The 72,089-nt window shown below is 34.9% G+C and overlaps 4 protein-coding genes across 4 annotated transcripts; 1 reads left to right on the plus strand and 3 right to left on the minus strand.

Moving 5' to 3' along the window:
- Positions 1-9,122: 9,122 nt before the first annotated feature.
- LOC143580734 (putative WRKY transcription factor 2) lies at positions 9,123-30,305 on the plus strand. Its single transcript, XM_077063679.1, has 6 exons — positions 9,123-9,244; positions 26,632-27,055; positions 27,823-27,948; positions 28,048-28,616; positions 28,704-28,862; positions 29,640-30,305. Exons 2-6 carry the CDS (start codon positions 26,663-26,665, stop codon positions 30,115-30,117), a joined length of 1,725 nt encoding a protein of 574 aa, XP_076919794.1. The 5' UTR covers positions 9,123-9,244; positions 26,632-26,662; the 3' UTR covers positions 30,118-30,305.
- A 451-nt stretch (positions 30,306-30,756) lies between these two features.
- Positions 30,757-35,976, minus strand: LOC143580735 (chloride channel protein CLC-f-like). Its single transcript, XM_077063681.1, has 9 exons — positions 35,421-35,976; positions 34,099-34,495; positions 33,823-34,017; positions 33,020-33,474; positions 32,834-32,938; positions 31,808-32,026; positions 31,524-31,733; positions 31,204-31,436; positions 30,757-31,103 (listed from the first exon to the last, which is right to left on the minus strand). Exons 1-9 carry the CDS (start codon positions 35,814-35,816, stop codon positions 31,022-31,024), a joined length of 2,292 nt encoding a protein of 763 aa, XP_076919796.1. The 5' UTR covers positions 35,817-35,976; the 3' UTR covers positions 30,757-31,021.
- Positions 35,977-40,334: 4,358 nt separating this feature from the next.
- Positions 40,335-40,772, minus strand: LOC143580744 (photosystem I reaction center subunit V, chloroplastic-like). Its single transcript, XM_077063688.1, has one exon. The coding sequence runs from the start codon at positions 40,770-40,772 to the stop codon at positions 40,335-40,337; it is 438 nt and encodes a 145-aa protein (XP_076919803.1).
- Positions 40,773-47,657: 6,885 nt separating this feature from the next.
- LOC143580736 (putative WD repeat-containing protein C2A9.03) lies at positions 47,658-50,882 on the minus strand. Its single transcript, XM_077063682.1, has 9 exons — positions 50,700-50,882; positions 50,384-50,551; positions 50,205-50,291; positions 49,986-50,120; positions 49,790-49,900; positions 49,605-49,696; positions 49,409-49,514; positions 49,232-49,318; positions 47,658-48,228 (listed from the first exon to the last, which is right to left on the minus strand). The coding sequence occupies exons 1-9, from the start codon at positions 50,862-50,864 to the stop codon at positions 47,815-47,817; spliced, it is 1,365 nt and encodes a 454-aa protein (XP_076919797.1). The 5' UTR covers positions 50,865-50,882; the 3' UTR covers positions 47,658-47,814.
- Between the last annotated feature and the right edge of the window lie 21,207 nt (positions 50,883-72,089).

Below are 72,089 nucleotides of genomic sequence, written 5' to 3' on the forward strand. Positions count from 1 at the left end.
CTAGAACCAAACTCGTCCGGTTTAGCTCATTTATTTACTTAGTTCGTCTTTCGCTCGCTTAACTTTACCATGTGAGTTTCATAACCCCTTTTATGATGCTTTACAATTTTTTGGGGTGTAGCGCGTTACCATGTTTTCTCCTTATTTCATGTTATTTCTTTACAAACTGATTCACAATCATGTCATGCATGTTAATAATATTTTTTTCATATTTTTTATGACTATACGTGAATAATGTGCAATGTGTTTATCGCTTTATGGTTGGTACATCTAACATCGAAGCTGGAGGGTCAGACGTGATGTACCTGCGCCACCTATTCTTTAACTTTGGTTGGAATGGATAATGGTATCATTTCCCCTAATTAGGGTTTTGCAACGGTTCTGAACCGAACCGGACTGAAATGGAACCAAACCGGAACCATTAAATTCTAAATATAAGAACCGGAACCGGACCGTATTTTAACGGTTCCAGGCCGTTTCAGAACCGAGTTAATTGGTTCTTGTGTAAACGGTTCTTGTCGAAACCGGTTTTCAATTAAACATCTAAATATAAACTATTAGAAGGTGCAAGAAACAAGCTACAATCCGGAAATAAAACATTATCATATCAACATATTATATTTTAATGGATGGGATTAAGAATAGATTAGAATGACACAAAATATTACATATAACAATTATATCTTAAAACAGATTTAGGGCAGTGAAAAATGATTATTGTTAAGGGATTGTATATAACCGGGAAAGTGAGAACGTGGATGGTTGCTAGTACATGAAAGTTGGAAAGCCTACTAATTATATAGGTATTAAATATAATCTTCAATTTAAACCTAACCCGGTTCTAGCGATTCTATAATTGGAACCGCCGGTTCTAATCGTAACCGAACCGGGAATAGTTTTCACCTAAATTTAAGAACCGGAACCGGACCCGAAATACGATAATACAGTTCGGATCTATCGGTTCGGTTCGATTCCGGTTCTCCGTTCTGGTGGTTTGGAACCGCAAATTGCTCACCCCTACCCCTAGTACTTTAACTTTGGTCGGGGAACGGGACGATTTTAGTTGTTTTTCATTTACTTTATGATTGGATATATTACATTGTGACATGTGAATCGACAGACATTTTTGTATTATCTATATATCAAACATATGAAACCTCACCAGCATACATGTTGACAAAATATATTATTATTAGCGTGCTACAGGTTGATTGATGAAGTGCTAAGAAACGAAGATAACTAGATTGAACATTTATGATTATTTAAATAAATTTTATCTTTATATTCTGATGTATTATTATTTGATTCAAACCAATGTGTACCTGCTTTATTATGGAATAAAATAAATATACTTATTATCACTTTAATAGTGTTACGAGCTTATGAGCAATTTGTAAGTACAACCCCAACATATTCAGCCCAAAGTCGGGGTGTTACAGTTAAGGCGGCTACAAAAAAAACGTGTTTACCACAAGGGTACAAACTGCAATTAACTCATAATAATATAATTTGATTAAAATTATGGAAAGCCACGATTATTTATAAATAAAAGTATAACCAAGTAAGTGAGAGATTATGAAATATTCTTTTTAAATACAGAAAATAGGCTTTAAAGATTAATAAATATTGTCGACTGACACAAATATGGTTTAAAAATGTGTCAGGTAGCACAACCATTTTTTATCTGTTATATTACGGATTAATTTATAAATAAGTATTTTGGTCTTACATGTCCTGATAAAACGGACACTTGGTTTTATACCTCTTTTCTTCCCTTTCAACCCGAGTTTATCATTATAGTTAACTACACAAATGATCATACGAAAGTTTTCAAAAGTTGCATTTAGTCTTAACTATTCATTTGATGGTAACATGTTATGTTTTGTCAATGACACTTACTAACGATAAAAGTTATGTTATTTTTTAAAATAACGTTACTCATATACCCTTATTTATATACAAATAAAAAGTTGAAAGAAAATTAAGAATTCCTTACTCGATTTTTTATTGGGCATATTAATGTACGAGCCTTCCTTCGAGGAAATCCTAGGCCTAGCCTAACATTTCATGGTTCTTCACTCAGAAAATGAAGATGATCAGATAAATTAATGACTCGTCAGTAATTTAAATTTAAATGATCGTTCAAAATAAAATCTAAAGCTACACTACCTCGAGAAAGAAAAGAAAAAAAGAGTGTGAGAAACTATAAAATAAGATGGCTGAAAATAGTATAATTTATGTTTTTTTCGCAAATGGTGATATAGCAATTAAATATGATCCAATCTTCAGCTGTATGCTTCCAACCAAATAAATAGTCTTCAACTTTAATAAGTTTTATTTTCATTATTGCCGTCTTCCACTTATGGTCTAGCACAACCCCTTTTGGCTTGATTGTGTGGCAATACCAAAAATGACTTGACAATAAAGCAAACACCCGGCTAGTAGGGGTGTTCTTCGGGTTCGTTTTTCGGGTTTCGGGTTTTTTGGGTCGGGTTCTTCGGGTTTCAAAGTTTTAAATATTGGCCCGAAACCCAACTCAAATCTCTCATGGGTTTTTCGGGTTCGGGTACTTCGGGTTCGGGTTTTTTCGGGTTGGGTTAATCGGGTTTCGATTATCCTATAAAACAAAACAAAAAACAAAAAAATTTAAAAAACTACAATGCTAAAATTAAAACAACATATTATTCTTTACTCGTAAGCAAATAATCAAATAATAAACCAACATGACTTGATAAAAAAATCCAAAAGAAGAGTAAAACTAACTCTAACCATAACCGTCTTCAGTCGGACGTGATTTGGTTGTTCGATTACGGCTGCTGTTATTAATAAACGGAAAACATAAATTAGCAATAAACAATCGATCTTTAATAGTTGAGATTAGGATCAGATTCTGATAACGTTAGTGGCTAAGATTAAGCCTATTATACCTAAAAATATATTTAATTTCAAAACAAAAAGTTTATTTGGGTTATTCGGGTTGACCCGAAACTTATAAATCAAACCCGAGAACCAACCCGAATTACTTCGGTACGGGTTCGGGTTAGTCTTTTCTCGGGTTCGGGTTTTTCGAGTCGGGTTAGTTCGGGTTCGGGTACGTGTTTTCTCATATTGGGTTTCGGGTTTCGGGTAAAAATGACATCCCTACCGGCAAGTAGTAAGTGTTTCTTTTCTTATTTCTGAAAAGGCAAATATTAATTAAAACCACAAACAACTAGTAGGACGTTAGAACAGGACAAACAAAGCCAAGACCAATTAAGTCAACATTACACAAAATCAATTACACCAATAAGTCTTAACTAAAGTATTTACCTTGGATCGACTTCTGAGCAAAAAAAAAAAACTCAAGCGCCTTGATCTCTTGGACGACACAATCCGCCACTCCTTGCCATTGAAAATGTAATTTGTTTGGAGCTTTTCAAAGCCAAGATACAACCGGACAAATAAATTGTAGGTATGTAGGTAGGGATGAGCAAAATCGGTACCGGTACCGTACCGAAATCGGTACCGATTTGGTAGGGATGAGCAAAATCGGTACCGGTACCACCGATTGGTACCGGTACCGTACCGAAATCGGTACCGATTTGGTACCGAATCGGTACAAAAGTTTTAAGTTTCGGAATCGATAAGATAACGGTACCGGTACGTTACCGGTATTTCCCGATTTTTTACCTTCGGTACCGGCATAATCCCGGGACCGTCCCGGTACCGGTACTGAACCGAATATTTCGGTACCAGTACCAAAAATTAGCAAATTTCGAGATCGAGATTTTCGATACCGGTACCGTGCTCATCCCTATTCCCTATATAGGTATGTATGCAATTATATGTATCACAGTTTGTTGCTTTCTTTCAGTATTAAATAAACAAAATAGCTCCTAAATATCATGAAAATACATTGATACACATAAGTTCAAATACAATGAAACAAATATTAGGTCTAAGCTATAATGAAAACTTCTCGATAATAAGTAAGTTTTTTTAAAGTGTTTTATTGTAGTCATTCAATTAAAGTTTATTTTATTTATTTTTTATTTTCTTTTGTTAAAGCTACTCAATTTCACTTGGTACTTTAATTTTGTGAATTCTTTTTATATATGTTTATTTTTATAAAATTGCCCCCGGATAGAACAATCCTAGTAATTGTTTAGTATTTAGTAGCCAAAAGTATATATTTGTTTGCGATTGAGTTTCAAAACAGCTTATTGACTTATTGGTTTTTTCAAAAAAAAACTCGTTTTAAAAAGTCATAATTTGTGACTTTTAGAAAAATAACTTTTTAATCCTTTTTAAAAAGCTAAACAAAAAATATTTTTGTGATTCTCAAACATTTCTTTAACTTATGGGAAATTGGTTTTTAATACTCCCAACTTTTCCTCGTTGGTAGATAACACCCCCAACTTTTGATTTGTCACCCACCACTCCCAATTTTCACCATATTTTCCTGTACCACTCCCCGTCTAATTGAACACTAACCTCGTTAATATTTTGGACTAAAAATGTCATTCAAATTAGTTTAGGGGGTAAAACAGAAATTTTATTTTTAACACACAACCTCCAAGTCCGATGACCTCGTTTTTCCGGCGACCTCATTTTTTCCGGAGAATTTGAGTTTCCGGCTATCTCGTCTTTCAGAACACCATATCCATCATCTCACCGAGCTTCACATGTGAATTTGAGTTTTCCGGCGAGTTGCAGGTTACCGGGGAACACCATATCCATCATTTCACCGCCCACCGCCCCAAAACCGCAAACCCCCCCCCCCCACCAGTGTCTCACCCAGCCACCTACCGGGATCGCCTGCGTGCCGGAAAATTGAGTTGCAGGTTTCCGGCGAGCACCATCTTCATCATATCTCCACCGGTGCACAATCTTCATGATCTCCATCACCTTTTTACACCTCTAAACCATCTCCATTTTCTGAAAGACGAGGTAGTTGGAAAACTCAAATTCGTCGGAAATAAAGAGGTCGCCGGAAAAACGAGGTCACCGGAAATGGAGGTTGTGTGTTAAAAATAAAATTTCTGTTTTACCCCCCTCAACTATATTGAATGACATTTTTAGTCCAAAACATTAACGAGGTTAGTGTTCATTTAGACGAGGAGTGGTACAGGAAAATAGGTTAAAAGTTGGGAGTGGTGGGTGACAAATCGAAAGTTGGGAGTATTATCTACCAAGGAGGGAAAATTGAGAGTATTAAAAACCAATATTCCTTAACTTATTGATTTTTGAAAAAGCTAATAAGTAGTTTTCAAACTCAATCCCAAACATGTTAATTTTAAAACCTTTTAATATTTATAAGCACTTTTACAATATTATAAATGCTAATTAAAGTTAACTTTAATATAATACTTGAAAAAACTTAATTAATAATACGTAAAATTAATGACTAAATTATACTCAAAAGAAAACTAAAATAAACATGCAATATACCCTATAAGCTAGCAACTAAAACGTTTTACATAAAGTTATATGGTATTTAATTTTAGCAATCTATTCAAAGATTTAATACTAGTAATGTAAATAGAAGGCATATTTTTAGTATAATATACCCGATTATTAATTTTCTAAATGCATTTAAACATTTTTTTAACATCCAACATAACATTTAGATAAATATATATGACGTGTTAAACGTGATAATAAAGTAGAGTAATCATATATGCAGGTAGAGTAATTATGTAAATACATTCACCTAGAATAAACAGTCTACAACAAATTCACCTAGAAGGCTAGAACCAACTATACAGTGATGGGCACCCGGAGTTATACTCCTTAGACAGTTTAGATTAAAAGACCTCCATTCATCCTATAGAGGGGAAAATACCTCAGTCTGAATCCACAAATGCCCAAAAATCTTTAAATCTTCAACAATGTGTATGTGTAGGACGGTAGTGTTTTGGTTGAATATAAGGGTGTTATTCGCCTTTCACAAACAATGGTGTTCTTGCACCGTTGAGCTATACTTTGCTACACGTCTTAAGCAAGACCACATGAGTCATGACATGAAGAGGTGATCCGATGATTACATAACTACAACCTTGTTTTAAGGACTTTTACCGAAAATATCCTTTTTTCCGTCCACTCTTAATTTATTTAAACGATCATTTAAATCACTGACAGACCACTTCGATTATGAAACCGCGGGGTCCGCTCTTAAATATGGTGTTAGACATTAGTTAAATAATAATTACACTTTAAATGATGCAATAAATTTAGCTCTCCCTCTCAGAAGATGCCAATCATTAATGGTCCACCACAACCTTTTTTCTTTGTTTTTAGCAGCATCACATTTCTCTGCAGACAGGGGCGGATCTACGGTAGTAACGGGTGGTTTCGCGGAACCATCCGAGTTTCGAAATTATAGTGTATTTATATATAGAAAATAATAAAGGAATCACCCTATAAATTATACAGGAACCACCTTAAAAACATATAAAGTGCTTGCCCGGCTGGTAGTTTGTGGGTTTTGTAACCCGGAGGTCGCAGGTTCTATTCCCGTTTTTATAGTTTTTTTTTTGTTTCTTACTAATTACCCTAACTGATGTTAGGGTTTTTTTATAACAAACATAAGCAGCGCCTCTCTTCGCAAATAGGCAACAGCAGACCAGTTTACACTTCAGCCACTGACCACCGTCCACTGCTGGCGCCAGCAGCCTCCCTCAGCCACTCCCGCTGCCCCGCACAACCTCTGACCAACCGCAACGCCATCCCTATCACTCTATCAACCACTTAGCCCGTCTTTGATCTCCGTCCTCCTGCCACTACCTACTCTTACTCGGAGTCTCGAATCCTCCCACTTTGAAGGTACTAATTCATTGTTAAATGTTAATTGTTCATAATTGTTAAGTGTTAACTACTTAATTGTTAAGCTATTTGTTAAATTTAGTTTTAGTTTGTTAGATTATTGGTTTTAATTTGTTAGTTTGTTAGTTTTTGTTAGTTTCTTAGTTTTAAATTTGTTAGTTTGAAATTGTTGATTTGTAGGTATTTTGAATATGAAGAAATATTATCAAAGTGAACCATCGAACCTTGGATCATCATCTTCAAGTAGTAAACCATTAAAAATAAATTTGGATGATCTACCATGGGATCCTTTCGAAAGGCAACCAATTTCATCTTATCACCCAAGTCAAAAAGATGAAATTAGACGGGCATATCTACTTAGAGGTCCATGTCAACCAACCAGGCATGATTGTCCTCTAACAAATTTTAGTGGTAAATTAAGACGCTTTAATGAGGAATGGTACACTAGTGAATTTGGAAATTGGTTGGAATATAGTGTCAAAGCGGATAAAGTGTATTGTTTGCATTGTTACTTGTTTAAGAAAAGTGGACAAAATGATGCATTTCTAAGTGAAGGATTGCGATGTTGGAATAGGTGTCGGGAGAAATTTAGCAATCATGTTGGAAAAATCAATAGTTTTCACAACAAAGCACGTAAAAAGGGGAAAGACTTACTTAACCAAGCTCAGTCTATACCTGTGGCCATTGATAAGGGAACAGATCTACATAAAAAACAATATAGAATCCGATTACATGCTTCGGCTAGACTTACCAAAGCATTGTTGAATGGTTCATTAGCTTTTCGTGATCATGATGAGTCTGAAGAATCTCTTTACAGGGGAAATTTTATTGAGTTCTTAAAAGTGTTTGGAGAACTAAGTGAAGAAATTGGTAAGGTTATATTGGGTAATGCTCCCGGGAATAATCAAATGACGTCTCCATCAATCCAGAAAGAACTTTGTAATTGTTTTGCAGAAGAAGTATTAAAGAGGATATTTGAAGAACTTGATGATGATGTCTTTTCCATATTAGTTGATGAATCGAGAGATATTTCTAAAAAAGAACAAATGGCCGTGGTTTTAAGATATGTTGATAAATTAGGATTTATGAAGGAGCGATTTATTGGCCTTGTTCATGTTATGGAAACAACCGCGTTATCTCTTAAAGCTGCAATTGATGACCTATTTGCTCGCCACAACTTGAGTATTGGTAGGGTAAGAGGCCAAGGATATGACGGTGCAAGCAACATGTCCGGTGAGTTTAATGGTTTGAAAGCTTTAATTTTGAAAGAAAATTCTTCGGCATATTAAGCTAGTTAAGTTAACTGATGAAGGCCTAAAAAGGTATCGACTTGAAGGTTTTGACTCACTTTTGGAAGATGTCACATCCTTTTGTGAAAAATATGAAATTGAAGTGGTTGATATGGAAGCCGAGTATGTTGACCCGAGATTTAAAAGAAAGAAGACCGGTATCACCAATCGTCATCATTATGTGGTTAATAATTTCAACACGGTTCTCGATATGCAAATTCAAGAGCTTGGAAGCCGCTTTAATGAGGTAACCACTAAATTGCTTACTAATATGAGTTCTTTGAGCCCGTCTTGTAATTTTAGTGCCTTTAGTAAAGTAAACTTGATAAACTTGGCCGAGATGTATCCATGTGATTTTGATTTTGATGAAAAGGATAAGCTTGTATATGAACTTGGCCACTACATGACTAACGTGAAAGAAGATAAGCGGTTTGCCAACTTGAGTGGCTTAGGTGATCTTGCTAAAATGATGGTGAAAACAAGATTACACATTGATTATCCGTTAGTGTATCGTTTAATAAAGTTATCATTGGTTTTGCCGGTTGCAACGGCAAGTGTTGAAAGATGTTTTTCTTCAATGAAGAATGTGAAAACGGATTTGCGTAATAGGATGGGTGGTGAATACATGAACGATTCTTGCATTTGTTACATTGAAAGGGAATTCCTCCAACAAGTTTCGGTTGAAGAAGTAATGCAACGATTTCAAAAGATGAAGGCTCGTAGGGAACAACTATAAGCATTTTTTTAATTCATAAAGACTATTGTATTGATATTATGTGTTTTTTAATTTCTAATGACGGTGTCTCTTTTATTATTTTATCGTATTTTTATTATGTAATGAACTTTTCCCGAACCATCGAACCGACCCGAACCTCAAACCGACCCGGAATTTTATATACCCGACTCGGTGAAATTGAAACATATAAAAGTAGTGCACCACCCAAAAAAAATTCATGGATCCGTCACTGTCTGCAGACAAAAAAAAGACCTGATTCCAGACTTCTCTTTACTTTACTTTTCATGGAATGAATTCATGACACAAACTGTTAATCATCAGACCGACAAGAATCGATTCTTCTTTCTCAACACAATTTAAAAAGCAAACTCATTGTCTCCCATCCATCCATCTTTTCTTTTCTCTTCTTAATCAGGTGAGTAATCTCAATCATTCAATCCTCTGTTTTTTCCTTTAATTTTACTTAGGGTTCGTAGATTTTGTGATTTTGTGTAGATCGTTGATTTTAACGAACTAGGTTTGTTTTATTTTATGATTTCATGAATACCCAGATGCTAAAATGTTTTGATCCGTTACCTTATTCTCACCAAACGGGCCATTTTGCGACCTGGATTGTTTATCCGGTCCATGAAAGGTAAACCCGGTGGATGAACCAGTCAAGGATGATAATCTGGCCACTGGGTTTACCTTTCATGGACCGGATAAACAATTCAGGTCGCAAAATGGCCCGTTTGGTGAGAATAAGGTAACGGGCTCACGGTCGGTTCTTGTAGAAAGAATGGCGCTAGAGCTGGTTACAATGCTCCTAGGTTAAATACTGAAAACATCAGACCTTGCGCTGATGTGACGAAGGAATCTTCTTATTTGACGATTCCTGCAGGTCTTAGTCCGACTTCTCTTTTGGATTCGCCGGTTTTCCTGTCGAATTCACGGGTAAAGTTTATTAAAACTGCTATCTATTTATTGTTATGTTTTGTGAATTAAGGGGTGTGCACAAGCTTGAGCCCGAGCTGTCATAAGTTTAAGCTAGGCCCGTTTAACTTCAGATAGCTTGCGCTTGAGCTCGGCTCGTTCTAGCTCTAGTTCTAAAGCTCAAGTTTGACCGGTGAGCCTTGAGTAATATTTAAGGTTGAGCTTGATTGGGCTCAGCTTGTTTAGTTATTTAATTATTTTATTTATATACATGTATTAAATTTATTTAGTTAAATTTTTAGTTATAACATTTTATATTTTTTATATTAATAATATTATAAAAATTATTCAATTGCTTGTTTGCCTTCTATTTTGATGTAAAAAAAATTGTTGAATACGAGGCAGATAAGAAAACATCTAGTTATTTTATCGTAGTTATATGTATAATAATATTTGTTATGTAAATATGTTACATATTAAATACAAGTTATATATATATATATATACTAATTTACAACTTCCTGTTGCATTCCTGTTTGTACCCTATGCAAGGTGTTTTGTACCCGAATGTCATTATTATTCATGCTTCTTCGCTGCATAAATAAGTTGTACAGTATGCATTGTTATGGCTTACCAGTTACAACCTACTAGAGTTTTTGTGATCCACCCACGTGGTACCTATGTGAAGCCTGATTAAGCTCTTTTGTTTCCACGCATGCTTTCCACATAGCCTGACTTCACACGTGTTCTGCTCTCTTTCACCCTTTTGTGCTTCCATAGTTCCATGTTTCATATTTTTTGAACCTTCATAGAAACCAGACGAATATATTTTGGATGAGTCGTAGGCTTTTGCGGCGGATACTATGATGGTATCATGTTTCGTAGAGAAAGAGAGAAAAAAAAAGAGTGTGAGAATAATAGTTGTTGCCCTGCGTTGCCGGTGGCTTTCTGGCCGTCTATGGCAGCGCAGTGGACGGTGACTGTTCGTCTCTTCTACTCTTCATCTGCAACAGTTATAGACCATGATGTTGCAACTGTTTCCAGATTCCATTTTGGAACCCGAGGCGACGACGGTGGCGGAGACCGGTGCATGTCGATTCTATAGATAGAAATGGAGGGTGGGTGTTGGTCTGCCGTTGCCGGCGACTCCGACCGCCTTTCGCTTTGACTCGATGACTGTGATGATTATCTGAGTCTAGATTTTGGGTGATAAACTCTCAAGTTCACTATTCCTTTTGAACATGCTTCTATTATTGTTTGTACACAATGTATTATTGTTTGCTAATATTTTCAGGCTGTGATGGTTTATAAGTCACTAACGAGGTATTTTTTTATGCGGATTTCATTTAATAAATCTTTGGTTTGAATTAGTGTACATTGTAAAAAAATTATGAATACTACATGTTTTGAGATAGCAAGTGCTTTGTATTTTTCTAAACTATAAGAACGCTACTAGAAGGATGATCTATTTATATGCATGCACGTATAAAAAAGATAATGAAAGCCAATGAGGATTTTGGAAAGTTAGCAATGGCAGTGCCCGTTTAATAGTCGTTAACAAATGTCTGCACGCTAAGCCCTATTTCGATTATCCACACCAACTGTTTGATAAAATGTTTGAACAAGTATCTGTATATTTTGCCCCAAAATTTCATGTTCTATGCGGTGGTTTTGAACAGTTGATATTGTTGGTTGCTACTATTTCATCAAGTTTTGTATCAATTTTAGGATTTGAATGGGTTATGTTATTTGGGTATCTTTGGTTTTTTTCTTTTTTTTTCTGAAACGTTTTGTACTTAGAGATTTGTTAAGAAGTTCATACTTATTGTAAATTGAAATCTTGAAAATAATAATATTTCTTGCAAAGTCTCTTAAAGAGAGGAAAAGAAATAACATAAATATGGAATACCAGAAACTAAGAAAGGAAATACAATCATGGTTTATGGCTAGAATTATTCTTGATTGATCTTCAACGGTCACTATGCAATATGTAAGGTTGTCAAAGAATTTTCATAAAATAGGAAATGATGAATAGTTGACCATATAATTATTTTTATTTTCTAACACCCCCCTCAAGTTGAGTAGTGGGATTTCCGATACTTAACTTGTCAAGACATTGGTTGAAGATTCTCTCGTTAACAGCTTTTGTTAATATATCTGCTAATTAGTCTTCTGATCGAACGAATGGTAATTCTATAATTCTGGTTTCAAGTTTTTCTTTGATAATGTTACGGTCAACTTCTATGTGTTTTGTGCGATCATGTTGAACAGGATTCTTTGAAATTTGTATAGCGGCTTTGTTATCACACATAATTTTGCTAGCTTCGGTTGGAGGAAACCCTATCTCAGTTAAAAGTTTATGGATCCATAGAACTTCTGCCAGACCTCGTGCAATCCCTCGGAATTCGGCTTCGGCACTGGATAAGGCTACAACTTTTTGTTTCTTGCTTCTCCAGGTTACCAAGTTTCCGCCAACCAGAGTGAAGTATCCTGATGTTGATCTTTGGTCATCTTGATCTCCCGCCCAGTCTGCATCAGTGTATAGTTGGACCTTCAAATGTTTGTTTTGCTGAAACAGAACTCCATGTCCCACTGTTCCTTTGAGATATCTAATAATTCTCAATACTGCCTCCATGTGGGTAACTTGAGGTTGATGCATAAACTTGCTAACTACTCCAACTGCATATGCAATATCAGGACGAGTGTGTGAAAGATATATTAATTTACCTACCAGGCGTTGGTATCTTTCTTTGTTTGTTAATTCGGTTTCCTTTTCCATACGTAGTTTCTAGTTCTCCTTCATTGGGGTATTGGCAGGCTTGCAATCAACCATTCCTATTTCAGCTAGAAGATCGAGAATATATTTCTTTTGACATATAAAGATCCCCCTTTTTGATCTCGGTACCTCAATTCCAAGGAAATACTTAAGTCTTCCTAAGTCCTTCATTTCAAATTCGGTAAATAAATTTGTCTTCAACTTCTTCATTTCTTCTTCATCGTTCCCTGTAATGATCATGTCATCAACATAAATAATTAAATAAGTCACAAGTTTACCTCTTGGTTTAATAAACAACGTATGATCGGAGTTGCCTTGATGATATCCATATTTCTTCATTGCCAAAGTAAATTTGCCGAACCAGGCTCGAGGGGATTGATTAAGCCCATAGAGAGATTTTTTTAACCGACATACTTCTTTTTCCTTAAAATATTTTGCGAATCCGGGAGGAGCTTCCATATAAACTTCTTCTTCTAATTCCCCGTGTAGAAATGTATTCTTAACATCGAATTGATGAAGAGGTCATCCTTCATTTGCAGCGATCGAAAAAAGAACTCGGATTGTGTTAAACTTGGCTACTGGGGAGAACGTTTCTGAATAGTCAATCCCATATGTCTGTGTATAGCCTTTAGCCACTAATCGTGCTTTATATCTTTCAATAGTTCCATCTGCTTTATATTTGATTGTAAACACCCAACGACATCCCACTGGTTTCTTCCCTGGAGGGAGATTACAGTTTTCCCATGTGTTGTTTTTCATTAGCGCCTTCATCTCTGTATCCATTGCATCCTTCCAATTTTTTGATTCTAGGGCTTGTTCCATGGAAGTTGGAATTTTTTCCATATAAAGGGAAGATGTAAAGGCTTTGGCTTCTTTGGATAGGTTCCCTTCGGCTATGTTTGCAATAGGATACCTAGAAGATTTAGACTGTTTCTCTGGGGAATATCGTTTTGCTGGGATTCCTCTGTTGACTCTTGGTGGAAGAACATATTTCTCGGTGGTTTCTTCTTGCCTTGTTTCTTCTGGAACTGTTTCTAAATGTTCCTCCTACACTACTTGTTCTACATCTGTCTCATGATTTTTAGTTATATCAATATTTTTGTGAGATCCTTAATTTATTACATTTTCATACACTTGAGAATTACTAACCTCTAATGTCAGGTCGGGAGCATTTGGGGTCGGAATACTGATTGTTGGTTCATCAGATTGTTGTGAAGTCGGTGACTCATCTTGGGTACTGTGATTGACTTCTTCAGATGATGAGGCCCATTTTGGAACCCATTTTAGCCAACTCAGTGTGTCATAATCTTTCTTCCCCGGACCATTGTGTGAGGCATAAAAGAATTCAGTTTCAAGGAAGTCTAGTTCATGGTGGTGTACATATGACGGGTTTTTGGATTATAGCATCGATACCCTTTTTGGTTGACCCAATATCCTAAAAACACACATTTTTTCGCACATGGGTCGAGTTTGATTCGATTGATTTTTGGTATGTGGACAAAGACGGAACACCCAAATATTCGTGGTTGCAATGTAAGGGCGGGTGGCAGTTTTGTAAATTCAGAAAGAGTTTGAAGGGGGGTTTTTAGGTCAAGCACTTTTGTTGGAAGCCGATTGATAAGATACGTGGCAATAGCGAGAGCTTCTGGCCAGAAGGATGTAGGTACTTGAGATTCAATCAGGAAGGTCCGAGTTATTTCCAATAGAATGAGGTTTTTCCTTTCGACAGTGCGGTTTTGTTCCGAAGTGTGCGGGCTAGACGTTTGATGAATTATTCCTTTTGTTTGACAAAATTGTTTCATTGAATCGTTTTATAAACTCCCCACCATTATCGGATCGAAGAATTTGAATATTGGTTTTAAATTGTGTGTATCATTGCATAAAACATAGTAAATTTATCAAACACTTCAGATTTATGTTTTAAAAAATAAATCCATGACATACGAGTGCAATCATCAACAAAGAGAACGAAAAAACGAAAACGTTCTCCTCCAACAAATTTTGCTGGTCCCCATACGTCCGAATGGATAAGGGAAAAAGGTAAATTAACTCTTGTGTTATTTGGTTTAAAAGTATGTCTATGACTTTTAGCTAAAATGCAAGTTTCACAATTTAATGGTCTATTGGAAGGAAATAATTTAGGAAATAAAAGATGCAAATAACCAGTGGAAGGATGTCCCAATCTTCTATGCCATAGCCAAGTTTCTCTATTTGTAGTTCCATGAGCAAGCATCACAGTACCATGGTGAGTTACTTCTTCCACGTAATACAATCATTGGCATTCAGTGCCACGCCCAATGATCGCTCCCGTCCTGATATCTTGTAGGATACAAAAGGTGGGATGCATCAGGACTGTGCAATTCAGTTACTTTGTCACATGACTAATAGATAACAATTTATGTGATAAAGAAGGAACGTAAAACAATTTGAGAGTTTTAAAGTTGGGGATATTTCAATAATTCCTCCCCCTTTTACGGGAACTATTCCCCCATTGGCAGTTTTGATGTGGTCGATTCTAGGTTTAGATTTTGAAACCATGTCGGATAAGTCAAACGTCATGGTATCGGTAGCCCCACAATCAAATATCCAAGATTTTTCTAAATTTTCACTATATATGGCCATATTAGCATGTCCACAAGGTTTTAATACTATTTCTTTAATTCTAGAAGTACTCATATTTTTAATTTCACAATTTTCGTACATAACAGAATCTTGAGGTGGAGTATTTTCCAAAAAAGAATTATTTTCAAAATGGTTAACTAAAGTTTGACCAGTGTTATAAATATCCGATTTTGTAAAGGGTTTATTTAACAATTTTTTAGCAGGAGGATCAACTAAATTATGATTCAAAAAACAAGGGTCTGAGAATAATTTCCCAAACTCATTACCTCCATCAGAACTCAAACCATCGTTCTCATTGTCGGCGAAGGCGATTCCACCGAAGCCACCGCCTTTTGGTTGTTCGGCGCCGACACTACCGGTATCATCCATATTCCTGACGGTTGAAGTAGCTTTTCCTCTTTCCTTATTTCCTTTCTTGTGACCGTCGTTCCACCACTCGGGGTAGCCGACGAGCTTGAAACACTGGTCCTTGGTGTGTTTCATCATGCCACAATGGTTGCATTTCAATTTTGATTTATCGAGCTGGAATGATGATCTGTTGCTTGAGTTTTTCTGACTTGTTCGCCCTTTCGACAAAAACCCTAGACCACCGGATTCGTTTGACCCGTTGGCCACCAATCCAGCCGCCACACCGTTTTGAGTGAATGAGTTGTCGGTGGTGGTCCCGAATATACCCTGATGTGCCAATTCTTTCCGAACAGCCGCGTAGGCGCCCTCAGCCGAAGGTAGTGGGTCCCATTGAAGTATTTCCCTCTTTATAGTATCATATTGTCGATCAAGGGCGTTCAGAAACTGGAATAGCTTTTGTTCTGACCTGATTTTGTTGTAAGTTGCTATGTCGACAACATGTCATGGGGTTTGGATCTCTCCTTTCAATTTCTCCCCAAATACCTTGCATAACAATCCAAAAATCTTCAAGTGGTGAGCCATTTTGTTTTATACCGTTGGCTTTAACATGGAGATCGAAGGTTTGCAACTTGTCTTTCCCGCTACTATAAGTAACAATCAGTGCGTCCCATAATGATTTGGCAGTGGGAAACTCGGTAAAGTTACTTGCAAGAGCGGGTTCAATATTTTGTATCAACCATGAGAACACTATTAAATCATCTTGTTCCCACCACTCATATATTTCATCGGTTGGGTCCGGTGGCGCCAGATTTCCTGAAAGGTGGCTTAACAGATTTTTTGATTTACCCCCAATTGCTACTCGAATCACTCGAGCCCATAGGGCGTAGTTTTGACTGTCAAGCTTGAGGCTGATTTTCAAGCTATCGGAGAGATTTTGTTTTGGCTTTGATTTTGATTGTTGAGGCTGTTTTTGAGAATATTGGTGATTTGTAATGCAAGATCATTATTTTCGGACATGGTGGCTGCTGTGATATGAAAAGGCTTGAAAGAAAAAGGTAAATGATAAGGAGGCTAAACCTAAGATCGGTCACCATGCTCTGATACCATATTGTAAATTGAAATCTTGAAAATAATAATATTTCTTGCAAAGTTGCTTACAGAGAGGAAAAGAAATAACATAAATATAGAATACCAGAAACTAAGAAAGGAAATACAATCATGGTTTATGGCTAGAATTATTCTTGATTGATCTTCAACGGTCACTATGCAATATGTAAGGTTGTCAAAGAATCTTCATAAAATAGGAAATGATGAATAGTTGACCATATAATTATTTTTATTTTCTAACAATACTGTCATGGCGTTTCAAGATTGGGAACCCAAATGAACTAAATAAGTTGTTTATGAATTCACATTTAACATTTTTATTTAATCACCCCTACTTTTTGCTTAGATAGGACTACTATAAAACATTTGGTATAAGAAACATAGCTCAACCTAAGAGCTCCAATCCTACAATCTCATACAAAACTATGTAAGAACACGATCATGATAACAAATATAATCATCACTATTGTTGTTCATTGACGATTTACTTGAATTTGTAAAAAGAATTGTCTTTTCGTCCCCGTCGCAACGCGGCGGGTCTGAATACTAGTTTTATATATAAATAGTAAGCTTGTTCATGCTTTCGGGCCTAGTAAAGCTCGTGATCGTTTATTAAACGAGCTACAATTTATGCGTGAGCTTGTTTAAGCTTGGGTTGATTTGAGCTTTTAGCAAGCTGTTCTTGAGTAGCACACAAGCAGCCTCGCATGTTTACCCCCTTAATTGTGATGATCAAATAATCCTTTTTAAATGCTTGGTAAATTTGAATGCTTTTAAGGATTTACGTACGAAATGAGTACTAAATTTTCATATAATCACTTTCAACACACGGTGTCAAATATATAAAAATATTGTAGCTGTTTTCTTAAACGTTCATTTTTCAGGCTCAACCGTCTCCAACAACCTGGAAATTCCTATTTTCCCCAAATAAAGATCGTTCATTAGAGGAACTCGACACTTCATCTTTCGCATTTAAACCTGTTCCCGAACCCACCCCTGTTTCCAACAAGGTAATCATATCATTCATATTTAAATTTATCTTCTACCATACTATGTAAATGTTAAAAACATGTGTTATTATATTTCATGCGGGTTTCATGTACATTTAGGCCGATCCACCTTTTGTGACGTGGCAATCCGAGTATCATTTGTCTCAAACTAATGAAACCGCACACAATGTTGGTGTTAATGGAAACAATAAAGAACACAACGAAGAAGTTGTGGATCAGCTAGTGAGTGGCAAAAATGGTAATCAGACCAGTGGTGACATGTGTAATTGGAGAAAATACGGGCAAAAACAAGTGAAGGGTAGCGAGTATCCGAGAAGCTATTACAATTGCACTCACCCAAATTGTCCCGTTAAGAAGAAGGTGGAGCGGTCCCATGAGGGCCACATCACCGAGATTATTTACAAAGGGGCCCACAATCATTCAAAACCCCCCTCCTGGCCGTAGATCAGGGTTCGGGTCATGTGGTGATGCTCAAGGTGGGACCGAGTGGGGCAGGATGGTAATTTTGAAGTGACGTCATCAGCCGGTCATGGCGAACCTGTGGATGGATCTTTGACTTTTTCCAATGATGAAGGAGAAGATGACGATGATGTTGATCAGGTGACACCTGGCAATGTGTCATTGGGTGGTGACGGTGAAAGGGACGAGGCTGAGTCGAAAAAAAGGTATAATGGTCTTTTATGTTATTCCGGTTTATTATATAATATGTTTTTTAAATTTTTGTCGTGATTGTGGATGGTGTTTGATGCTTCAGAAAACTTGAAGCGTATGCAGCCGATGTAAGTGGGGCCACACGGGCTATCCGGGAGCCGAGAGTGGTTGTACAAACGACGAGTGAGGTGGATATTCTTGATGATGGGTATCGCTGGCGTAAATACGGGCAGAAAGTTGTTAAGGAAATCCAAATCCAAGGTATAGGTTATCCCGTTTTAGAAGTGTAAACGAGCTGATCCGAGCTCGAGTTTGGCTTGTTTAACTTAACATAGCTCGTTTAGAGCTCGAACTTGGCTCACATGTAACTTTTCAAGCTCGAGCGGTTGGGCTCTACTCATTTATTTTTTACTAAGTTTTACTAATAGTCTAATATACATATATAATTTTTTTAATTTATAAAATGACATAATATATAATTATATGCTAATACCGTATTTAGTTATTTGTGTTATAATTATACATAATCTTATTTATTATGTAACATATTGATAAAATATGATATATTTATGTAAAGATCGGGAGCCTAACCAAGTTTAGTATTAGCTGAAGCTCAATTAAGCTATATAATAATATAATATTTATATTATTATATAATTTTTTTTGTAAGTTTATATAATAATATAAGATACAGTATTGAATTATTTTTGTTATAGTTATGTATAATAATATTTACTATGTAATATATTTTAATAAAATAACAATTATTAGTATTTATATAAATAATAAGTTTGCCGTTTGTGAGCTTAATTGAACTTGTGTATGAAGCTACGACTTGAGCTTGTTTACTAAATGAGCTTTAGTTTAAGCTCAAGCTCAAGCTTGTTTAAGCTTGGGTCGATTGAGCTTTTAGCGAGTCAGTCGTGAGTAGTTTACACTTCTTTCCATTTTAACATATTTGAATTTCAATTAACGTTTGTGTGCTACAATTTTCAATGTAGGAGTTACTACAAGTGCACGAGCACAGGATGCACAGTGAGGAAACACGTAGAGCGGGCCTCACATGACCTTAAATCCGTGATCACAACATATGAAGGAAAACACAATCATGATGTTCTAGCAGCTCGTAACAGTAGTCATAACTCCAGTGTCACACAAGCTCAATCTGTTCAACTGTCTCAAGTTCACAACACTATGGCTAGGTTTGACAGGAACAAATACGGTTTGCAGCCCAGTCATAGTGTTGTGAACTTGAGACGGTTGTACAACCACTCTCGGCTCCCGGGTGGCCTCACTTACATCGGCTGCATACACTTATTACTTGTTTAATTATGTATGTTGATGATATGATTATTACAGGGAACGACGAAGAAGAAATGAGGAAATTGAAGACAAACTTGTTCACGGAATTTGAAATGAAGGACTTGGGAAGACTTAAATATTTTCTTGGAGTTGTACTAAGATCAAAAATGGGGATATTTATATGTCAGAAGAAATACATTCTCGATCTTCTAGTCGAAACAGAAATGGTTGACTGCAAGCCTGCCGACACACCAATGAGGGTAAACCATAAGCTCCGCATGGAAGGAGCAGAATTAACAGACAAAGGAAGATATCAACGTCTAGTAGGTAAACTAATATATCTTTCACATACTCGTCCTGATATTGCATATGCAGTTGGTGTGGTTGGCAAATTTATGCATCAACCTCAAGTTACCCACATGGAAGCAGTAACGAGGATTATTAGATACCTCAAAGGAAAAGTAGGCCATGGAGTTCTCTTTCAACAAAACAAACATCTGAAGGTCCAACTATACACTGACGCAAACTGGGCTGGGGATGAATATGATCGAAGATCCACAGCTGGATACTTTACTCTGGTTGGTGGAAACTTGGTAACCTAGAGAAGTAAGAAACCAAAGGTTGTAGCTTTATCTAGTGCCGAAGCTGAATTCCGGGGGATTGCACGAGGACTGACAGAAGTTTTATGGATCCATAGACTCCTTACTGAGATAGGGTTCCCTCCAAATGAAGCTAGCAAGATCATGTGCGATAACAAAGCTGCTATACAAATTTCAGAGAATCATGTCCAACACGATCGTACGAAACACATAGAAGTTGACCGAAACATTATCAAAGAAAAACTTGACACTGGAGTTATAGAATTACCTTTTGTCCGATCTGAAGACCAACTGACAGATATATTAACGAAGGTTGTCAATGGAAGAGTATTCAGCAATTTTCTTAGCAAGTTGAGCATCGGAAACTTTACTACTCAAATTGAGGGGGAGTGTTAGAAAATTAATATAGAAACAACGATTTCAAGGATCATGTCCTCATCTTTTTCCAATAATAAAAGATTGCAACAACCAAGTGACAGCAAAGTATGGACCGTTGAAGTAGATTTCAAGAGATTGGCAATTTCTTTTTTTTATATATTGTTTCCATGTAAAGTCAACATGTTAGGTGTCTATTTAAACAGATTGATATTGTACCATTATTGTACCATTAAAATCAATATAAAGAATATAACAATCCTTCTTCTTCTCTGTGCCATCTGTGATCCCTGCTAAATATGCATGTCAAATGCTTGTTAGATTCATATCAAAGTGGAAGTACATATGTAATAAAGTCAAACCATATCCTAGACAATACAAATGACACAATTCATAATCCGTTCAATACAAGCTTATTTCCAATGACAATCATCGTTTGACCATTCTGAGTTAGAGTCGTCATCTCCCTCATACAGATCATGGTACCAGTCTAGCTAGTCTATTTCAGGAGACCGGTTATTCCAAGCCTTCTTCAACACATCAGGATCGTAATCTTCGTATGGATTTTCATACAAAATTTCTAGATCCACATTTGTAGTATCCTGGATTTCTTCAACACTAGGTTGTGTTTCTCCCACAACTTCTTCAGCCTTATATTATACCTTAGCCTTAACTTCTTCGTCAACCTTAACTCCCTTTTCAATCTCATTAGATTAAGCATGCTTACAACATGGCTATCAAATTGACAAAATTAGATGACTCAAAAAACATGAAAGAAAATATATGTATACAACATAATAGTTAAAGTAGCAACATAAGTTAACATTAGGTTCATAGAAGTTACATTATAGAAACTATACTAGTAGTTAAAAGTTGAATACATAAGCAACAAAGAACAAGCAACCGATTCCTAAATAAATCTTTAATTTAATTATTCCATAGCTTTTGCTTTTGCTTTTGTCAATTCCTCTTTCTTGTTGATGGTTCTTATCAAAGCAGGAATTACATTTTCACATCTTGGGCAATTTGGCGTATCAACCCACCTAATCCAACCACAACTTAACTTCTGTAATGACAATGTATAGTAATTACCAAATTCAACAAATTGAAAACCTACATCAATGAACAAATTGAACACTAGCATTCATTAGTGATCAAATTGCATCCGCATCAACACTTACACATAAGTAACCTAACCTAATTGGACTTAATAATCAGAAACTGAAAAATGTGAAAAATTAACCAAATTGAACATTGAAAATTTTGAGGAAATCAAGCAGAAGAAAATGAAAACAATACAAAATTAACCAAGATAATCTAATTATTTGAGGTTCCGCCGGGTTTTCGAACACTTATAACTAATTATCGAGAAATATATATTTTTCTTTCAAGTCTTTAGAACTCCAAATTTGAACCAAATCCGTGTCTTTTGCGCATTCTTTCATTTTGCATGAACATTACTTTTTATCTTAGAATTATTTTCTAGGATCCCGTCTAGAACCAAACTCGTCCGGTTCGGCTCATTTATTTTCTTAGTTTGTCTTTCGCTCGCTTAACTTTACCATGTGAGTTTCATAATCTTTTTTTCTAATGATTTATAATTATTTGGGTGTAGCATGTTACCATGTTTTCTCCTTAGTTCATGTTCTTTGTCTACAAACTGAATCGCCATTATGGCATGCATGTTAATAATATTTTTTTTAATATTATTTTTTATGACTATACGTGAATAATGTGCAATGTGTTTATCGCTTTATGGTTGGTACATCAAACATCAAAGCTGGAGGGTCCAACATGACGTACGTGCGCCGCTTATTCTTCAACTTTAGTGCTAAGGAACGAAGATAACAAAATTGAACCTTTGGGATTATTTAAATAAATTGTTATCTTTATATTCCGATGTATTGTTATTTGATTCAAACCAATGTGCACTTGCTTTATTATGGAATAAAATAAATATATTTATTGTTACTTTAATAGTGTTACGAGCTTTTGAGCAATTTGTAAGTACCGCCCAGGCATATTCCGCCGGAAGTCAAGGTGTTACAATTAGGGCTGCAACAAAAAAAACATGTTTATCACAAGGGTGCAAACTGCAATTAACTCATAAAAATATAACTGGATTAAAAATATGGAAAGCCACAATAATATATATATATATATATATATATATATAAAGACAAGTTTGGTGCCGCTAACCAAGTGGCGACACCAAACTTGTCCATATCAATTTATCTTCCTTTTTAGTATTCGTAGCATGGCGAACGTCTCAAGAACCGACCTAACGTCAATTTTTCTTTACGTAATGGAAACAGACTGAATTCGTGTAAACCCACTACATCAACGTCCGACACTGACAATGCTAGGGTTTTGATTCCATTTACTTTTTTCTTTTAGTTCCGGTACCATAACGGACGTAACGAAACCGACCGGATGCCACTTTTCTTTTTTGTTTTAGTTCTGGTACCATAACAAACGAGAAAGAAACCGACCAAATTCACGTAAAGTCAGTGCCATCTGTTTTAGTTCCAGTACCACTGTAACGAAAACCGATCAACTGTCATTTTTGTTTTAGTTCTGATATCGTAAGAAACTGACTGAATTCACGTCAACTTATCATCTCAAGCTCGAGACCGACCTGACCGGCGCAACACGCTGGGTAAATTCCTAGTTATTTATAAATAAAAGTTTATAATCGAGTAAGTGAGAGATTATGGAATATTTGACTAAACTTTTTAAAATACAGAATATAGACTTAAATGTTTAAAAAAAATGTCAAGTGACATAAATATGGTTCAAATAGGTGCAGATAGCACAATCATTTTTTATCTGTAATATTATGTATTAATTAATAAATAAGTATTTTGGTCTTACGAATCCTGATAAAACGGAGACTTGGTTTTATACCTCTCTTCTTCCCTTTCAACCCGAGTTTATCACTATAGTTAATTACATAGATGATCATACGAAAGTTTCCAAAAGTTGCATTTAGTCTTAACTATCCATTTGATGGTAACATGTTATGTTTTGTCAGTGACACTAATGTTAAAAGTCATGTTATTTTTCTAAACTCAAGTTACTCATATACCCTTATTTATATACAAATAAAAAGTTGAAAGAAAATTAAGAATTCCTAACTCAATTTTTTATTGGGCAGATTAATGTACAGCCTTTCTTCGAAGAAATCCCAGGACCTAGCCTAACATTCCACGGTTCTTTACTCAGAAAATAGAGATGATCAGTTGAACTAATGACCCGTTAATAATTTAAATGATTTTATTTAAAATAAAGTCTAAAGCTACACTAGCTCCAGAAAGAAAAGAAAAAAAAGGTGTGAGGAGCTATAAAAAGGAAAGATGGCTGAAAATAGTATAATTTATGTTTTTTTGCAAATGGTGATATAGCAATTAAATATGGTCCAATCTTCAGCCGTATGCTTCCAACCAAATAAATAGTCTTCACGCTTTAATAAGTTTTATTTTTCATTATTGCCGTCTTCAACTTATGGTCTAGCACAACTCTTTTTGGCTTGATTGTGTGGCAATACCAAAAATGACTTGACAATAAAGCAAACACCCGGCAAGTAGTAAGTTTTTCTTTTCTTATTTTTGGAAAGGCAAATATTCATTAAAACCACAAACAACTAGTAGGACGTCAGAATAGGACAAACAAAGTCAAGACCAATTAAGGCAGCATCACACAAAATCAATTACACCAATAAGTCTTAACTAAATTATGTAGCTTGGATCAAAAAAATGACAAAAAAAAAAAAAGAAAAAAAAAAGCGCCTTAATCTTTTGGACGACACAACCCGCCATTGAAAATGTAATTGTTTTGAGCTTTTCAAAGCCAAGATACAACCGGACAAATAAATTGTATGTATGTAGGTATGTATGCAAATTATATGTATTACAGTTTGTTGCTTTCTTTCACTAATAAATAAACAAAATAGCTCCTAAATATCATGAAAATATATTGATACACATAAGTTCAAATACAATGAACAAATATTAGGTCTAAGCTATAGAGAAAACTTCTCGATAATAAGTAAGTTTTTTTAAAGTGTTTTACTGTAGTCATTCAATTAAAGTTTATTATTTTTTTTATTTTGTTAAAGCTACTCAATTTCACTTGGTACTTTAATTTTGTGAATTCTTTTTATAATATGTTTATTTTTATAAAATTGCCCCCGGATAGAACAATCCTAGTAATTGTTTAGTATTTAGTAGCCAAAAGTTATATATTTGTTTGTGATTGAGTTTCAAAACAGCTTATTGACTTATTGGTTTTTCAAAAAAAAAAAACTCGTTTTAAAAAGTCAGGATTTGTGACTTTTAGAAAACAACTTTTTAATCCTTTTAAAAAAAGCTAAATAAAAAAATATTTTTGTGATTCTCAAACATTTCTTTAACTTATTGCTTTTTGAAGAAGCTAATAAGTAGTTTTCAAACTTAATTCTAAACATGTTAATTTTAAAATCTTTTAATATTTTATAAGCACTTTTACAATATTATAAATGCTAATTAAAGTTAACTTTAATATAATACTTGAAAAAACTTAGTTAATAATACGTAAAATTAATGACTAAATTATGCTCAAAGAAAACTAAAATAAACATACAATATACCCTATAAGCTAGTAACTAAAACGCTTTACATAAAGTTATATGGTATTTAATTTTAGCAATCTATTCAAAGATTTAATACAAGTAATGTAAATAGAAGGCGTATTTTTAGTATAATATACCCGATTATTAATTTTCTAAATGCATTTAAACATTTTTTTAACATCCAACATAACATTTAGATAAATATATATGATGTGTTAAACGTGATAATTAAATAGAGTAATTATATATGCAGATAGAATAATTATATAAATACATTTATCTAGAATAAACAGTCTACAACAAATTCACCTAGAAGGCTAGAACCAACTATACAGTGATGAACACCCTGGAGTTATATTCATTAGACAGTTTAGATTAAAAGACCTCCATTCATCCTATCGAGAGGACAAAACCTCAGTCTGAATCCACAAAAGCCCAAGAAACTTTATTTCTTTAACAATGTGTATGTGTAGGATAGTGGTGTTTTGGTTGAATATAAGGGTGTTATCCGCCTTTCACAAACACCAATATAATGGTGTTCTTGCACCATTGAGCTATACTTTGCCACACGTCTTAAGCAAGACCACATGAGTCATGACAGGAAGAGGTGATCCGATGATTCATCATAAATAATCCCCACAACAAGCACATCTTGTTGATTAAAAATTAACATTTTGTTTTGCCAACTCGATTAACGTCAAAAGCTTTCCAATTCTGCTCTTCATACCAAGGCACTTACATTTTTAGAAATCCAACTATTCCACTTTAATACATAAAAGAGTTCAGCTCGATTACATAACTGCAGTTGTGTTTTTAGGACTTTCACTGAAAACGTATCCTTTTTTTCCGTCCACTCTTAAATTTATTTTTTAACGATCATTTGAATCACAAACTGATCACTTCGATTATGAAACTGTGGGGTCCGCTCTTAAATATGGTGTTTAAGATTAGTTAAATAATAATTACACCTTTGATGATGCAATAAATTTAGCTCTCCCTCTCTGAAGAAGCCAATCATTAATGGTCCACCACAACACTTTTTCTTTGTTTTTTAGCAGCATCACATTCCTCTGCAGACAGAAAAAACACCTGATTCCAGACTTCTCTTTATACTTTTCATGGAATGAATTTATCACAGAAACTGTTAATCATCAGACCGACAAGAATCGATTCTTCTTTCTCAACACAATTTAACGGGCAAAACTTTACCCTTTTTTGACTCATTGTCTTCCATCCATCCATACATCTTTTCTTAATCCTCAATCCTCTGTTTTTCCTTTAATAATTTTACTTAGGGTTCGTCAATTTTGTGCAGGTCGTTGATTTTAACGAACTGGGTTTGAATTATTTTATGATTTCATGAATACCCAGATGCTGAAATGTTTTGATCCACTTAATTTGGGCCAAATCTTGAAAACCCATTTCCAATTGTAGCATAAATTTTCAATCTTTATCAGTTACCAATTGCAGGTTTTTGGTTTTATGTTTCAGTGTGAAAAGTTAGTTAATATTTGGGCATTTGATGGGTGGATTTGATGATCATGTTGGGACAATTGGAGATTGGATGAGCCCGAGCCCGAGCCCACGGTCTTTTTTCTCGGGTTTGTTGGGTGAAGCGGGCTCGGGGCCGGTGGATGAACCAGTCAAGGATGATAATCTGGCCACTGGGTTTACCTTTCATGGACCGGATAAACAATTCCGGTCGCAAAATGGCCCGTTTGGTGAGAATAAGGTAACGGGCTCACGGTCGGGTCTTGTTGAAAGAATGGCTGCTAGAGCTGGTTACAATGCTCCTAGGTTAAATACTGAAAACATCAGACCTGATGTGGCGAAGGAATCTTCTTATTTGACGATTCCTGCGGGTCTTAGTCCGACTTCTCTTTTGGATTCGCCGGTTTTCCTGTCGAATTCACTGGTAAAGTTTATTAAAACTGCTATCTGTTTATTGTTATGTTTTGTGAATTAAGGGGTGTGCACAAACTTGAGCCCGAGCTGTCATAAGTTTAAGCTAGGCCCATTTAACTTCAGATAGCTCGAGCTTGAGCGCGGCTCATTTCTAGCTGTAGTTCTAAAGCTCAAGGTTGACTCGTGAGCCTTGAGTAATATTTAAGGTTGAGCTTGATTGGGCTCAGCTTGTTTAGATATTTAATTATTTTATTTATATACATGTATTAAATTTATTTAGTTAAATTTATAGTTATAACATTATATTTTTTATATTAATAATATAAAAAAAATATGATTATTCAATTGCTCGTATGCCTTCTATTTCGATGTAAAAAAAATTGTTGAATACATGGCAAATAAGAAAACATCTAGTTATTTTTATCATAGTTATATGTATAATAATATTTGTTATGTAAATATGTTACATATTAAATAAAAGTTATTTTGTATATAAATAATAAGCTCGTTCAGGCTTCGGGCCGAGTCAAGCTTGTGATTGTTTATCAAACGAGCTTCAATTTATGCTTGAGCTTGTTTAGCTTGGGTTGATTTGAGCTCTTAGCGAGCTGTTCTTGAGTAGCTCACAAGCAGCCTGGCCTGTTAACCCCCTTAATTGTGATGCTTTTAAGGATTTACATACAAAATGAGTACTAAATTTTCATATTATCACTTTCAACACATGATGCCAAATAAATAAAAATATTGTAGCTGTTTTCTTGAACTTTCTTTTTCCAGGCTCAACCGTCTCCAACAACCGGGAAATTCCTATTTGCTCCAAATAAAGATCGTTCATTAGAGGAACTCGACACTTCATCTTTTGCATTTAAACCTGTTCCCGAACCCACCCCTGTTTCCAACAAGGTAATCATATCATTCAGATTTAAATTTATCTTCTACCGTACTATGTAAATGTTAAAAACATTTGTTATTATAGTTCTTGCGGGTTTCATGTACATTTAGGTCGATCCACCTTTTGTGACGTGGCAGTCCGAGTATCGTTTGTCTCAAGCTAATGAAACCGCACAAAATGTTGGTGTTAATGGAAACAATGTTCAAGAACATAATGAAGAAGTTGTGGATCAGCTAGTGAGTGGCGAAAATGGTAATCATGCGAGTGATGACGGGTATAATTGGAGAAAATACGGGCAAAAACAAGTGAAGGGTAGCGAGTATCCGAGAAGCTATTACAAGTGCACTCACCCAAATTGTCCCGTTAAGAAGAAGGTGGAGCGGTCCCATGAGGGCCACATCACCGAGATTATTTACAAAGGAGCCCACAATCATTCGAAACCCCCTCCTGGCCGTAGATCAGGGTTCGGGTCATGTGGTGATGCTCAAGGTGGGACCGAGTGGGGGCAGGATGGTAATTTTGAAGTGACGTTATCAGCCGGTCATGTTGAGCCTGTGGATGTATCTTTGACTTTTTCCAATGATGAAGGAGAAGATGACGATAATGTTGATCAGGTGACACCTGGCAATGTGTCATTGGGTGGTGACGGTGAAGGGGATGAGTCTGAGTCGAAAAAAAGGTAAATTGGTCTTTTATGTTATTCCGGTTTATTATATAATATGTTTTTAAATTTTTTTGTGATTGTGGATGGTGTTTGATGCTTCAGAAAACTTGAAGCGTATGCAGCCGATGTAAGTGGGGCCACCCGGGCTATCCGGGAGCCGAGAGTGGTTGTGCAAACGACGAGTGAGGTGGATATTCTTGATGATGGGTATCGCTGGCGTAAATACGGGCAGAAAGTTGTTAAAGGAAATCCAAATCCAAGGTATAGGTTATCCCGTTTTAGAGGTGTAAACGAACCGTGTCAAGCTCGAGTTTGGCTTGTTTAACTTAACATAGCTCGTTTAGAGCTCTCAACTCGTTTCAAGCTCTATATCTAAAGCTCGAACTTGGCTCACGGGTAACTTTTCAAGCTCGAGCTTGGGCTGGGCTCTACTCGTTTATTATTTACTAAGTTTTACTAATAGTCTAATATACATATATAATTTTTTAAATTTATAAAATGACATAATATATAATTATATGCATATACTGTATTTTGTTATTTGTGTTATAATTATACATAATCTTATTTATTATGTAATATATTGATAAAATATTTTATATATATATATATATATGTAAAGCTCGGGAGCCTAACCAAGTTTAGTATTAGCTCAAGCTCGATTAAGCCATATAATTATATAATATTTATGTTATTATATAATTATTTTTGTAAGTTTATAAGATAATATAATATAAAGTATTTAATTATTTTTGTTATAGTTATATATAATAATATTTACTATGTAATATATTTTAATAAAATAACAATTATTATATTTATATAAATAATAGGCTTGCGAGCTTAATTGAGCTTGTGTATGAAGCTACGGCTTGAGCTCGTTTACTAAATGAGCTTTAGTTTAAGCTCAGGCTCAAGCTTGTTTAAGCTTGGGTCGATTGAGCTTTTAGCGAGTCAATCGTGAGTAGTTTACACTTATTTCCATTTTAACAGATTTGAATTGCAATTAACGTTTGTGTGTTACAATTTTCAATGTAGGAGTTACTACAAGTGCACGAGCACGGGATGCACAGTGAGGAAACACGTAGAGCGGGCTTCACATGACCTTAAATCCGTGATCACAACATATGAAGGAAAACACAATCATGATGTTCCGGCAGCTCATAATAGCAGTCATAACTCCACCGTCACACAAGCTCAATCGGTTCAACCGTCTCAAGTTCACAACACTATGGCTAGGTTTGATAGGACCCAATACGGTTTGCAGCCTGGTCTCCATGGCTATGGTTATGGGGGAAACCTGACTCAAATGGGTATGGCTGGGTTGGTATCTAATCAAGCGAAAATGCCGGTTCATTCGTTTCTTGGACAAATAAATGAAATGGGAATGATGGTGCCAAAAGGTGAGCCGAAGGTCGATCCAGTGTCGGACTCTGGCTTGAACCTTGCCACCGATGGTTCATCGGTTTATCATCATCAAGTCATAAATAGGTTGCCGCTTGGACCGCGGATTTAAATTTTTGTGGTGTTAAGGGGGTATTGTTATGAGTAGAGATATCACAACCTTATATATTGTATGGCATGTTGTGTTGCAATTTTTACTTGATATGAAGAACTGTGAAAGTATATTGGAAAATTTTTTGTTTAAAAGCAGTTTTAGTTTCAGTTTCGAACCATGTAAATTTATGACACGACAAATTTGACCATCTTTGACCAAACCGAACCCGTTTGGGACAAGAACCTGATTTGTATACATCTAGATTCAACACAAATTCAACTAAACATGTCATATTCAAATAGATCTGACGGATTAATCCATTAGATTCATAACTGTTTATAAATGTGTGTCTTATATCAAAAGACAATTAAATGAACTTGACTTTTATAAGTCAAACATAACTTATAATTATGTCAGATGCATCAATCTATTTTGTAGCAAATTTATAGTGCTAATATATTAATATGAAGGAAAAGGAAACGTAATATAAAATTTCAAATTAAACAGGTCGTGTTTACGACGACACGTAAGGACTCGTGTTTTGTCCATATTCATGTCATAACACAATTTTACAGTTTGTCAGGTTCAACCCACGGACACAACCATTTTAACATGTTTCATATATTACACTAAAAGCCTATGATTTTATCCGTCAAGGACAGGACAAAACGCAAACACGAACATCAAAACATACTAAATTAGGCTTTATTCGCTACATTTTCCCAATTATCCTATGACTATTGTTAAAATAATGCATTGACATATTACACGTATAATACTGTAACATCTTGATCAACAGATAATCCTCATGAAACTGTATACCCTCAAGTCATCTTGATGACTATGATTTCAAAATTCTGCTACAGTAGGATCTGCCAGCTTGGCAACCAAAGCTTGACATGTCCCATGGCAATAATTTGAATTAATGGCCGTTGGAAATCTTCTCTTCGGTACTGTCTTCTGACCTCGGTTGATACGTGTGTCCCCTGTTATTCAACTCCTCTCTGCGCAGTAATGGTTCAAGATTAAAAATGGTAAAGACAAAAACACAATAGAAATATTGAAGATAATAAAAGTAAAATAATATTAAAGAAGCTGTGTCACCTGAGACAGTTCCAGATTGAATGATAATAAAGAATACCAACAATCCTACGTTTTCTTTCTTCTTGAAAATCAACCGCCCGTTGTACAACCGGCAATTGTTTTATTCCTTTTGCTTCCATTAACTTTTTAGCAATAGCCAAATCAGTGTCAGGATAACACGTTAGAAGCCCGCGTTTTCGCCCACGATAGTTTATCCCACGTGTGCACACCGAAGAAACAAGATACCCGCTAAACTGCAAATCAATTCAGTTTAATATTATTAAGAAAATCTACTGGATATAACGTGCATAAAAAACATGATAATATAAACCAATACATACATCTGGAGTTGAAGAGGCACCATCGATTTCATCATAGTTTTTCAACATGCAACGTTTAATGTCACCATATGTCAAAATACCTTCTAAATGTTCTTCAGAGTCAACAACAAGCACGCATGTTTGTTGACCATTATCCATACATTGTACAGCCTCTTTAATAGTTGAAGATAATCCCACATTGAGGTATATGGTTGACATCGCCGGTGAAACCTGAATAACAAATATTTGTTAATTTCTATTTCATGTAATTTTTCACGAGGAATTCCAAATATAAAGATTAAAACCTTCAAGTCTTCTAGAACAATATCTTCATCGATTGTTTCATGGTTATCATCCGGTCCTATGATACAAAGTTCCAGGTCATCAATATCACCTGTTTGTCTCCAATTTTCGAATTTATCAACAGGTGAAAGAACAGAATAACCTTTTCTTGTATCAGATCCCTCACTCTCCTTTGACTGGTTCGCTACAGATGGGACCCATATTGCTAAACCAACAGCCCCCTAAAAACACATGTAACACACATTTATTAAATAAACTGATAATTCAATTTATTGAGCTTGTTCAAAAACTAAATTAGAGTTGGTGTGTACATAAACTACGACTACCTTTATTTTAATTTAAGAAAAATAGAATATATGTAACCAACTGGCTTGTAAACGAACGGAACAAGCACGAACGAGGAATATTCGTGTTCGTTCGTTTAACTTTAGCCGACAGACGATTTAACGTGAAAATTAAACAAATGAGGTTTTCTTGTTCATGTCCGTTCGTTAAGAAAATGAGTGTCTTCATTTATGTTAGTTTGTTAATAGTATAAACGAACAGTTCACGAACGTAAACAAAAACATAAGCAAACGAACATGATTGAACATAGATGGACGAACAAAACCGAGCGAACACTGACCAAAGGTAAACATGAACATCAATATGTTGAGCCTAAAAAATTAATAGAACTAGATTAAAATTGAAATGGACCTAAATGTTTAATTTTAAATGAATATATAAATAAATGTAAACAACTTAAGCAAACATAAACTAATGAACATAAATGAATGTATTCAAACAAGACATGTGGTCATGTTTCGTGTGTTTAACTAAACGAAAGAAACACCGTGTTCATGTCCGTTTGTTTATCAAATTAATAAAAATGACCGGACTTCCCACCAAACGATTCACGACGGTTCGCTGAACAGTCAGGTCATTTACAAGTTTATAACTAAGTGTATCACCTTAATTTCATGCATTCCAAATTCAACCAACAAATTGTTGCAAAATGTAAAACGACAATAATGCTCCTTGAAAATTACCATAAGTGGAAGCAAGATTCTATAATCCTTGGTCAACTCAAACAAAAGTAAAACTGAAGTCAATGGAACCGAACAAACCGAGGCCAAAGTTGCAGCCATTCCAACCTACAATATAATATCACACTCATAAATAATACCCACCAACAAAAAAACCAATCATTAAACAAAAAACGAAAAAAGCATTACTAACGCATACGCCTGAGGCTCAGCAATAGCATTATTCCCAGGAATAGCTGAATTAATCAACTGACCAGCCGAGCCACCAAAAACCGCACCGACTGCAGCACCAATCATCAAACTTGGTGCATACAACCCACCAACGAGCCCAGACCCTTTACATAGAGCTGTGGCTACAACTTTAGCTGTGGCTAACTGAGCCAGAAGCCAAATTCCAGGAGCTGAAGCTATTTTTCCAGTGTGTAAAATTTCATCAACATTTGTGAATCCCCAGTATAAAACCCCGGGGTACTTGAGCGCTATTATTCCAGCTCCTAAACCGCCTAGAGCCGGGGTCACAACTCCAGGAAGATTAAACCGTTCTTTGATGTATTCAAATGCGTTACTGAACCATGTTACCAAACGGGTGAATAATACACTAACCACCCCACATAACATGCCCAATATCAGATATAGAGGTAGTTCTGCAAATGTATAAATAAGATTTCATTATCTAAACAGTAAACACCATTATTTGATATAAAAAATCCATACACAAAAACATGTTTTCAAATTTTATAATATCATGTTTACCCTTTCAAACACTAAAAATATCATACCCAAAGGTAAACAATAAACGTTGAGGCAATATTATCCTTGTTATCTTTTTTTGTTTATTCGGTGAAACAGACTAGTATACATAACTAGCTTTACTTTCTTTACAATAGCATGTGTAAATATGATACTTTTGGTATCCCGAAAACATAAACATGATATTATGAAATTTAGAATGATATAAACTTGTATGATAAGTGTTAAATGGGATAAAATACCCGCAGCAGATTTCAAATCATAACTGGGCACTGTAAATGCCTGTTTTTCCCGAAGAACAGCGTTTGAGACTGTTGAAGAAATAACCGATGCTAATATTATCATTGCAGTTGTAAATGGAGGTGAGTTTTCAGCACGCAGAGGTCTTAAAACATTTTCAATGGCAAAGAATGAACCAGCAACTGCTGCATTAAAACCTGAAATAAAGAATAGTGCTTAAATTAGCTTTCTGCTGTTTGAAGTGGTAATAATCATTAATTTTAGAAAGATCAAAAAACCTGAAGCAATGCCAGCAGCAGCACCGGCAGCAACAAGAGCTATCCTGCGTTCTTTATTATTTTCCATCATTAACGAGCACCCATTTGCACACGATTTTCCAATATCTACACTTGGGCCTTCAGGCCCCAATGAACAGCCCGTACCTAAAGTCACTGCAGCTTGAACAGCCTTCACTATCGGAAAGAATACAGAAAGAAAGCTTGACCCATTTCCAGGAGTTGCCTGCTTTATTTGGTCCAGGATTTCAAGCAAACCATGCAGCATTCCAACAATAACTCCTCCCGTGACTGGAATTAGAAGAATCCGATGCCAGGTGTCGGACAGCTGCTGTAACCGTAGCCAAGCAGCACCCTCGTTTGGAGTCCCGGCCCACGCCCATCCATGTATTACATGCACCTGTTTTCATAATCTCATTATTAGGAGTGTTTGGCATTGTACTTTAAAAATGATTACATGATATCAAATAATAATCAGAATCAGATAATCAATTGTAACAAAATGGGCTGTATGACATATTTTTGGAATCATAGTTGTCAAAGGCACAAGGCACTATCAGTGAGCCTTGAGCCTAGGTGCTTAAAAAGCGAGGGCCCGAGATAAACAAGGCGCATAGCATAAACATATCATTTTTTGGGATTTTAACATGTTTAGGCTTTTTAGAGCTAGTTTAGGCCGAGTCCAACCCTTTTTTTATGTTTCAGACCAGTTTGCCTGAAATGTGCAGGATCTGGCCTGAAGCTCACTGAAATCTGACCAAAAACTAGCTGGAATCTGGCCCAAGGTCGCAAAATCGCCTAAATCACAGCAAGGCGTGCGCCTGGAGAGATTTTGACAACACCAAGATCATCGGATCCTATATTATCAAACACTTAGGTATCATTATTTAATTGTGTTCTATCATTCATTCATTATATAATCTTTGTTTACTTCATTCACATTCCACTACGAATAAAACACTATACTATCCAACTTGATATACCCTTTGTCCAACATTTTCCTGGAATTTGCATAATTTTGCTAAAATTTTCAGTATTTGGCCAGAATCACACTGGAATCTGACCAAAAACTGGCCCGAAGGTCGCCAGATCGAGCGGATGGCCTCGCCTCACCTCACCTGAAAGGCTTTTGACAACATAGGTTGGAACGTGATCATACTGATTGAAGTTAACTGAGGTTTACATGTAAAATGAACCCTAAATAATCACTCATTCAAATTCAGTTCAAGGCCAAACTACAGGTTCAACTAATTCAGATCTATATCTATATGTATTTAACCAGACCTATCACACATGTAATTATTAAAAAAAATGCAGCAACTCACCCCACGATTAAACGCAGCGACACATAAACCAGTGGCAAGCCCTAAAAGACATCCAACAAGCAACAACGCCCATTCGGGAGGCGCACCATCACCGAGAATCTCATCATCAGCACCGCCAGCAACCACTCCACTTCTTCTAGGCGACACAATATGCTCCCTATTATTATCAGTCCAGCGTGCCCGAGGCGACCGGCGTTTAATGCTAAGCCTTCGCCCCGAAAAGGCTCGATCTAATCTACTCCATATATGCTTAATACTAGTTCTATTATTACTACTACTAATTCTTACAGCAGATGATTTGGGAGATGAAATCTGGGCTTCCAAATCCTTATTATCTGAAGAGGATGAGTTTGATCGGAGTAATATGACGGTGTCATTGTGATCGGTTCCAGACATGGTTTCGAACAAACCCTAGCTTACGTGGTGTCATTCTTCTTCTTCTTCCATAACTAACGGATGGATCTAATTGAATTGAGATGTGGATGTTGTTGATTAGGTGAGATTTGAAATTTGAGTTATTGGAGAATTGTGATTTGTTTGGGGGAGTGTATAATAATATTAACGGTGATGAAAAGGTGGGGCGATGTTGCTTGATAGTGGTTTCTGGATGTGAAATCAACCCCAAGGAAGGAAATTGTTTCACAGAATATTAATTCATTTCCAAGTATTGTAATTTCTTTTTATTGTTTTGACTTTATGGCATTTATAAATTATTATTCTTATTAACACACGTTCATCGATTATTTGCCTTTATTGTATACTTAATTAATTCAAGATTCTAAGTTATAAATCAAAGACGTTAAAAACTTTTCTACGCTTTTAAGCATTACCTCAATTGGCATGACCGTCTCTGAAAATTTAAATACCTCGGCCGAGTTAATATTAAAAGGTCCGTTTTAACGAAAATATTTTATTCGTTAATATACATGGATAAAACTTTTATCGACTGATTTATTATAAGCGAAAACCATTTTGGACATGTAATTATCACATTAACCATATAAACCTTATTTTTAACACCAAAAGACATATATATGTAATATATATGTATAAAAACGTTTGTGCCCCCGAACCTTATGTGCCCCGGCCGATGGTGCGGCTCGCACATCCTCCGAGCCTCCCCTGTCAATTGGTATTGGAAAATATGTGAAAATTTAAGATGAAGATTACAAGTTTGAATCTGATTTTAATCTGGTTTTATTGTAGTGGGACTTTGAATGATGGGTATTTTTGAAACAGAAGATAGTCAGCTTAGCTATCCAGTACTGTTTGTGATCACGGACGTATGTAATCATTATTTACCATTAAGTTACCCTGTGTAGTCAAATTTTATTTATTGATCGTTAAAAAAATGATAGCTTGTTAACAAGTTTTTTTTTTTAATTTAAAGACACTTAACTGTTATTATTATGCATTTTTTTTTTACTTTTTGTTATTTTAGGTTAAAAGCTTTGAAGTTGTTAGAGAGAAAAAAATTTTAAGTTATGGGAGAGAATTTTTTTTATTTTATTTTATTTTAGGTTAAAAGTTAAGGGAGATAAATTTATATAATTACAATATTGGAAGTAGATTGCCTTTGAAATTGTAACGTGTGCGGCTTATGTTGCATTTTCATCCTATTTGCATTGGTGTTGTATCTTTTGCTTTGGTTGTTGTACTTCTTGTGTTTTTACCTTTTAGCCGATGAGTGTCAATTTAGATTTATGTCACTTTTTACTCCACCGCCTCACCTGTTATCTTCCCTTTTCTTTTTCACTCAGACAATTTCTCATCACCGATTTACATTTACTGTTATGTTCATTCATCGTTCTGCTTTTAATCATTATATTGTGTTAGTCGTTCACTGGATGCAACGTCAGTGTCATCTTTGCCCTAATTCTCCGATTTTAGATTAAAACATAGTAGACTATTACTTTGCTTGATGTGTACCACATTATCTATGTCTTTATGTTTTATCGATCGTTGTTGAAGCTTTGGGGTCTTACATCACCATTCCCGACTTCGTCTTCTTGGTATGAACCATAATTCTTTTTTATTGTTAATCGATTAGGTTTTAGAATTTCTTTTGTTTATGCATTTTGGTTTGTTCTTTGATTGACTTTTGGCTTGTTTGTTATTGCTGCATTGTTGAATTTAATTTATTTTGATAATGTTTGGCATCAGGTCAAATTTGTTTATGTTGTTGCTGTGTTTTTTTACTTTCATTTGTTTATGACCTTCTTTCCATAGTGATTGGCAGGTGCAGCTATAATCATCATCCTGGTCGTATAAATGCGGTACTCCGTTTGATCAATTTGCTTAATTTTAATTTTTTATTGATAAAGCACACACAAATTCACTTGATCTTTTTGATAAGTTTTCATGTTCTGTTTGTAATTGTAACCCTAATGTTATATTCCACATGAATTAGCCTGAAAAGTGATGTATGGAATTGAACCTTTTTGGATTTTGGTCAATAGATTGTAATGTTTTTCATCAAAAAATTGATTCATTTTCACATAATTTACATGTTTAATAATGTAAAAGAGGTTTTTCATATGCAATATTAAAATTTTGCTTCAGATACATAATTCAACTGGTGACAGTTAGCGACCTTAGTTATTATATTTTTGTTTTCATCTGAATCACTCGTTTGTCAAATTGGTTGGTGCGGCAGCTTGGGCGGCTGTCATTTTTTTATCAACGGGTCAGCCAGCTAGGAAACCCGAACAAGACATGTCTAGCTAAATGTGTTCATGGATCCAATTAGAACTGACTCGGACCCGCTTAGAGTAAACGACCCAAGGTCTATTCAGGCTAATCATACTCCCATTTGAATTTTATTTGAAAAAGAATTTATAATAACTTAACCAACTTCCCTTTTTTTTAGTTCACAAAGTTACAAGTAGGAACTGACAAGTTGTTACTCTAGATACTAGATTACTTATGTAAAATTAAATTACATGTAAGATATGATGGTATTTGGTTGTAAATAAATTATGTTTCATGTTCTTAGGGCACATACTTTTTAGTCTTTTACGTGGTTTTCTCATACGCCCCTGCAACGCGCCCGTAGAGGGGTGGGGGTGGAGGGAGCTAGTATATAACATAAATGAATCTTTGATTAGTATTTATTGATTATGCTATTTAAATGTACTTGAAATATAGGATGTAATAGCTAAGAAGACGTGGTTAACGATAATCAAATTCCACAATTGTGCAATTTAAGTTAAATTAAGAAAAAAATATAATCGCTAAATGGTTAACAAGATTAATACATGTTTTTATTTGATTTAATGTGAAAAAAATTTAACATTCATAAAACTATTATAACAATTTTTGTTTTTGTTTTAATTTCAATTACTTAAAAAATAATTAAATTACAATAGAGAGGCAGGTAAGCAGGCAACAAGCTGTGCCACCACCCCATTTTGAATGTCAAAACCATGTATTAATGTTGGTTAGCTTAAATGAAAGGAAAAACTTTGAGGGAATTTGATAGACACGTGAATACTTAGTTTTAAGTTCTCTCTTTTTTCTTTTTTATGACATCAACTCTACATTTATTAATTACTTCTAACAGCATCAAGCTTGCCCGTTGTACAAATTGAACCCCTAAGGGAAATAATAATTAGTTCACTTCATGAAGAGGGGGTCGGTTATTTCTAGTAAAGAGAACGATATTCTGGTTAAAATTTATTATAAAGGAATATACCTTATGTAAAAGAAAATCAAGCCACTAAGGTAAGAAACTTTGGAGTCAACAGTCTTATGAATCGAACGATTAGCACATGAATTCCAATTTTTGATATTATTTCAACGAACCACATAAATACATAATCATTGGTTCATTTAAGTTTGTGAACATATATTCATTTATATTTGCTCATTATGGTTTGTTCAATTACACTTGTGAACTTTGTTTATGTTTATTTATTATACTTTGCTTATATTCGCTTACAAAACACATGAACTTAGTTACAAGCTCCAAATTTTAGCTTTATTTATTGAAGGATCAAAAGATGAGATTGGATACCGATGGTACAAACCAAGATGTGAAAGGGTTCAAGACCCTAATTTCTCGAGATCGTTAATCTTTCAAGTGAGTATTGTTCTACTTTCTCTCGATTGGTTACAACTGTGGAATTACAACCACGGACAAAGACATAACTTGAATGAGATGATCGTAAAGTCTTTGCTTTAGCTATTGCCGTATTCAATACTCTTAAAGGAGAGAGTGACTACAATAAAGGTGGGGAGATCACCATGACCATGCATGTCTGGAAAATGAGGCACGAAAACTACTAAACCACAAAAAAGATTATCCACAAGCATGTGGTGTTACAAACCTGATAGCTCACATAGTATACACAATTGTTTAAGCATACAAAGTTTTTAAAGGCGCGGGAGGGACTATGAAAAGAAAAGGAAAAGGCACATATAGGGTTGTTGAAATTTCTCAATGTCGTAAAGCAAGCAAGGTGTCGCCTAGGGTAAACATTGCGGTGATTCAAGTATGAGCATGCCCAAGGTGGCGATCAAGGGTGGGGCGAAGCAAAGTCGCTTGATGCAATTAATAAAAGCACAATAATATCCAAATAAACTAAGGATGAAGCGAAAAATAAACATTTTATTTGCGTGGTACGTGTAAAGAATAGTAGGGGAATACCTAAGACCTCTAGTCCACTACCTTTATAGTTCACACCAAGTTATGTATCTATAGCCCAAGTATGTATAATCAGTGGCGGTTCCAGACTAGATCAGACCGCAACTTGATCAATAAGTCCTAGTAAAAACCATACCGATCGAATTCATTAACACATGTAAACACAAAATGGCAAATAAAAAACTTAGGTTTCAATACAACCAATATACAGTAATGGATACATTCATTCATTAATCATAAAACATAAATCATAGCCAGCCAAACCAAACTTAATTAAAAAAGTTAGGGTTATATCCATTGCTAGAAGTGGCCAAGATATAGTAAGCCACAATATGTCCAATGGAACCCCATGCAAGCACATCAACAATATTAAACCCAACCGGATCATTTGACTTCAAGAGACTAACATACTCCTTAGCCCTGGTATCTCCAGCCTCAAAGTGCGTGACTCCATTTTGCTCAGGCACTTGTTTAGCCACGTTCTCTCTTTGGAAGTTGAAGAACACAAAGCGGCCCAAGAAAAGTGATAAGCCGGTGCTTAGGCTGATGACCAAAGATGGGTTGAGCTCAGCCTTGATGGCAGTGTTGAGTTTTCTCTTTGGGAGGGTGATGATGGGTTTGGTGGTGAGGAGGGTGGTGGAGTCGGTGGCTTTTTTGAGTGGACGGAGGCCTTGGAAGGTTGGTGCGGATAAGAAGGTGGAGGCCATGGTGGTTGTTGATGGAGGAAGAGTTATGAGAATGAAGATGAGGTTGATGAGATATATTAATTGGTTGAGGAAGTGGTTATTGTGAAAAGGGAAATGATGTATGAAAGATTTTGGGTGCTTAGGTGGAATGTTTTTATTGGATTGTTTTGGATTGGAGATACATGGCAATCTATTTATCTATCAAAGCTAGTCAGTACCAAAATTATATATATTATTATATTTATCTTTTTCTTTTTTCTGTAAAAGAAAACAAAATTGTAAGTTGTAAGGTTTTAACATGTTTGGTTTGTTAAGTGGGTTGTGTTTGGTTGTTATATTTAACCGGTTTTAATTAAGGGTTAACTTGTTAATATGTTTTTGGTGGGTTTATTCTATTTTACAATCTGTCAACGTGATTAACAAATTTATAACTTGATTACTGCCCGCAACTAGTTTGGCATGTTCAAATACAATAATAAACTGGTTAAACAAGTTATGTTTGAATTTCATGGCTTCAAGTGTGTGTGTGTGTGTGTGTGTGTGTTAGAGTTGATATTGTTTTACACAAATAAAAACATGGATATTGGATATTACAAATCAGCCCACCATTAACGGCTAGGCGTAGCGGGCAACAATTTTGAGCGACAATTGGGGTTTGGGGGCGAGAACACTGCGCCGTTGGGCGGCAATGAGTGGGGCGACGAGAATTTGTCGCCAGCTGGAGAGAAGGTGATGATGATGTGGCGATCGATGATTGGAAGGTGGGGCGGCGATTTTTGGGCGAGAACACCGCCCCCCGGGCTACATGCCGCCTATTTTTGCCACATGTTAAAAACGTCTCATTTTGTAGCTTATCCACTATACATAGCTTAAGAGTTCAGGTTCATGATTTTATCTGAAAATGATATATATATATATATATATATGTATGTATGTATATATATATATATATATATCAAAATGTTTAGGAACTCAGACCTCACGTGTAGCAGAAGTGAAATTTCAACTGATATGTCCTCTTTACTTGTATGTTCGCTTGATTACGTGGATAAGTTTTTATTTGTGTGATATTTTATACTCTTTCCGTCCCATTTTAAATGTCCATTTTTTCATTTTTGGTCATCCCAATAACCTAATTTAAATGTCATTTCTATACATATAAATTCAATTTCCAATTGTACCCTTACGAATAGAGCCAAAATGTAGTGGATTTTTTAGCCAAGGAAGAAAAATGGTTTTTAGCCATAATAACTTAAATGACATTATTGTTATTTTACAGCTCATAAAATAAAACTATCAAACATTTCTTAATTTGTGTGTTTTGGGTCCCATGACATTTAAAATGGGACGGAGGAAGTATCTATAATATATATAAACGAAAGCATAAAAATCATACGTGTCGCGATGTGGTCGCTCCCCTTTTTTTTGGAGTTACCATATTTGCTTGATTTTTAAATGAATGTTTCTCATGCATTTGACCCGAATTCATGGGTATGGGTCTTAGCAAACCCAAATATTTCTTAAGCGGGTTATAACATCTCATTAAATTAAAAGTTATTCTCACCAAATTATTGATGTAAAAATCCTATAAAATAGGATATACTAAAAATTAATATATATTTATTTTATAAAAGATACATAGATTATTTAAATTAAAATCAATTTTATAGTAAAAAAAATAAACGGGTCTTGGGTCTCATCAAACCATAAGTATATTATTAACTTTCATAAATATTATTTATAATAAAAAACAAATTTTATAGTAAAAGAAATAAACGGGTCTTAGGTCTCATCAAAACCATATAGCTTTTAAACCGGGTTATAATATTTCATTTATTTGTGAAACAATTTATCATCAAACCATAAGTATATTATTAACTTTCATACAATAAAAAATATAAATTCAAAAAATAAATAAACATTATAACAAATAATATAAAACAACCCTGTAATACGAGGGATAAAAACTAGTGTTGTATATATATGATACAACTTCTTTTATAAGAACACATAGAAGTAACTAACGTGCTCACATAAATCTTGGGTATTCATTGTAGCTAGCTCATATTCACTACAATTAGACTCCATGCTATGGGTGTGGTGGAAAGCGGCGTGGAGAGCGTGAAATACCACCGAGAGAGGGTGGCATTGTGGAGGGCTATCGATATTTTTCATCATAAAGGATAGTCTTATAACTTTTGATTTTCTATAAACCGTCATCACGCCAAAAAGTAACCATTTAACTATTTAAGGAGAGGGGCAGTTAAAAGTAAATACTGAGAGAGGCGCAACTCACCTTAATGCCAAATTAAACAAAAAATTCACAAGCACACAAACCAATGTTGGTTTCATGTTTTCAGTGATAGGTTTCTGAATTATAGACAAATCACTTTCTGTTAATATATTTCGCTCGAACATGATATGGTAGAATGTTTCTATCAAAGAACAAGTAGTTCTTATATATGAAATTCGAAGTGATTTATTTAATCTCTTTTATTGGATTGTTTTGGATTGGAGATACATGGCAATCTATTTATCTATCAAAGCTAGTAAGTACCAAAATTATATCTATACTATATATAATACACCAAATAAGGGCAAATTAAGACACCCATTTTTAAGTAATTTACAACACTTAAAGCATGAGGTACATGTGTTACTAAGGGTAAACCTGTCTTTTAAACACAATTCATTCAACTTATAAGTTTGATCCCTCATCTTTAACCATATTATGTTTTTAATTTAAGATGTAAATTAACTTCTCACCCATGATTTTTAAACGACTATAGCCTTTTCAAACGTTAATATTTTTATAAAAAAATTACACCATAAAAACGAGCATTTTGTTCTCTTTAATTTGGATATGATATTGTTATAATTTTTTTCATTTTAAATAAATTAATATGTTACGTAGGGGTGTTCAGTGTCGATTTTGATGGTTTTTAAGTTAAACTTGTGAGTCCAACCGTTAATACTGAATTTTTTTGTCGTCTAAAACCAACTCAACCATTGAAAGTTGAAACCGAACCATTACTAACAGCCTGGTTCGATCTAGTTTGGTTTCACAGTTTAACTTTAATAATAAATTTAGTTTAAAATAATTATTAATTTAAATGTACCATCAATTTTAACTAAACACCAACATAATATGATACTTGAGAGGATTATAAATAAAAAATGATAATTTTAGCCACATAAATGGTAAAAATTAATTGAAGATATAAGACGTGAAATAATAACAACAAAGATCACAAAATGATTCATATTGTAATTAGGTTAATTTGAAGTTGTATAGCCAATTTATTTGTAATAAAAAGATTATGTTCAATTAAATTTTAACTATATCTAATTATATTACAAAACATATCTAATAATTAACAATAAAAACATTAAAATGCATTCAACATTTACAGTCTGGTCTGGTTTCATATGGCCGGTTGCCAGTATAAACCGCGAACCAACCGTTCACTACGTTTTGAAATTTTTGAAATCGACCAACAAACCGAAAGTAAAAAAAGAAAAGGAAAAAAGAAGTCAAACCAATGACCGGTTTAAATGATTTCAAGGTTTTAACCGAACCATAAACACTTATATTTGTTACGTGATTAACAAGTTCAAACACCCGCTGCATCGCGCGGGCACCCGTCTAGTATATTATTATATTTATCTTTTTCTTTTTTCTATAAAAGAAAACAAAATTGTAAGTTGTAAGGTTTTAACATGTTTGGTTTGTTAAGTGGGTTGTGTTTGGTTGTTATATTTAACTGGTTTTAATTAAGGGTTAACTTAATATGTTTATTGCGGGTTTATTCTATTTTACAATTTGTCAACGTGATTAACAAATTTATAACTTGATTACTACTCGCAACTAGTTTGGCATGTTCAAGTAAGTAATAAACTGGTTAAACAAGTTATGTTTGGATTACATAGCTTCAAGTTTGTGTGGGGGTTAGAGTTGATATTTTTTACACAATAAAGACATGGATAGTACAATTTAGCCCACCATTAGACTACTCGTAATCTCATAATGAGACCGGTGGGTCTAAAGTTAAAAAAAAATAATAAATAAATAAAGCAATCTAAATTGTCAATCTGGATTGGTGGAGCAAACCTAGATTGTAATCCAAACTAACCCCTAATAACTTAATTATTCTATTAACTTTTAATGTTGGAACTAAAAAATATAATTAACTACACGATATTTCTTTTAAAAAAATTATGAACATTCCGACATAAATTTTATTAAAAACGGACATCGTTAAAAAAAATACTTTTTTTAAGTTGGGATGGGTTGTAAATGTGTGCAAAAGATTGTGATTGGTTAAATTATGTAGATTGATGAGTTAGAAATTAATTTTATAATGTGATATTAGGATTGTGAGGTTGTGTATGGGTATAAAAGTTATTAAACTAACCTTATAAGGATAGGTGTAGTGGGCGGCAATTGGTGTTTGGGGGTGAGAACACCGCACTGGTGGGCGACAATGGGTGGGGCGACGAGAATTTGTGACCGGTTGGAGAGAAGATGATGATGATGTGGCGATCGATGATTGGAAGGTGGAGCGATTTTTAGGCGAGAACACCGCCCCTGGACTACATGTCGTCCTTTTTTATCACGTGTCAAAAAGCACATCATTTTGTAGCCCCTTCACTACACATAACCTAAGAATTTCAGTTCATGATTTTATCTGAAAATGATATTTATATTAAAATGTTTAGGAACTCGACCCCACGTGTAGTAGAAGTGAACTTTCAACTGATTTGTCCTCTTTACTTGTATGTTCGCTTGATTATGTGGATAGGTTTTTATTTGTGTGATATTTTGTATGTTGTAGATATGATACAACTTTTTTTATACCAATGCATAGAAGTAACTAACATGCTCACACAAATCTTCGGAATTCGTTGTGGCTAGCTCATGTTCACATACCAACCTAACCCAATCTTTATTATAAAATTAATTTATCTCTCTTACACCTATTTAATCAAATCAAACTCAAATTTTTCACATTCATTAGAAACTCAACCTTCATTATTTTTTATTCAATAAATATAATTTATAATCGATTTTTTAAGTGTTTAGAAATATAAAAAAAATAATAGTTTCATTAAAAAAACAAACACACATTTATTTTAAAAATATTAAAAAAACTATACTCATCAAACATATTAAAATAAGCAATATTAATATTATATTAAAAAAAATATTTTTTTGAACTAACTCATTTTTTAATAAAATTTATACATGTACGTTCACGAAAGAAAGTTGAACAAGGCTGTTTTTTTAGATTTATACAAAAACTTAATTATTAAAAGTCATTAACAAAACTCCAGTTAGACATAAAACTAATTTTTGTGAAAGAATAAAGAAAAGTAAATTAAAAATATATCCACTCATATGAAGACATGTGACATCAATATAGGTTGCAAAATAGTTTGTCATCTTTTCAAGGTTTTTAAATATATATTTTTTTCTAAATAGCGAGACAAACTACAATTGGTTAGTCAATGAGAGTAGCCTTATAAATGGGTTGAATTGCCACAACGAATAGTTTGCAATTCTTCACAAAAAGGAATATACATGTGACAATTATAAGTGTTCAACTTGCAAATGATCCAAGTTGCCACTACTTGGCATGTTCTTTTGGAAGAATCAAGCAACTTTCTCCTTTGATTCCTAAGTGGCCGCGCCCTCTACTTTGACATCATCATACACAATCTCACTGAGTTCCACCGCAGAATCAAATGTGGTGGGCCGGTTGGCTCTTACAAAGGTTCTAACCTTATGTGTCAATCCTTGAACATAACACTTAATCCTTTGAGCCTCAATGTTTATTAGATACGAAACCAATTTGATATCCTTGTCAACTTGTTATGAACTATTTGCTACCGTTACCGATCAATAGCTGGCATGCTGCTTGTTATTGCTTAGTCACTGATGATTTGTTCCAACTGATTTGATCAATTTCCTAGCTAGGGTGCACAAGAGCCAACCGCTTGACCCTACTAAGGCAACGCCCTGGACCCACCAAGGGGCGGTGTCCATTGGCCATTCCAAACTCCTCATAGTACAAAACCACAATAACATTGCAAGATCATGTACTCCCCGTCTCCTAACTCGTAATATCAATATTCATTGTTATTTTTCATTTGGTCTACAAGTAATCGATTACGCAATATAGCATGACAATAAAATCACCAACTAATATGCTCTGTTCGGGTCTTTGGCATAATACACAAAGATTATTCACCAACGAAATGCAATCAATGAACATTTAGACTAGGGTCGACGAGTGACTAATAATTCATCAACTAACACCACCACTATCCGTTGCCCCGCCGGCACCATTGAACGCCACCACCACACTAAAAGAAAATTGTGTGAATTGTTTTGATTTTCTTTCTAAGACGATTTATTTCAACCCAAAGTGTCATCTTGACATTTTAAAAACAACCTATTTTAACCGAACTCATTTTTCTTAAAACTTGTACCCACCCTAACCCATTTGACCATTTTTCCAGCCAGACCCGACCAGCTAATTTTTGCTGGAAATAATTGCGAGTATGGAAACAATAACCACAATTCTTTGTATAAAATCTTTATTTCCATTAAAATGCTCTTTTACTTGTATATGTACGAAAAAGGTTACTTGTTTGTACAAAATCTCTATACTTCCAAGTTCCAACATATAACTGATGTACATTCTATACCTTAACTGGCCAATTATCAAAACGAAAACTGAAACCAGATCCTAGCCGATACCAAAAAACGGGTGTTTGGTATTACGCTTTGAACATGGTTATGCGCCATGTAATAATCAGATTTATGTAATCACAATAACACGATTCTAAAACGCGATCCCAAACACCCCTTTAACACGAAATAAAAAACTACAAAAACACAAGTCAATAAAAGACAAATGAGCTTAATATATGAAAGTCTTGTTACATATATAACTTAGCATCAAGAACTCATTTGCTAGCTTATGTACATCTCTCCATTCTACATAACTAAAAACATTTACACTTGACAAAAATCATCACTTCATTCGCTGCCACGCCATCAAAACAGCGAATCATAATAAAATTTATTGTGCCTCCGTCCCAGTTCCAGTAGACCACCATACGTACGATCCCACACTCCAATGAAAAGCGACTCGGTATCGGGACTATATGATACACCTGATATCTCACCAAAGAAATCAATCTCTTGTTCTGTGTTATAATCGCTTTTGACATCAAACACGTGCACAAAGTCGGTGGGCTCCGCCATGGCCATGAAACGACCATCGGATGAGTAACGAATAGATCTAATGGCTCCTATGTTTCCCTTAAGAGCAGTTACAGATTCAGACATGTTTCTAATATCCCAAACTCTACAAGTTTTGTCTTGGTTCCCGGTTGCAAATGTCTGACCATCGGGATGCCATGCTGATGCGAATGAAAAATCTAAGTGTCCTTGCAAAGATGCAACTGTCTGCAACATTCAAAAGTTTTTATAAATTTATAACTTACATTTAAAAAAAGTGAAAATCATTAAATAGTATATATAGTTCTTAATATTGGTCTATTAAACTCCCTTAAACTTTGCTTCAATATTGTAAACTTTTCCATAACTAGTGTTAACTGAATGATCGCATATAAATGTAACTAAATTTACACTTACTTTTATTGTATGTACCGGGCTTTAAAACTTAGATTTTAATAAAAGCAATTTTAGTCGTAAAAAGATTTCAATGTTATATGTAAAATTGGATAAATTGTTTTCTTATTTAGTCCAACAAATCACATAACTTGGTAAATGATAAAACGTGTTCAATTAAATGGATAAGAAAAACAGTGTTAGACATATATAATGAGCAAATTGTATAGAAAGGTGACCAGCTGGAATCCAATTTGTAACTTAGGTAACCAATTTTGTTGACTAGCAAAATCCCTCAAAAGTTTCATAATTTTTAATCTTAAGGTCATCTTCAACCTAGTCAGCGTGTAAACAGTTTGAAAAGGTCAACATAGCAAGCTGCATGTTATTGGTGCTGCACCTTCTTTTAACTTAATAACCTATGTTGGTTACCTTATTTTTGAAGTTGTCCTCCTTAGAAAAAGTCAATTTAAAATAGTCAACTTAGTAAGTTATCGGCGCTTCACCTTCTTTGGCTTAATAACCTATGTTGATTACCTATTTGTTGAAATTGTCTTCCTTTTAAAAAGTCAATTTATAAAGTCAACATGGTCAAAGGCAATGATACCACACCATATCAGGATTATTGGCGCTTTGCCTGCTTTGACTTGATAACCCATGTTTTTTACCGTAATATTTGAAAATTTATTCCTTATAAAAAGTCAAAATATTAAGTTACTGGTGCTTCACCTTCTTTGACTTAATTACCAATGTTGATTACATAATCTTTTGAAGTTGTCTTCCTTAGAAAAAGTTAATTTAAAATAGTCAACATAGTTATAGTTAATAACAAATTTACCTTTCCTGAACGGGAGTCCACCAACATTCCTTCAGGATTGTCCCCGACAACTACAAGAAGCTTGCCATCAGGGCTAATAGATGTATGCTGCATACATAATCAATAAACAAGTATATCCAGTTACATTACAACATCAAAGAAAACAATAAAATCAATATTAAGAGAGAGAGAACCTACGTTTATTGGCCAAGGAAAACGGAAGTGTTTAGTCATCTGAAACCTCTCCATATCAAATTCTCTAACTCCACAATCATTGTTTGAAGCAGTAAAACGCACTGCACCACTGCATCAAAAATAATGAAAAATAAGATAAAATTCAAACATGATTTCAAATTTGAAAATCATAAACTTAATTCCACCAAAAACAATATACCTTGGGGTAGTATAGATGTCAAGAGCATTAGTTATAGCATTTTCATCATAAGTTGTCCTTGAACAGTAGCTAACTCCAGGTCTATCTAAATACTGCACTCAGTAACCAAAAATAGTTATTTAAAATAAAAATAAAAATAACAAGAATATGAGATTCTTTTACGATCATGATTATAAAAATGTTACCTTGCATATAAGTTCTCCTTTGAATCCACCAATGACGAGTAAATTGTCTTTAACTGCAATTGTGCTCACTTGGGTCTGAGCAAATCCCTCTAGTAGACTTCCAGGGTGCTTCTGTACACCAAAGATATTAAAACATGATCTACTAAATACAAATGAAACAAATTTAAAAGGAAAAATAGAACACCGAGACACTCACCTCAGATGGTGCCACGTGTCCATATACGTTAAGGACGTCAGTCTTCTTTTGTTTTAAGGAAGACCAATGGAAGACAGAGAAATGCGACATAAAGTAGACATCATGCTTCGATGTAGCCCATACTAGGTTTCTTAACTAAATAAACAAAAAAAATTATTAAACATTTACTAAGAAATGACACAAACAATACAAGTATGTGAAAAAAATGAAAAAACAAACCTGAAAATGAAGAATTTTTGATCTAACAGATCTTGAGTTCTGTCTAAAGTCATAAAACATGCCTGCTTTGTTTGTAACCTTGCAAACCTGTTTAAATAAAGTAAGCTCAATATAAAATACAGATAACAAATAACAGATAAATATTTACACATGCAGATAACATATATCAGATAACAGACCTTTTCTGAACCCTGCCCAGATTGAGGGATATTTTCATAATTTTTGTATTGTTCGAGTCTCGTTTGCCTATATTTTTCCCTAGTGATGCTGAGTCTTTCCCAGGGAATACCTTGAATATCTTTGCCTCTTCTTGCCTCAGCAGCAGAAGTATCTTGCAACCTATTACTCTACAGTATATTTCAAAACTAAAGTTATTATTAATTAACATAACAAATAATCAAATTTCTAAAATATTACATTGTAATCTGAATTCTGACATTCTAACATCATTTCAATATTATGTGTACAAATTGTTGTAAGGGATTTAAAACAAACCGCGTAATCGTATTCATCCCCGTCAGAGTCCGAACCGATATCCCTGTCGTTAATCTCGTAATCCATGTTATCATCTATATCTTCCATGTCGTATTCATCGGCCACGTATTCATCATCTTCCTGGTAGCGAGACATGATTCTGCACAACAAATATAGGAAAACCATCAACTGATTATGCCTCTGTTTATATATAATAACATAAAACAATTCATTTCCTAAATTTAGCAAATAATCATAAGTCATAACCACTATTCTTCATCCAAATAAGTCAAAAGTCTTAACCTACTTATTAAAATTTCAATACATTATTTACATTCTCATGAAATTAAATTAACAACTGTCATCCAATTGAATCAAAACAAATTCCACCGGTATCAATCAATTTGACCGTTTCAACTCAAATTATGAATAATCCTAAACCTAATTCAATAAATACAAATATCAATCAGGATTATTCAGGAACATGCATTTGATAATTGATGACGACATCAACGTCATCACCGACAAATTAACACGAGAATATCATAATAATCAAAATATAAACAACAAGCATTCAACAATCTGAATGATCAGAGTACAAATTATAAACCTAATTCAATAACTAATAATACGTATATCAATAAGGAACATGCATTTCATAACAGATAATCACAATTCACATCAAATAAACGATGCTGACGTCATCACCGACAAATTAACACGAGATGATCATAATCAATATAAAGCATTCAACAATTTGAATGATCACAGTAGGAATTATAAACCTAATTCAATAATCAATACGCATGCAATAACAGATAAATGATAACAATAATAATAATAAACAACGAACCTTGAAGGAGAGAAATGATGAAATGAATTACTAGCGGAAGATATTTTATAATAATAATAACATATAGAGAGAGATAATAAAAAGAAGGGTGGGTGGGTCTGGTATGTGTATCGAGTTGTTGGACAAAAACGACACTGAGAAAGCATGGAAATGAATGGGGTTTATATATACTTGCAACGTTAGCGGTCTATTATTATCCAATTCACCAACCCCGTTAGTTCAACCACCAACAACCGTTAGTAACTTAACGCCCGTTAGTTATCTCCCGAATTGTTCAAACAATTGTTTATTTAAAAAGTTTGTTGGAAATATAATATTGGTTTGAACACGGTTTGGATTAGTTCTTTTGGTGTATGGGACATTATATATGGTTTTGGATTTTTGTCTTTTTTGATTATTTTAATTAGCAACTTTGTTTGAAATGAAATAAAATGGCACCTTCTCCTCTCCATCGGTTTTATATTTAAAATTTTGAAATACTCATCACTTTTCGACAGTAAACAGTGTTGTAGAGCTTGTTATATGTTAATCGGGCGATAGAGGTGAAAACTAATGATTAATCATGATTTACAAGAATTGAGATTAATCAAATTAAAGTTTACATGTGATTTTTCAATGTGCATGTATATTTTTCTAATTTGATCAATTTTGACCAAATATCAATTATTTAACGACTAGTTGGTTGGATACTGAATAGCGATTAATAGGCGAATCAGCACTTAAGCGTGATTTTTACAAACATGACAATAAGTGTGAAGAGTTACTTCATATAAATTCTACATGGAGTTTTCTTTAAAATATTGCTTCTTTTGGTGTGTGTTAGTTTCTACTTTCTAGGAAGATTTTATTGTACACTTAGGTTTGAACAAAATGAGTAAAACTCTTTAAAAGTAGAAATAGACAAATGCATCCCCAACTTGATTATACAAAAAAGATGCTTAAATTTTAAGTGTTTTATCTCTCCTTGCCAAAAATATATATTTTTCAAATTAAAAAAAAAAAATCCTTAGTCTTGTTATGGTTAAAGATTACTTATAGACTCAAAATCAGTTTTTTTAGACATTTTTAACGAGTATGTTTCTAAGAAACAAAACAAGACAGAAGAGGTACGGTCGATACACAATATGACTATCGATCGAACGTTTAAACTTTGGATACTTTTTTCTTTATATCCTCTTTGGCTATTTAAGCAAATCATTCTCAAACATTTAACGATTATTTCACATCAATGAACTAAAATATTCTTCACTCTTGAGTTATTATATCTATCCAATTCTATCCTCAAGATTCAAATAATCGAAATGAAAGAGTATTTGATAATTTCGTTGTAATATGTTATTCATTTGTGTGTACTTATTAAGGCGGAATCCTAGTAATATTAGAAGAGAGGTATAAGGTGATAAACTACCCAAGTTAGTGAGAAGTTCAATGTGGATGACCGCTACCTGTTGATTATAAATTATAAGGGTGACCATTAACTGTTTAATAAGAAGTTAAAAAGCAATCAGTACCCACTTAGTGAGACGTTAAATGCGTGATCAATATCAGCTTACTGAGAAGACTATGGCGTGATCTCTATCGAGCTTATAGAGAAGTTCTATAGTGAAGAAAAATTCTTGGTCAATATTAAGAAGTGGATGCAAGGTGTTTTTGTTAACATACACCCAAAGCAATATAAATACGTGTGTTGTTTTTGTTAACATACACTCAAAGCAATATAAATATGTGTGTTGGTTCATCTTGGTCAACGTTGATAAATATTTTTGAATTTAAAAAATTATACAAACATTGTGTCATTAACTTTTTGAATAACATGTTCACCACCTATGGGCTTCAACATCATCAGTTACTTGACCAATATATCCGACTCATTCGAAACCATTATTCGTCAATTCGACTAATCAATTCCCAAACTAACATTTAGGGGTGCTTCTATCTAAAAATTATTAAAAAATATTATTTTTATAAAAAAAACTCACTAGTTTTACAATTTAAAATTGGATAATGATCCAACCCATTTTGATAGTGATTATAATCAATTTTCAGCATACATTTTATGCATAATCCCAACAAAGTCAAGAATCCATATCCAATGATTCTAAGCTAATGAATGGATATATTAAATAACTTTAGGTAAGAAATTCTATCAATTTAGGTTAAAACCCCACTAAACAATGTTAAAAAAAATATTTAATTCTAAAAAAGGTATGGTTTACTAAATAAAAAATCTATTTATTCTATCATCTAAAAAGAGAAACTTGATTTTTTTTTTCAAACTGTAAATTTTATAAACACAATCATCCACCGAAAGCCAGCACTCCAAACCAAGGGGGCACTACAAACCCAAACACTAAACATTAAAATAAATGTACACCTAGTTGGCCATGAAACCGATTTATGTTTTTATCTATTTTTCAACCATAAATACCCTAACGAATTTGTATCTTCAATAATATCTTCAACCATTAAATGTTCTTGACCTCTTTGTCTTGAAAACACTTCTCGTTCGTCGTCTTCTAAATTCTTTTACAAACAATCATAACGATTCCTTGAAAGTTGAAACATCAAAATTGAATATTAAATCAATGTAACATCAAAATTAAATATTTTATTTTTGACCTGATCTTGACATTTACGAAATAATAGTATAAACTTCATCATGATTGAATTGAAGTTATACCAACACCATTTCAATAAAAAAAATTGCTATTATATTGAAGGATAAAACAATCTCAATACATACATCAATGTTTTAGAATATTACGATACATACATACATACTGAATAATATAACAATGATACTCGCATACCTTTTCCCCACATTTTCACAAATGACCAAGTCAATATTCCCCCAAAACAATAATCAGTCAAAACAAAACAAAAACAAAACAAAACAAAACAACTACTTTATGCAACCAACATACTTTCATGGCATCTTGGTGCTAACATGTTGGCGCATTTGGAAGGCGAGAAACGAGAAGGTGTTTACGAAGAATAATACAAAGATTACTGAGATTATTTCGGACGTAAAGTCGTTGGGTTTCCTTTGGTATAGAAGTAGGGGTAAAAGTGATGTAGATTGGAAGGGTTGGCATTCTTTCAATTTTTTGATGTAATTTAGCCGTTTTCCTTGTTTTGGCTTGGATCTATCTCCGTCTTGGAGTTAGTTCGTTTTTTGGGTGTTTAATGAAATTTGCCTTTCAAAAAAAAAAACCAACATACTTTCATTAAATAATCAGTGTTATTTCTTTATGCAACCAACATACTTTCATTAAATAATAAGTTACTTAGAAATAAGATTGTATATTAGTTCTCTTAACAAAAACAACTATGTTTTGACTACTAAAGGTACATGTACACTTGTAGACAACCTATATTTAATAATAATATGTTTATTAGCAACATTAAAAAACTATTATTAATTATATTAAACTAGTTAGGTGTCTGCGCGATGCAACGGGATACACACGAACGATACCGGTGTCAGTACGTTCCTCGCAACAGCATGTGCATATCCCGACGATGGTATGTGCTTAACGTCTCATTAGACGTGATGGGTTAGATGTCAACAACCGCATATTGGCTTTCAGTTCTTTATTCCAGATTGTAAATCTCTAATTTTTTTTCCTCTATAGAAAACGTAATGTGGGTATATCTCATACGTATAAAAAAAATAGAGATTGATTGATGTTGATGATTCCGTGTAGAGATCAAGTTTTATTGATCTAAACTTAATTATTGCCAATGTCAGTTAGTTAAAGAATACGCATCCCCACTCTTTTAGCGATTAAAGTTAAATCAACTAAATTTTCTATGATGATTAAGATATGTATATAAAGTCTTTTTATGAGTCTTTGTAGAAAGTCTTGTATAATGATTAACTAGGTTATTGACCCGTGTACGACACGAGTGGAAATATAAAAATTGTCAAGTAAACAACATATTTTGTAATATGCTTTTTGAGACAGCGATGTGATCAGTGGCGGATCCAGAAAATTTTCTCACAGGGGTCGGGAATTTTTATGGTCAGTACTAATACAACTGTCGGGTTGAATTGTGTCGGGTCGAATCGGGTCGAGTCGGCTCATATAAATAAAAAAAAGGATTACCAAACAAAATATTAGATAACAAAATATATTAAAGTTGTTCTCTACGAGTTTTCATTTTTTGAAATCTAACCATTACATCATCTACTTTAACATTGACAAGCAAGTCTTTCTCAATGTAACAAATACAACTGTCGCTTAAATTTTCATCACCCATTCGATTACGCAAATCGGACTTCACATACTTCATCACCGAAAAGGATCTGTCAACGGTTGCGGTTGCGACGGGTAATACAAGATCTAACGTTAATAAACGATACACCAATGCAAAGGAATGGTGTTTCTTTGTTTGAACCATTAATTGAACAAGACTTGCTAAACCATTCAAGTTTTTAAATCGTTTATCTTCTTTCAAATTATCGATGTATGCCGCGAGTCCCCCCCCCCCCCATTTTTTTTACATAGTCTAAATATCATAATCCTAAAAATTTAAAAGTCAAACTAAATTAGTCATAAATTGAATGTATTATGTTATACATGGAAAGCTGGAAACAATTTTAGTGGACGTGAGGGTTGTTGCTTGTTGGAAACTTGAAAACAATTTGTAGTGCAGTACTGGACGTGAGATTGTGTGAGAAGATAAGGTGTCAAGGACGACGTGAGATTGGTCGGAATTTCCGATTCCGGTGAGGCGGTAACTAGTGAGATGAAAAGACGAAGTGAGGCAGCAGAGGCGATCAAAAAAAAATTAGAATTAGAATGGGATTGGGTTTTGGGCTAAAAATTGAATAGGGTTTGAATTGGGTTTTGAGCTTAAAAATTGGATTGAATATTGGACTAATGGACTTGTTAATATTAAAGTCAAATTTAATAGGAAAAATTGTTTATATAACGTTTATATAATTATATTTATAAAATTGTCATTGTATTTTTTGTTAGGGTTAGTCTCAAAATCTCATGGGGGTCGTCTCGAAATTATACAGGGTACGACTTCAAAGTTTCACAGGGATCGATGCCAAAATTTTACAGGAGTCGGTTGAGAATTTTTCGGTATATTAACACTAAAATTTTTTTTTCACAAGAGACGGGGGACACCCCTCACATATGAGTGGCTACGCCCCTGGATGTGATTAATACTTGCAATTTATATTCATACACAGAGTATAGATTAAATATGTTAAATTGGTGATGATATTCAAAAACGTACCTGGAAGCAAATACAAATATGTAAACATATTCCTTTTCATTCCAGACAAAACACTGTGTAATTTACTAATATGTGCATTCAAAACGTTACACTATGTAATTAATTATTGAGCTAAAATAATTATACATAACTAGAAAGCAATAAAAGAGTCATTTAACTTTATGAGTTTTGGTGATGGTGGTTCAAGGCGTTTTTGTATCTGCAAAACGTTGAATGCGTATACAATCTAATTGTAAATTAGTGATAAAAGAAAACACCACAACGGATAAAATATATGCCATATGATAAAAACAAAACAAAACAAAACAAAACAAAACAAAAACCTAATGAATGTTAAGACATTTTCCCTAATCATAAAACTACTTACCAGCCATGGTAAAAACATTCTCAATCTTTAATTAACGATCCAAACATTTTTACCATAAACTATCGAACACTCAAAAATCTGATTAAGGTCACTCAAAGTCATAATAATCACCATAGTCAAATACAAACACCTTATAATGTGTGTGTATAGCACTCCAAGAGCTAAGGCTAATTTTGTCAACTAATTTATTTTATAGTGTTTGTGCTAATATTTAATGCAAAAAACATTTATCATTCCAAGTTAGCTACATGACCACCATAGGGGCATGAAAGCATATACCCCCTTTCATGTCTTAATAAATGTCAGTACACGTATCAGTGGCATGACAATGGTTTTCATGTAATTCTTCTTGCAGATGTATAGATTTCAATATCTTGGGATAAAAACCGGCGCACAACGGGAATACACAAACAAAACGAAAAAAACGACACCGTAAACTCAATACACACACATATATATATATAGGGATAGGATCTAAAGAGAACTCCTTTTAAAGAGAGAACTAGAGAACTAATAAAGAATTATTTTTAACTATTTTTAAAAAATTATTTTGTGATTTTTGTTTCTTTCCTCCTTCTAATAAGATGATATTGTTCATAAAAAAAAACCGTCGATGTAATGCGTATGTGCATTAATGTGTATTGTATATTTAAAATAGTGTTTTATTGCATATAATACAACACAAATACATTACCTAAATACACATTATTGAATATATGCAAAAAGACACTAATAATTGTATGGAAAACACATTATCAAATATATGTAATACAACACCAATGCACATATGCACTATATCGATTTTTTTTTAATTTTTATATATAATATAACACTATTGCAAATATACAATACAAACAACTATATATATGCTATTCAACATTATTTCAAATATCAAAATGCACACTATTGCACATATGCATTATAAAAAAAGTCGATGTATTACATATATGCATTACAACGTTAATATTTAATTTTTTTTTAATTTATATATTTTTTTTGTGGTGAAGAATAACAACATATAAGAAGGATGAAAGAAAAAAATTTCAAAAATATTTTTTTTAATTAAATTAAAAATACTTTATTATTAGTTCTCTAGTTCTCTTCATAAAATGGAGTTCTCTCATGATCTTATCCCTATATACATATATGTATATTATATATATATATATATATATATATATATATATATCTATACTATCTAATAAATAAAGGTTCTTAATGCCACATGGCATCACACAATATAGCTTCCTACAAAATTTTCTCACCTCTTTCTCTTATTAAATACATTTTCTTTTTTATTAATAGTTTATATTTAACTTTTTTTTCTTTCTTAATCATTTTTTTTCTCTTTTTAATAATTATTTTTTTATTTAAAAGTTTAATACAAACATAGATATATTATTTAGTTTTATATAAATAGGATTGATTTCATTTGAAAAACGCTTTGAGTTTTAAGAACTCGAAAGAACTCAATGTAACAATTTTTTTTTTGAATTTATTTTTACACATGTGTAATACGCAAGTGTAAGTAATGTACAAAAAATTACGGTACTTTTTTACACACCGAGTCGACTTTTTACACATGTGTAACTAACATTTAAACTTGTGTAATCATCAAAAATACTTATTCTCTCTCCTGGTTAATTTTTTAATCAGATTTATTCTCATCCACATATTCCATACTCATTTAATTAATTATGTGGTCCATATTGAATCTTAAAGTTCTTACAACTCACCATGGTTCTCAAAATATCTCTCCCCTATATAAATATGTTGTATTAGTTATTAATATTAAGCTTTTATAGGTAACAAATTTTCACGTCGATTTAGATAAAATAGTTAATTTCAAATAAATAAATTTTAACTTGATGTTTGTTTTGCAATGAAGATTAATAAAAGCTAAAGTCAATCACTATAGATGGTTTGATTTATTTTTGAGACAACCTGTTTTAACACATGGTAAGCTATGTGTTTCATTATCTAAAGTTGAAATAAAAAACAAAACGAAACTACTAATTTTGATATGTAGGTTAAAATTACAAATATAGTATACAAAAAAATATTTAGAGATATATGAATTTTCAACAGCTTTGTATTTCCATATTGTGTAATATGTAATTTATTCTACTATATATTATATATTTATATCATTTGAACATATTTACATTTTGTTATTATCTAAACCAATTTATTAATTCTAACTCGTGTTCTACACGGGTTTTAATGCCATATGCCATTACACATGAGTGACCCTTACAAATTTTTCCCATTTCTCTCATGTTAAATATATGTTTCTTTTTCTTATTAATAGTTTTATATTTTATTCTTTTTTTCTTTTCAATCTATTATTATTGAGTGAACTGCGATTTTCGTCCCTATGATTTGTCGAAATTTGCGATTTTAGTCCAATAGTTTTCCCCCATCTCTCTCATATTAACTACGTTGATCCTTACAAAATTTTCCATCATCTCTCTCATATTAACTACATTTCTCTTTTTAATATTCCATTTTCAATTTTTAATAATTTCATTCAATTTTAAAAGAATTAATACCATCATAAATATCTTAATTTGTTTAATATAAAATGTATTGCATTAGTTATTAATATTATATTTTTTATAAGTAACCAATACGAAACGGATGGGTTTCATTAACCGATTAAAGTATCAAACATTGTTCATGTCAAAACAATTTAAGATTAGAATGAGTTTTGGTTCACGAGTTGGTTTAAAAAAGCTGTCATTTTGGAGTGCGAAAATATATATATAAATAAAACACAAGTCGCAACTAAGCTTTAAAAACCAAACAATCTATCCTAGTTCACACAAACGGCAAGTGTACCGATCGCGTATAGCACAGATGAGGAAAGTCCGGATATCGAACTCGAAGACACGTGAAAACGTTTATAATCACTAAACTCTAACCGAGATTCACCAAAATATTTAATTGATTTATTTTAGAATTGATTTAACTACTTAACTTAACTAAATGAAATCTTTTAACAAAACTTCGGAAACTTTGACTGCAGTGATAAAAACGTCTACCTAGGTAAGAATCATATTGAAGGAGATGACAAGACAATGGATTGAAAACTCTCACGACACCGGTTCTAAAGGATGACACAACTAAGGTTCGCTCAAGAAGATCAGATCACCTCTCGGTCTCACTAACAAACTCTAACTTATCTTAGTTGATTTTAAGAACAAACCGGGAAACAAATTATTAACGTGTTCTAATACCGACTCACCTCTCGGTCTCACCGACACACTAACCTAATGGAAACGAATACTACGCAACCAAGGATAGAGGAACAATTCAACTTAACTTAAACTAGACCAACTAATCGCTCAAACACCCAAACCCGACAAGAACAAAACCCGCTCTCGCGCGATCTTAATTCTAACAAGTAAAAGTAATGAGACGAGTTTACTTCTTATCACCTCTCGGTCTCTAAGAAGGTGTTTCACAACTGATTTTATCTAATTAATTTACCCACTTATCCCTACGGTTGTACACCCCGCAAACAAACCCTAAACACAAAGTAAAGAGCCTTAAACATGCAACAACTAATCAAAACCGATTCAATTAATTAAAGCACGAGGTTACTAGGTATAATCAAACAAAACACAGCCACCAAACACAATCTAATTTACTATTAAATCAAACTTTACATTAACAATTTAAGCCATGATCATTAACAATCCATATTACTAGTCAAAACCTAACAATATTCATCAAACCTAGGTAGAACAAACAAGATTAGCTACTCATTAATTTCGGACAGCCATTAACATTCAAGTAAAACATCATAAACATCATCATAAACATAATCAAACTCATTCAAGATCCAAGAATAACTAAATCAAAGTCAAACAATCAATTACTTGCAAAACAATCCAAAGAAAAAGATCAATTCAACTAGTTAGGGTTCTTGAACAATAAACAAAGTTTAAAGATGATTACTTAGGGTTATATGGCTGAGTTTATGGATGTTTATGATGCCTAGCAGCTGCACAAGAGTCTCCTTGGTGTTCTTCTTCCTCTCCAGCCGTCACAGCCACCACAGCCGCCAAAGATTCTTCTTTTTCTTTCCCTTTTGCCTGCTGCCGATCGGAACTTTGATAGGAAGTTAGGGTTCTTTTTATTTCGGGATTAGGGCTGTATATTGGCTGAGAATTAAGTTGATTAACTTAATATAATATCATACAAGGCTTTTAACTTGTGGGCTTGGGTTGGGCCTTGAGTTGTAGCTTTGAAACTTGACCAACAAGGCCTCTAGAATCTTCCAAATTAACTCTTTTTTCACCATCTTTTATAAACCTACAATTAACATTTAAACTTTGTAAATTATTGCACTTAACCCCCAATACTTTCATAAAATAAACAATTAAGCATAAAAACCATGATAAAATCATAAGGAAAGTAAGTGTGTTTTACTACACATCAAATATCCCCACACTTAAGACTTTTTCGTCCTTGAAAAAGATTTGACTGCAGTTGGGTCAGAATCGGAAAATCAAAGTCAAATCAAACATATAGGTTAGATTTTAAAGCTCAGAAAAACGCAAAAACCGCGATCATCGATATTGTTGTCCACCTAAACCCATGCCTTAATCTTTACCAGGACAAATAAGATCCGACAATAATATTACTTAGTGGTTTACACAATTAAGACCCGCTTATTTTCAGCTTTTACCGGACCAGACCACCCCAACTTGACTTAAACCTCAAAGTTAGCAGATTTAAAACTTTTGTTACTCTAATTTTTTATGAATAGTTAAGACGATCAAGGGTATTGTTTATCCACCTAAGCTTAAGCATCAAAGTCTACCAAGCAGCCATTAGATACGATTAAGGTTCAATTTATTAATAGCTAGTGTTCCCCACAACATGACATACCCCCGTTATCAAGCAATACCCCAAATCCATCACCATAGGTGAGTATGCAAAATTTCATCTGTAGGGCTTACATGTAGCGTGTCCCTTGTGGTCCGTTTCTTAATGGTAATGAGACGCAAGCAAGGGACCCCACATGGCTAACAGCGTGGATGATCAAGTCTGTAGTGTATTTGTACTTTTGTACTTTTTGTGATCATGTTTATAGACTTATAAGGGTTTGCTCTTTGGCTTTATTTTAAATATCCACAACCCCACTTAGGAATTGTGAATACCCAAATGAATAGATTGCATACAGACCCATGGTCTCCGGACCCGAAGCATCCCATCAATACATGATTTAAGGTTATAAAACCATACGCCAATGAGGTGTAAAACACTATAGCAGTTTAAGATTTATATCACAGGCTACACGGCATACTCTAACGTTAAACCTACCCAAGCATCATATGATAACGTATTCACATTTTTAAAACTCATGATACTACCACTTTTTTTCATACAAAAATTTGAGGCTTGAGTATGGCCCGACCTTTCATTGCTTATTTTCTACGGACAAAATGCTTTACCCACAAAAGATTTCCGTTTAACCGTTTTATCAAATTTGCCCTTTCATTTTCAAGGCTGAGCCTACCGACACATCCCAAGTTAAGTGCGTTTTCTTTTATTTATCTCATATTATTAGTAGTTTGAAAAACTGATTTCTGATAAATATCATCATCTCCCACTTTAATGCAAAAGAAACTAAAAACAAGGGACATTTTTTTTAACTTAAACCACGTACGAAAACGAAAAACAAGTGAAAACTTTTTATTTTTTTAAATTAATTTTTTTTTCTACAACTAAGTAAAATAAATTCCCATCCCCACACTTAGAACGAAATCATCCTCGATGAGAACAAGGAAAAGAAATAAAATAAAAATAAAACGTAAAGCGTAAAATTAAAACTTGAAAGAACAGAAATTAAAATAGAGAACGGGTTACTCCCCTGGTTTAGATACAGATTCTTCATCAACTGTGTATGACTCGAACGAACGACCGTATAGCATTTCATTCGCGGCCGTAACCTCCGGTGAACCAGTTCCAAAACGCCATCAGAGCTACCGTGCGCATAATAATACCTGTAACAACTCAAACTCGCTCGCATGTAGCGGCGTACGAAACAGAAAACAAAAACATAAGAAATAAACATATTTTTGTGTTTTTGATTTTTTTAATTTTTTTGATTTTTATTAAATATTTATTTTTTTTGTATTTTTATGTTTTTATAAATATAAATAAAAATAAAACAAATAAAAACAGATAATAAAGAGAATCATAATACAAACTCTACAACTCGGGCTGTCTCCCGAGTGATGTATCCATCACGCCTATTCCTCGGTTAATGAGTCAAGGTAAAACACCTCGACTATCTGATCAATTATCGGCTCTCCTATGTAGTGCTTCGATCTATGGCCGTTCACCTTAAACTTCCCGCTTCGATCTTGTACCTCAATCGTGCCATACTAGAAAACCTCAGTGACCTTGAACGGTCCCGACCATCGGGATTTCAACTTTCCCGGGAATAACCTCAACCGTGAGTTATACAGTAAAACCTTATCCTCACACTTAAACTGCTTATTACCCTTCAATTTCCTGTCATGCAGTTCCTTCGTATGCTCCTTATACCGAAATGATTGTGCGTATGCGTGATCCCGGAGCTCCTCTAATTCGTGTAATTGATGGAAACGATTACCCTCTGCGGCTGGTAAATCAAGATTAACCCTTTGAAGGGCCCATGAAGCGCGGTGTTCCAATTCAACAGGAAGATGACAGGCCTTCCCATAAATCATCCGAAATGGTGTGGAACCAGTCGGAGTCTTGTAGGCTGTACGGAAGGCCCACAGAGCGTCCTCTAATTTGTCGGACCAATCCCGATGATTTGAACCAACCGTTTTCTCGAGAATACGTTTGATTCCCCGATTACTCACTTCTACTTGCCCGCTAGTATGTGGGTGGTAAGCGGTCGCAAGCCGATGGGTGACCCCATAACGCTTCAACGCCTTTTCCATCTGCGAGTTGCAAAAATGAGTACCTCGATCATTGATCAAGGCTTTCGGGACTCCAAAACGAGCAAATAGACTTTTTAGAAAACGGACTACCACTCGGGCATCATTGGTGGGTAGAGCTTTGGCCTCAACCCACTTAGACACGTAATCGACGGCCACGAGTATGTATTTGTTTCCACGCGAAGATGGAAACGGTCCCATGAAATCAATACCCCAAATATCAAAAACCTCACAAACTTGAATGACATTCTGGGGCATTTCGTTTCGCGAAGAAATGTTGCCGACACGCTGGCAACGATCACAACTCTTAACGAACAGATGAGCATCCTTAAAGTTAGACGGCCAGTAAAAACCAGAATCAAAGACTTTCTTTGCCGTAGAACTCACACCGTGGTGACCTCCAGTCGGTCCCACGTGACAATGGCTTAAAATTTGCCATCCTTCCTTGACATCTACACACCTTCTAATAAGCTGATCAGCACCAATGCGGAAAAGATATGGATCGTCCCAAAGGTAAAATTTGATGTCAGCAAAGAATTTCTTCTTTTGCTGGTAAGACATCTTTGGGAGGTATCCGTCAGCAAGATAGTTCGCGAAATCAGCAAACCATGGAAAACCTTCCTCTTGTGCAGTAACAAACATCAGACTCTCCGTCAGAAAACGATCGTCGATCCTAACTCCCGAATCTCCTAAATCAACTCCCTCTAGACGTGAAAGGTGATCAGCCGCCACATTCTCGGCCCCCTTTTTATCACGAATCTCTATATCGAACTCTTGAAGCAACAGGATCCATCGGATAAGACGAGGCTTAGCATCCTGCTTGCTGAAAAGATATCTAATAGCGGCATGATCCGTATAAACAATCGTTTTGGACAAAACCAGATAGGACAAAAATTTGTCGAAAGCGAACACCACAGCTAAAAGCTCTTTTTCGGTGGTGGTATAGCTTTCCTGTGCGCCATTTAAGGTCCGGCTCGCATAGTAGATCGGATGGAAATGCTTATCCTTCCGTTGTCCAAGAACCACTCCGATTGCGAAGTCGCTCGCGTCACACATCAACTCGAATGGTAACGACCAATCGGGAGCAACCATGATTGGGGCGTTAACGAGTTTGTCTTTTAGAAGATCAAACGCCTCGATACACTGCTCAGAAAAAACAAATGGAGCATCCTTCTCCAAAAGTTTGGTCATGGGTCTCGCGATTTTAGAAAAATCTTTGATGAACCGGCGGTAGAACCCGGCATGACCTAGAAAGCTACGAATTGATCTCACAGAAGTAGGCGGGGGAAGATTAGAAATGGTCTCGACCTTTGCCTGGTCAACCTCTATCCCCGCACTTGAGATTGATGACCTAGAACAATGCCCTCGCGAACCATGAAATGACAATTTTCCCATTTAAGAACTAGGTTGGTGTCATCGCAGCGGGACATCATCCTCTCGAGATTTGATAAACAATGATCGAAGGAACTCCCAAATACGGAAAAATTGTCCATGAACACCTCCATGGAGTCCTCGATCATATCATGGAAAATGGCCACAATACACCTCTGGAATGTGGCCGGAGCGTTACAAAGTCCGAACGGCATACGTTTGTAAGCAAACGTTCCGTAAGGGCAGGTGAAAGTGGTTTTCTCCTGGTCGTCGGGAGCTATCGGAACCTGGAAGTACCCGGAGAAACCATCTAGGAAGCAGTAGTACTGCTGACCTGCTAAACGCTCTAACATATGATCAATGAATGGGAGAGGAAAGTGGTCTTTCCTGGTGGCATCATTCACTCGACGATAGTCAATGCAGACTCGCCATCCCGTCACAGTCCTCGTGGGAATAAGCTCGTTCCTCTCGTTGGTGACGACATTCATGCCACCCTTTTTAGGAACCACTTGGACTGGACTCACCCAAGCACTATCAGAAATGGGGAAAATGATCCCCGCATCAAGGAGTTTAATAATCTCCTTCTTTACGACCTCTTGCATTTTCGGATTAAGCCGCCGTTGCGGCTGGACGACAGTTTTGAAATTTTCCTCCATGAGGATTTTATGAGTGCAGAACGAAGGGTTGATACCCTTGTGTCGATAATCTTCCAAGCAACAGCCTCCTTGTGCTCTCGTAGCAACCTCAACAACTTCTCATTCTCGACCTCGGTCAACGCAGATGCGATGATAACCGGAAACTTCTTCTCCTCATCAAAAAATGCATACTCAAGGTGGGAAGGTAAATCATTAAGCTCTAAGGAAAGAGGAGGACTCTCAACCGAAGGTCGGTCCATCGGATTGTCTCGTACTATCTCAGAAGACACGCCAGATTCAGGGATATGCGACTCGGTGTCGTCATTTAAGGACTGATTGGTTACGGCAACCATTTCAATCTCCGGAATCTCCCTATCGAGAATCTGGGCGTCGGAGGCAGATCCTCCACAAATTTCGCTGAGAAACTCCCCGACATGCTCCATGATGGTATCAATGAAGTATAAGGAGTCATCAGCAGACTTGGGGTGTTTCAGTGACTGTCGAACGTCAAAGGTGACGTTCTCATCCCCAACTCTTAAGATTAATTTACCCTCGCAGACATCGATCAATGCCTGTGCAGTGGCAAGGAATGGTCGGCCCAAGATGAGTGGGACACTATCGTCATCGTTCATGTCCAGGATGACAAAGTCTACCGGGAAGATGAACTTGTCGACACGAACAAGCATGTTCTCGACCACCCCTCGGGGGTATTTCACAGAACGATCAGCAAGCTGGATACTCATACAGGTAGGCCTCGGTTCGCCTAGACCCAACTTGCGATACACGGAATACGGCATGAGATTAATACTGGCACCAAGATCTGCCAGCGCATGGACGACCGTATTATCACTCAAGATGCAGGGAATTGTGAAACTCCCAGGATCGGACATCTTTTCTGGTAACTTTCCTGCAAGACTGCAGAGCAACCAGCCCTCGGAGGAATGGAAGAGACTTCGGCTAACTTCTCTTTGTTCGAAAGAATATCCTTAAGAAACTTTGCATATTTGGGCATTTGCGTAAGTGCCTCAAGGAAAGGAATATTAAGATGAAGTTGCTTCAGAAGATCAAGAAATTTGGAGTTCTGCTCCTCGTCTCTATCCCTACGGACTCTCCCGGGAAATGGGAGTCTAGGTTTGTAGACTCTCGGTGGTGTGCTGGGTAGTGGTTGGTTCTCGGCCTGTGCTGAACTTCCGGGGCTGTGCCTCTGATGCACCTTGGCCGGTGGAGACTCCAACTGAATCTCCTCGTCTACCTGCTTCTCTACATCTACCGCAGGCTCGTTAACGACTCCTCTCGTCGCCTCTTGAATCACGGGCTCGCTACGTGCCCCTGCACCGCTCCTTGTTGTCACAGCCTTTGCAAACGCCTTCGGATTTTGTTCAGTTTACCTGGCGACCTCTCAATTAGACGACTTGCTATCTCTCCCATCTGACGCTCAAGATTTTGAATTGACGCTCCTTGATTTCTCATGAATGACTCGTGCTCCCGGAATTTCTCTTGAGTTTCTTTGTGACGGGAGTCCTCTCAAGTCGTGAGTTGTGACAACATCTGTGTCTGCTGTGCCATCATCTCCTCTAACGTGGGCTTCTTCTCCCCACTACTCGGTCCCTCACCGGAATCCTGGAATAGGCTCTGACGTTGCTGGAAGCCGGACTGATTTCCGTTCCTCCAGTTGGAATTTTGGTTACCTCTCCACCCCGAATTATAAGAATTGAAAGAATGTTGATTTCGGTTTGGATTATTAACGAAGTCGACTGCCTCCTCCTGGAAACCTATGGGGCACTGAACAGTATCATGTCCCCCTATACAGATCTCGCATAACTTACTTTTCACCTGCAAGTGCTTCACGATCTTTGCTAACGCTTCAACTTGTGCCGCAAGTGCGGTGCTCGTGTCGACCGAATGCATGCCGCGTGATAGGGAATCGATGGTTTTGGTACTCTTAACTTGTGGTCGCTGGTATCTACTCATGGCTAAACCGTTAAACAAGGCAATGCACTCATCCGTATCCTTCGTTGTCAGTAGGTTACCTCCTGCAGTTGTGTCGAGCATACTCTGAGTTGCGTACGTCACTCCGTTGTAGAACTTCTCAACAACCGCCCAGTCTTGTAGGCCGTGGTTTGGACATAACGCAAGTAGATTTTTGAACCTTTCCCACGCCTCGTATAAGCTCTCGGTGTCCTCCGTCTGGAAAGAATGAATTTGGTTACGCAAACGAGCGGCCTTAGCCGGAGGATCGTATTTTTCAAGAAATTGGGTCTGCATGGCAGCCCAAGTAGCAATGGATCCCTGTGGGAGGAACTCAAGCCACAGACTCGCATGATCAACGAGTGAGAACGGAAAGATTCGGAGTTTGATGGCGTCTTCGGATACGCCGGCAAGATGAAACGTGTCGCAAATTCGTGTGATGCGAGTGATATGAGCATGTGGGTTCTCATGGAGTAACCCGTGAAATTGAGCAGAATGAGCAATCGTGTTCAGAACATTAGATGGAATCTGCCAAGTCGTTTGAACTCCTATAGCTGGTGGAGCAATGCTGGATCTCGCGCCAGCATCGACCGGACGGGCCCGGTCTGCAACTGTCCTCCTCGGTAGTGGATTCGCGTCGCCCATAGTCCTATCCCTAATGACGGGTTCAGAAAAAGTAGGAGAAAAGAACGTATTACCGACGGATGTAGATGAACTGGAAGACGGTTTTGTACGACGTCTCTCAAGAAGCTCTCTCTCTGGTTCGGGAAATCCTTCAACTTCTGGTGGTCCTAAAGATCGAGTACGTCGCATACAACTATTAAAATAAATAAAAGAAACTATAATTAGCTAAACTATTTTAAACTAACAAACAAAACAAATAAGAAAGACAAGTAGTAAACAAGGCAAGTCCTAACTCGAGTTGTTCTTAATACGCCTCAAACCGTGTCCCCGGCAACGGCGCCAAAAACTTGGAGTGCGAAAATATATATATAAATAAAACACAAGTCGCAACTAAGCTTTAAAAACCAAACAATCTATCCTAGTTCACACAAACGGCAAGTGTACCGATCGCGTATAGCACAGATGAGGAAAGTCCGGATATCGAACTCGAAGACACGTGAAAACGTTTATAATCACTAAACTCTAACCAAGATTCACCAAAATATTTAATTGATTTATTTTAGAATTGATTTAACTACTTAACTTAACTAAATGAAATCTTTTAACAAAACTTCGGAAACTTTGACTGCAGTGATAAAAACGTCTACCTAGGTAAGAATCATATTGAAGGAGATGACAAGACAATGGATTGAAAACTCTCACGACACCGGTTCTAAAGGATGACTCCACTAAGGTTCGCTCAAGAAGATCAGATCACCTCTCGGTCTCACTAACAAACTCTAACTTATCTTAGTTGATTTTAAGAACAAACCGGGAAACAAATTATTAACGTGTTCTAATACCGACTCACCTCTCGGTCTCACCGACACACTAACCTAATGGAAACGAATACTACGCAACCAATGATAGAGGAACAATTCAACTTAACTTAAACTAGACCAACTAATCGCTCAAACACCCAAACCCGACAAGAACAAAACCCGCTCTCGCGCGATCTTAATTCTAACAAGTAAAAGTAAATGAGACGAGTTTACTTCTTATCACCTCTCGGTCTCTAAGAAGGTGTTTCACAACTGATTTTATCTAATTAATTTACCCACTTATCCCTACGGTTGTACACCCCGCAAACAAACCCTAAACACAAAGTAAAGAGCCTTAAACATGCAACAACTAATCAAAACCGATTCAATTAATTAAAGCACGAGGTTACTAGGTATAATCAAACAAAACACAGCCACCAAACACAATCTAATTTACTATTAAATCAAACTTTACATTAACAATTTAAGCCATGATCATTAACAATCCATATTACTAGTCAAAACCTAACAATATTCATCAAACCTAGGTAGAACAAACAAGATTAGCTACTCATTAATTTTGGACAGCCATTAACATTCAAGTAAAACATCATAAACATAATCAAACTCATTCAAGATCCAAGAATAACTAAATCAAAGTCAAACAATCAATTACTTGCAAAACAATCCAAAGAAAAAGATCAATTCAACTAGTTAGGGTTCTTGAACAATAAACAAAGTTTAAAGATGATTACTTAGGGTTATATGGCTGAGTTTATGGATGTTTATGATGCCTAGCAGCTGCACAAGAGTCTCCTTGGTGTTCTTCTTCCTCTCCAGCCGTCACAGCCACCACAGCCGCCAAAGATTCTTCTTTTTCTTTCCCTTTTGCCTGCTGCCGATCGGAACTTTGATAGGAAGTTAGGGTTCTTTTTATTTCGGGATTAGGGCTGTATATTAGCTGAGAATTAAGTTGATTAACTTAATATAATATCATACAAGGCTTTTAACTTGTGGGCTTGGGTTGGGCCTTGAGTTGTAGCTTTGAAACTTGACCAACAAGGCCTCTAGAATCTTCCAAATTAACTCTTTTTTCACCATCTTTTATAAACCTATAATTAACATTTAAACTTTGTAAATTATTGCACTTAACCCCCAATACTTTCATAAAATAAACAATTAAGCATAAAAACCATGATAAAATCATAAGGAAAGTAAGTGTGTTTTACTACACATCACATTTACAACTAAGTTTTGATATAAAAAATAACAAAGAAATAATTTATGATTTATGAATTTTCTAACAACTTTTATTTCCAAATTGAGTAATGTGTAATTTTTTTACTGTATAATATATCTTTATATATATGATATTATTTTATTTTATTTTTTGTATTTCATATTATGTTATTATTAAAAAAAATTAGTTATTCTAACCCGTGTGTTACACGGGTAACTAACCTAGTATATATATATATATATTAAAACAAAATTACGTTAGAAACAAAATACAACATGTAGCCGTAAAACCTTCAATCTCACTTGTTACCTAGCATCAACCATTTACAAAAATTAAAAACAAAATAAAAATTAGAAACCAAATTACCTTTGAAGCAACAAAAGACAATATTGTAAATTTGTAACTATAGTAAAATTAAAAGAAAAAAAAACACACATGTTCGTTTGTTAAAATTTGTTTTTTTTTTGTGTATTTACGTTCTTTAAGGCCGAAACATTGTTACTCACGTTATTTTAATTGGTTTTAGGTCAATTATCATGCATCTACGCTCACTTATTTCCATCCGTTAACGTATGCACACAGTTCTTTTATACTATTAAGGAACAAACACGAACATGTTCATTTTCTTAACAAACATCATTTTCTTAATGAAAGAACACAACCAAGAAAACACCATTCGTTTAATGTTCGTGTTTGATCGGTAGTCCGACTATCGTTAAGCGAATAAACACAAACATGCTCCATTGGTGTTCATTCGGTTCTTTAAAAACCTCCCTTGTTTTATTTAAAAAATGATTATCATTTTGGAGGTATATATGTACCCGAACTGAAACAACATGAACAGGGCATGCTCGTGTTCGTTCATCATCTTTAACCATGAACGCTTCCAAATTATAAGAAAATAACAATATTAAAAGAATGGGTTCGCTCACCTGTTTTGAAAGGTAGAGATTTGGCAGGGGGCTAAGAATTGTATAATTAAACTGTTGAGTCAATGCTTCGACTTCTGAACCAATTAAATTCTTAACACTTGAAGGCTGAAGCTCATGTTCCACTTCCATAACCTTCATATAAAACATTTAACTTAACTATATCAACACGCATAACTTTTAATCTTGTAAGGTCCCGTTACCGGTGACCTACTTTTGGACGCTGGATTTACTCATAAACACAGTTCTAAATATCAGAGTTAATTAAAAAACTTTCGCATAATATAAAACTTTCATAAAACATTACATAATAATTCATAACTTGTCTTAATCAAATATTCAAGTCGTTTAAACATAAAACATAGTCTTTTAAAATAACATAACATTTCCTTGATATGCCAGTATCTTCAATTCCATGCCATGTGTT

Source organism: Bidens hawaiensis, unplaced genomic scaffold, assembly GCF_021521415.1.
Source record: "Bidens hawaiensis isolate Kalapana, Puna unplaced genomic scaffold, B.hawaiensis_p1.1 tig00030576_1, whole genome shotgun sequence".
NCBI classification, from domain to species: Eukaryota; Viridiplantae; Streptophyta; class Magnoliopsida; order Asterales; family Asteraceae; genus Bidens; species Bidens hawaiensis.

Bases quoted from the DNA above. Each gene is read 5' to 3' on its own strand.
- LOC143580734 (XM_077063679.1), top strand. From the start codon at position 26,663: ATGGGTGGATTTGATGATCATGTTGGGACAATTGGAGATTGGATGAGC. The intron at 27,056-27,822 runs GTAAAGTTTATT...TTCTTTTTCCAG, and splicing joins TTTTCCTGTCGAATTCACTG to GCTCAACCGTCTCCAACAAC. The intron at 27,949-28,047 runs GTAATCATATCA...ATGTACATTTAG, and splicing joins CCACCCCTGTTTCCAACAAG to GTCGATCCACCTTTTGTGAC.
- LOC143580735 (XM_077063681.1), bottom strand. From the start codon at position 35,816: ATGTCTGGAACCGATCACAATGACACCGTCATATTACTCCGATCAAAC. The intron at 34,018-34,098 runs GTTTTTTGATCT...TCTTTATTTCAG, and splicing joins TGCTGCTGGCATTGCTTCAG to GTTTTAATGCAGCAGTTGCT. The intron at 32,027-32,833 runs GTAATTTTCAAG...ATGTGTTTTTAG, and splicing joins GAATCTTGCTTCCACTTATG to GGGGCTGTTGGTTTAGCAAT.
- LOC143580744 (XM_077063688.1), bottom strand. From the start codon at position 40,772: ATGGCCTCCACCTTCTTATCCGCACCAACCTTCCAAGGCCTCCGTCCA.
- LOC143580736 (XM_077063682.1), bottom strand. From the start codon at position 50,864: ATGGTTTTCCTATATTTGTTGTGCAGAATCATGTCTCGCTACCAGGAA. The intron at 50,292-50,383 runs GTCTGTTATCTG...TTATTTAAACAG, and splicing joins CTGGGCAGGGTTCAGAAAAG to GTTTGCAAGGTTACAAACAA. The intron at 49,901-49,985 runs GTGAGTGTCTCG...TTTGGTGTACAG, and splicing joins GACACGTGGCACCATCTGAG to AAGCACCCTGGAAGTCTACT.